Raw genomic sequence first — 72,089 nt, 5'->3', positions numbered from 1 at the left:
ATCTGTAAAAGGAGGTCCGCCTCCCCCTCCTTCCTCTGGTTGGGGGGTCTATAGCATATGCCCAATATTACCTTACCTATAGTGCCTTCCCTTTTAAGTTCTACCCATAGGGAATCTGCCTCGTCCATAGCTCCATTATTAATATCATCCCTCATATTTGCCTGTACACTGTTCTTAATATAAAGACATACCCCTCCCCCTTTTTTACCTTCTCTATCCCTGCGATAAAGGGAATACCCCTGAATGGTCGCCATCCAATCATGAGAGCTGTCGAACCAAATCTCTGTTATCCCCACAAAATCTAAGTCCTCCTCAAACATCAGTAGCTCCAGCTCTCCCATCTTGTTGGCCAGGCTTCTGGCATTGGTATACAAACCTTGTAATTTTGACCGGTTGCATTTATATTTACTAAAATAACTGCATTTCCATGTTCTGTGTACAGTGGGAGACCAAATATAGTGAACGCAGGGTCCTGGGTTTAGTAACACTTTAAGCCGTGCCAACCATAATTCCTCCTCCCCAGGTTAAGCTTTGCCCACTATAACTCCCCCCTCAGGTTAAGCTGGGCCTGCTATAATCCCCCCCAGGTTAAGCTGGGGCCACTATAATTTCCCCCCTCCAAAGTTATGCTGGGCCCACTATAATTTACCCCCCCCCCAGGTTAAGCTGGGCCCACTACAATTCAATCACAGTCACACCTTCACTCTCCACTCTCCCTCCATTTAATCTCACCATTGCCCCAAAAACTGGCATTGAGAAGTTTGCTGAGTTATTTTTTAGCATACCGTTAGTAAACTGCTGCTGGAAGATGGGAAGGTATTTATTTTGACAGATGTTAAAGACGAAAGCACCAGGAGCTTAGAGGGAAGGGACAACATGCAGGGAGAAGCAATTACCTACTGCCAAGTGGGCTCGAGCACAGAGAAAAGTGGGGATGAGGAAGTGGCAGATAATACCAGGATGCCCAAAATGTTTGATGAGGAAATTCAGGGAGGGGCACAACATCAGCAATGCAGGATGTTGTCCGGAGGCAGTTTTCAGAGGAGTGAAAGGAGTATTCCACTGCTCTACAGATGCAGGCCACTGCTGTCTCTAGGTCCACTATGCAGACCTTTGCAGTCTGGACCTTTTTGCACATACTTGATGCAGAGTGCACCATAGTGGTTTGCACCCACTGCCTGCAGTGTATCCCATGGTAAATCTACCAGTCATTTGGATAGAATGCCACAAATACTAAAAATAGCCCGTTGGGGCTTTTAAGATTGCCATATAATAACTCCTAACTTCAAGCAATAAGAACTACTCCATTGTTTATTTAACATTAAAATACATGACATTGTACTACATTCATTCTGTCTCATTAACATAGCCATAGTATTGACAATAACATTTCCCTAAGGGGAAATCCCTGTAGATGACAGCAACCCCTTGCTGTGCACAATAGCTGTATAAGATATCCAAGAGGTGCAAACTGGAGGTAATGATTGAGACCCTCAAGGATAGATTGGCTCAGGCCTAGATCAGCGTGCATGTATTATTCCAATGTATGTGTTTACAACCCACATCAATATCTTAGATGCAAATGATTGGTTTTCTAAGAGTGCTGCTGCTGGTATTTTGCCATACTTTCATCATAAGTTGTAAACACCCCTACATCTGGATAGATCAGAAATCCAAGGTATGTTCCTGATTGTGACTGGATATTATGCACACTGATGTCTCAACAAAGCTTGTGCAGCTCTTTACCAATAACAGGGGAGAGAGACCATTTACTGGGGAAGATAGATTCACAACAGGAAAATACCATGGATATTTCTGATTTATCCAGATGTGGGGGTGTTTACAACTTATGATGAAAGTATGGCAAAATATCAGCAGCCACATTCCTAAGAATCTAGTGATAGTTCAGTCAGTGTGAGTGTAGTGACCATTCATTTTTACTTTAGAGTCACTTTAGTGTGAATCTAGTAAAAGTTCAGTAAGTGTGAGTGTGGTGACAATTCCTTTTTTACTTTAGTGTTATTTTAGTGTGAATCTAGTGATAGTTCAATCAGTATGAGTGTAGTAAACATTCATTTTTACTTTAGTGTCACTTAAGTGTGAATCTAGTAATAGTTCAGTAAATGTGAGTGTAGTGACCATTCATTTTTACATTAGTGTCCGTTTATTTTTGCCAGGGCAGGTTTGCTGCAGAATAGTTCAGCGCGTTAGTGTACGTTTAACAAAGTACATTTCTGTGCATTACTGCATGTTTAACGGAGTATATTCCAGTGAATTACGTGTCGTTTAACGCAGTATATTTCAGTGCATTAGTGCATGTTTAGCGCAGTATATTTCAGTACATTACGTGCCATTTAACGCAGTATGTTTCAGTGTGTTAGTGCACATTTAACGCAGTATATTTCAGTGTGTTAGTGCACGTTTAATAGAGTATATTTCAGTGCATTACTGCAGGTTTAACATAGTATACTTCTGTGCGTTACTGCACGTTTAACAAATACAGTATATCTGTGTATTAGTGCACATTTAACGCAGTAACTTTCAGCGTGTTACTGCACGTTTAACGCAGTATATTTCTGTATGCTAGTGCACGTTTAACACAGTATATTTCTGTGCGTTAGTGCATGTTTAATGCAGTATATTTTAGTGCCTTATGTGCCGTTTAACGCAGTATATTGCAGTGCATTCGTGCACATTTAATACAGTATATTTCAGTACGTTATGTGCCATTTAATGCTGTATATTTCAGTGCATTACTGCACATTTAACGCAATATATTTCTGTGTGTTACTGCACATTTAACGCAGTATATTTCAATGTATTACTGCACCTTTAACACAGTATATTTCAGTGCATTAGTGCACATTGAATGCAGTATATTTCTATGCGTTACTGTGCATTTAAAGCAGTATAGTGCAGTGCATCAGTGCAGCTTTATTGCAGTATTTTGTAGTGTGTCAATAAAGCATGTCTGTGAAGTACTCAGGTTAACCAGTTGCCGACCACCCACTGCATATTTACTGCAGCAAGATGGCTCGGCAGCGTGAACCAACGGTAACTGTACATCGGTTGCGTGTGGGGCTAGGGGGTGCGCGCCCGCCGTCCCCACGATGTGCTGATTCGTTCAGAACCAATCAATCATCAGGTCCAGGCCAATGATTTTTGGCCTGGACCTGGAGATTGGTTCAGGCCAATGATTTTTGGCCTGGACCTGGTGATCGGTTCTGACCAATTGCAGAATGTCCTGTGCCTGTGTAATATAAACACAGGCACAGTAAATTATGCAATCTCCTCTCCTGGAGTGAGAGGAGAGAGCATCCACTGTGAGTATCCAAACACTGCACTGACACCAGTAAACATAGGCACACATTTAACCCCCAGATTACCCCCCAGTTAACCATTTAACTCCCTGTCACAGTGTATACTATATACAGATAATTTACTGATCGCTGTATTAGTGTCACTTGTGAATTCAATTAGTGTGAGAGACAGTTAGTGATAGTTCGCTTCTGTCCCATATAGGTTTAGGGTACCCACTAGGGCTGAAACAACTAATCAATTAATCAATAACTAAACAATAGTATTAAATGAAAATAGTTGTCAATTATTTTCGGAATTGATTAGTTGGTCAGCCGATTAGTTTTCCTGCATATAGAATGCATTATTTGTTTACATATCAGAAAATACAGTGCAACGCACATACAGCTCAGTACACCATCCGTACATGTATGTAGATGGCAGAGAACTTGTAAATGTGTGAGGAACAATGCCTCAGGGAAAATGTAGTCCTGGGCAAGAGAAGGAACCAAGTGATTCTAAAAGCAGAGGTTTTTTTTAACAAAACAGTACTAAACAGTACTATAGTTTGCTGCTTCCTATAGGGGCACTTTGAAGGCAGGAGGAGCCACAAAAGCCATGGGAGCAGAAGAGGAGAATCAATGTTGCTCTGTGCAAAACCATTACACAGTGTGGGTAAGTATAACAAGTTGGATTTTTTTTAACAACAAACGTTTACAATCACTTTAAGGGCTCTGTGCAGGGAACATCAGCATCTGAACCCATAGAAGCTGGAGGCTGATAGACTAGAGGTGATATAAGGCATTACAATTACATTTAAAGTAAACGTTTACTAGTATTGTGCATTATATTTAAAATGATTATATTCATAAAAGAAAAAGTCTCAGCTTTTAGTACTACTTTAATATAAAAATGTTATTTCCCCCCTCCCCCCCTTCATATAGCTTCATGTCTGACTCCCAGTTAAAATATCCTGTATATCTGACTTTTGGGCATATTTTTTTATATAAACATATACATGATACAAGATATAAATACTTTCACTGTTTCACAGTAGTGATGAGCCGAACACCCCCAGTTCGGTTCGCACCAGAACACCACGAACAGAGGAAAAGTTTGTTCGAACAAACGAACCCCATTGAAGTCTATGGGACTCGAATCTCGAAAATCAAACGGCTTCATTTTGAAGGCCTAAATGCAAGCTATTGCCCCAAAAAAGTGTATGGGGGTCCGGGTACTGACCTGGGGAATATGTAGCAATGAATAAAAAGTTTTTAAAAACAATTGTTTTTTAAAGGAGCAACGATTAACTGATTTTAATGAGGCTTAAAGTGAAACTATAAAAATGAAAAATTCCTTCAAATATCGTGCCTGGGGGGGGGTCCCCTGAATTTGCCTGTAAAGTAGTGCATCTCTATGATATATGTAGCCTGCTGCATTCTAAAGCAAAAAATGTCATATACAAATATACATACAAATTTCAAATGGCATGTACTTGTCATACAGGTGCAGAAAAATTGGGCCTTGGTTGTGGGTGGTGTCTGAACACCGTAACCCATTGCAGTTACTCTTGCTGGGCGCAGGAGCAGGCCCTGCTGCTAAAAAATCCATACAAATTTGAAATCGCATGTACTTGTCATACAGGTGCAGAAAAATTGGGCCTTGGTTGCCTGAACACCGCAACCCCTCGCAGTTACTCTTGCTGGGTGCAGGAATGGGACCTACTGGTAAGAATTCCATACAAATTTTAAATCACATATACTTGTCATTAAGGTGCCAAAAATTGGGCCTTTGCTGTTGGTGGTGCTTGAACACCGTAACCAACCCCTGGCAGTTACTTTTGCTGGGTGCAGGAATGGGACCTGCTGGTAAGAATTCCATACAGATTTGAAATTGAATGTACTATACAGGTGCCAAAAACTGGGCCTTTGGTGTTGGTGGTGCCTGAACACCATAACCAAGCCCTTGCAGTTATTCTTGCTGGGTGCAGGAACGGGACCTGCTGGTAAGAATTCCATACAAATTTGAAATTGTATGTACTTGTCATACAGGTGCCAAAAATTTGGCCTTTGGTGTTGGTGGTGCCTAAACACCATAACCAACCCCTCGCAGTTACTCTTGCTGGGCGCAGGAATGGGACCTGCTGGTAAGAATTCCATACAGATTTGAAATTGAATGTACTATCCAGGTGCCAAAAATTGGGCCTTTGGTGTTGGTAGTGCCTGAACACCATAACCAAGCCCTCGCAGTTACTCTCGCTGGGCGCAGGAATGGGACCTGCTGGTAAGAATTCCATACAAATTTGAAATTGCATGTACTTGTCATACAGGTGCAAAAATATTGGGCCTTTGGTGTTAATGGTGCCTGAACAAAGTAACCCCTTACAGTTAACAGGGCACAGGGACAGGGCCTGCTGTTAAAATTATGTACGACATTTAAATTATATGCACCTGTCATACAAGTGCAGAAAAATTAGGCCGTGGGGGTTGGTAGTGACCTAAACCAAAAACATTGTTGGAAGCTAGCAGAATCAAAGTAGAGGAATAGGGTAGGCAGGATATGCAGTCTTCAAGGGATGGCAGACCCCTAGCAAATTCAATCAGTTACATGAGCATCAGGGGCTTGATAGCTCTTGTTGATCCAGGACTGGTTCATTTTGATAAAAGTCAGCTGGTCAACAGAGTCTGACACTCTTTTGTCCATCACATAACATCCAGCAGCACTGAACGTCCATTCAGAAAGCACTCTGGAAGCAGGACAGGCCAGTAGCTCCATTGCATATTGAGAGTTCTGGCCAAAGGTCCATCCTCAAGACCCAGTAACCCAGTGAATGCTCAGCTGGAAAGGTCTCCAAGTCTGCTCTTGTGCCTAGATAATCATGCACCATATGATGGAGATGCTGCCGATGGTTGCTCAAACCTAACAGCCCTGCATGCTGCTTAGGACTAAAGAACTGTTTAAAGGCATCGGTTAGCCTTCTCCACTGCTCCTCCTTTGGCTGAACGATGCCTCAGAAACACGTCCAGAGAATATTGACCTCCCAGTGTCTGGAAAGGTGGTACACAAATTTTTTTTCAAGGCCTCCTCAAGATGTTTCATCCTCTGCTCCCTCTGCGAAGGCAGGATGAGCTCTGCAACTTTACCCTTGTAACGTGGATCAAGAAGGGTTGTTAACCAGTAATTATCCCTCTTTTTGATAGCACAAATCCTTGGGTCCTTTCACAGGCTTTGCAGAATCAGGGAGCCCATGCAACGTAAGTTGGAGGAGGTATGAGCTTCTGAGTCCTCTGGGTCACTAAGAATGACATTATCAGGGGCAACCTCTCCCCAAACATGTACAACTCCTGGGGTTTCTGGGGAATCGAAACCATCCCTTGAAGACTGCTGTATGCTATTCTCTACATCCATGCTGCCGAAATCCTCCTCCTCCTCCTCTTCCTCCTGTGTGTTTTGTGGCTCTGCAGGAATGATATCTGCACAAAGGGGGCCTTGTGAGGAAAGGAAGTCCTCCTCTTCCTCCTGCTGTTCTGCCCTATCCATGATTCCACACAGTGTGTGTTCAGGTAGACTAGAGGGATAGTGTCACTGATGCATGCATCGTCCCGGCTCACCATCCTTGTGGCCTCCTCAAATGGTGACAGGACGGTGCATTCTTTATCAAAAGCCACTGGTGTGATGAATAAAAGCCAAGCTCCCCTGACCCTGTCCTTGTGCCATACTCACATAGGCACTCATTGATGGCCCTCTGCTGCGTGTGCAGCCCCTGCAGCATTGCCAATGTTGAGTTCTGCCTGGTGGGCATATCACAAATGTGGCGGTTGGTTGGCAGGTTGAATTCCCGTTGAATGTCAGATAAGTGGGCATTGTACGAACAGCAGAAATGGCCACAGCAGAAATGGCCAAAATGTATAGCTCTATATATAGATAGGGATGTGATGGGTATACAGTATACGCAAGTGACCGATAAAATACACAATGACCTGATATGATGTAATCAATAACCCTATATATAGATAAAGATTTATATATGGTATATGGTGTATGGTATGCACTACTGAATATACTTCACTATCTGTTCTCTAAAAAGCACAAATCTCTCTCCCTCCCTACACTGCTAGGAATGTCTCACTGCACTGTCTGACAAACTGCAAAGAAACAATTCTCTCCCTGCCTCAAACACGTTCCTCTCCCTTCCTGCTAGAAATGTCTCACTGCATTGTCTGACAAACTGCAAAAAAACTATTCTCTCCCTGCCTCAAACACATTCCTCTCCCTGTCTCCTCGCCCACACAATCACACTACACGCTGCAGCTGCGCGAGCAGCCTTTATGTAGTGTGGGGCGTGTACTTAGCCCCTGAGCCATGATTGGCTAAAGGCAGCCTGCCTTTTGTCCAATCATGGCAAAGATCATTTGATTGGCCAAAGCATGAGGTCAGGTTGCATGCTGTGGCCAATCACATAACGTGCTGCACGTGCCGCGCATGCGCAGTGCATTATGGGATCTCAAATTTCTCATGAAGAAGCACATATGTTCATCATTCGAAGAACAATCGAACGATCGATGTTCGAGTCGAACTTAGCTTCGACACAAACTCGAAGCTCATCCCTAATAATAGCAAACATTTAAAAAAAAAGATAGTTTTTAAAGAAGCAGCGATTTTAATGATGCTTAAAGTGAAACAATAAAAAAATTTCTTTAAATACAGTGCCTTGCGAAAGTATTCGGCCCCCTTGAACTTTGCGACATTTTGCATAATTTCAGGCTTCAAACATAAAGATATAAAACTGTAATTTTTTGTGAAGAATCAACAACAAGTGGGACACAATCATGAAGTGGAACTAAATTTATTGGATATTTCAAAATTTTAACAAATAAAAAACTGAAAAATTGGGCGTGCAAAAATATTCAGCCCCCTTAAGTTAATACTTTGTAGCGCCACCTTTTGCTGCGATTACAGCTGTAAGTCGCTTGGGGTATGTCTCTATTAGTTTTGCACATCGAGAGACTGAAATTTTTGCCCATTCCTACTTGCAAAACAAGGAACAGCAGTTTTCAGTTCTTTTCACAGATTCTCGATTGGATTCAGGTCTGGACTTTGACTTGGCCATTCTAGCACCTGGATATGTTTATTTGTGAACCATTCCATTGTAGATTTTGCTTTATGTTTTGGATCATTGTCTTGTTGGAAGACAAATCTCCGTCCCAGTCTCAGGTCTTTTGCAGACTCCTTTAGGTTTTCTTCCAGAATGGTCCTGTATTTGGCTCCATCCATCTTCCCATCAATTTTAACCATCTTCCCTGTCCCTGCTGAAGAAAAGCAGGCCAAACCATGATGCTGCCACCACCATGTTTGACAGTGGGGATGGTGTGTTCAGGGTGATGAGCTGTTTTGCTTTTACGCCAAACATAACGTTTTCCATTGTTGCCAAAAAGTTCAATTTTGGTTTCATCTGACCAGAGCACCTTCTTCCACATGTTTGGTGTGTCTCCCAGGTGGCTTGTGGCAAACTTTAAACGACACTTTTTATGGGTATCTTTAAGAAATGGCTTTCTTCTTGCCACTCTTCCATAAAGGCCAGATTTGTGCAGTATACGACTGATTGTTGTCCTATGGACAGAGTCTCCCACCACAGCTGTAGATCTCTGCAGTTCATCCAGAGTGATCATGGGCCTCTTGGCTGCATCTATGATCAGTCTTCTCCTTGTATGAGCTGAAAGTTTAGAGGGACGGCCAGGTCTTCGTAGATTTGCAGTGGTCTGATACTCCTTCCATTTCAATATTATCACTTGCGCAGTGCTCCTTGGGATGTTTAATGCTTGGGAAATCTTTTTGTATCCAAATCCGGCTTTAAACTTCTCCACAACAGTATCTCGGACCTGCTTGGTGTGTTCCTTGTTCTTCACGATGCTCTCTGTGCTTTAAATGGACCTCTGAGACTATCACAGTGCAGGTGCATTTATACGGAGACTTGATTACACAAAGGTGGATTCTATTTATCATCATTAGTCATTTAGGTCAACATTGGATCATTCAGAGATCCTCACTGAACTTCTGGAGAGAGTTTGCTGCACTGAAAGTAAAGGGGCTGAATAATTTTACACGCCCAATTTTTCAGTTTTTTATTTGTTAACAAAGTTTAAAATATTCAATAAATTTCGTTCCACTTCATGATTGTGTCCCTCTTGTTGTTGATTCTTCACAAAAAATTACAGTTTTATATCTTTATGTTTAAAGCCTGAAATGTGACAAAAGGTTGCAAAGTTCAAGGGGGCCGAATACTTTCGCAAGGCACTGTATAGTGCTTGGGGGGGTCCCCTTAGTCTGCCTGTAAAGTTGCGCATCTGTACCATGTATAGAGCCTGCTGCAGCAAAACTGACATACATTTATTTTGGCGTGGGGTCCCCCACCAGACCAGACCCTTAAGTCTGGTATGGATTTTGAGGGGAACTCCCACACGGAAATGTTTTAAAAAAAAATGGCATAGGGTCCCCCCAAATTCTATAACAAACCCTTATCAGAGCATGCAGCCTGGCAGGCCAAGAAAGAGGGAGTGAGTGTGTGCCCCCCCCCCCTCCAAACTACACCAGGCCACATGCCCTCAACATAAGGGGGGTTGCTTTGCTGCCTAAAAGGTGAAGGTGAACAGTTTTTAGATTCTTCAAAAATATTAAATTTACAACCAGCTCCATCTTGTGTGTAAATCTGAAATTGCAGGCAATAACCTAATAAATATCTTACTGAAGGCAGAATACTCCCCGCCCTGTATCAACAGATACCACTATTTGGGTCCTCAGAAGAAAACAAGATCAGACACTGGTCTGGGGAACATCTTTGCTTCCTTATATCCTGCTGGAGGCAGAACACCCAGTGTTGAAGAAGTTAAACCTCAGATATGGTGGCAAGCGCCAATCTGGCATTTGCACGCCTTAGCCAGAGCACATGGCATTTGGGGTGGGACCCGACCACGCCCTATCCGGTAAATATATATGAGAGACAGGTACACAGAGGTATTCATTCATTCGCTCACCTCTTTGTGCACGAAGGGAGTATCCTCTTATCCCTGAGTCCACACACTACACACGGTAGGTTCACAGACATAAACTACACTATTTCAGATTAATTTCTTTCTGCACCACTGTTTTCCTTGTTCCCTCCTTTTTTTGCACCACACACGGTACAATATCAATCTCTTCCAATCGGTATTTTTTGTTTTTTGTTTTTACCACTTTTTCTTTGTCTTCACTTTGCTTCACACTGCTCATACCAAGCATTTTGTTTCACTTTTGGGCGCATCTCTTCCCTCGATTCCTGCATCAGCCCTCGCATTTACGTTCTTATTGCTGTACATTCAATACATATTTATATTTTATATATTTATGATGCAGTTCATTTTTACATTGCTATAACCTACATATATTTATTTTAGTCAGTGATCATGGACATCTGGCACCTCACTCTATACACCTATGCCATTTTCCTGTCCCTCATCCTCTCCCCGGCTGGGTGGTTCTTTCCATCAGCTCCCGGATCAGGCATTCATGCTGCCTCTGGAGTTCAGTGTCTCTTTGCTGTTCAGGCCCTGCCAACTTGTAAGTATGGGTCCCTGACTTGGGATCCTTCATGGGTTTTGTACCCTGCAAACATTATCAATAACTAATTTTTGGATTGTTGTTACAATATTATTTCTGCATATGTGTTTTCACAGACATGCATGTGTGCATCCATTCCTGAAGAAGCAAGCAGTTTGCTCGGGAAACTACAGTTACTAACTTCAAGCATGTACTATTTTTGTGCCTATACCTTTGTTTGGCTTAGTTAACGTTTTATGTACCATGTTACATGATGTAATTTTTATACTAATCATTAAATTGAGATTACATTTACTTCATTGAGTGGCCACCTGTGTTCACCTCATTTAAAGTCCCAGGGCAACCTTCCCTTTCTGTATGTAAATGATTTAGGGATGGAGGCGTTACCACTATAAGTGTTACCAGACCATTTATTTTTATTGTAACCTCAGATATCTAGGGTTTTGTGTTCTCATTGCTATTGGCATGTGTGGTGCCACCATGTCAAGATCAAATAAACTCTGTAAAGCCATCAGAAAGAAAGTTGTGGATGCCTATGAGTCAGGATTTCAAAAGATCGCCAACATATTTTAAATTAATCATTACACTGTAAGGAAAACTATTTACAAGTGCCATAGATTGCCAATGTCTGCTAATTTGTCCCAGACGTGCTGGCCCTGCAACTTTATCCCAAGAGCTGATTGTTGATTCTAAAAGAATCTCTAAGAGCCCAAAGTGTAATTGCAAAATTAGCAGATAACTACTGCAACAGATGGTGTATCAAAAAGATATGTTATGTTTTTGGATGCATGGGTGGTGTACTGGTAAAAAGTCCAAAAAGATAATTTGGCAAGACTATAGTTTTTCATTGAACACCAGACCTTATGAAACAACGTGCTGTGGATTAATGAATCAGAGATAGAGTTGTTACTGTTTGGTGTTTACTACTTCAGGGTCTGAGCAGCTTGCAGTCATGGATTCAGCTATGAATTCGACAACATATCAACGTGTACTTAATAGGAATGTGTGCCATCTGTACAAAGTTGAAGCTAAGCTGGAAATGTATATTTTAATACAAAAATATTTTGAAGCTTGTTGGCAAATCCAGCAAGGAATTGTTTAAAAAAAGAAAAATTTAAGGTTCTCAAATGGTTAGTTCATGCAAGGAACCGCATAACCATCTTGCAACTTAACACATTTTGTATGGAGAAGTGGTCAAAATGTCACTAATGTCAGAGAGTGGTGGCCACTGTCAGGGGTGTGTAATCACTCCTGTTCTTTGACAGCTGCTGATCTCATCCCAGCATCATGGTTTTGGCTATGATGCATCCCTGTCTGTTTGTCCACCTGCAAGGTGATTTATGTGGCTAGTCTGGGTGAAGACCAAACCTGATTTAAGCCAGCCAAGCCTACAGTCTCATGCTTGTGATAGTGGTGGTTACATTTGATCAAGCTGCCTGTTTGACTGTCCTGAAAAAAAGATTCCACATCCCAAAAACACTTAAAAAACATGCAGCGACATAGGGGACCTGATAGCTGCTGGTAATCCAGAATTGATTCATTTTGATAAATGTCAGCCAGTCAATGGAGTCTGTGGACAGACACGCTTATTTATCTGTCACAAAATCTTCGGCAGATCTGAATGCCTGTTTGGAAAGCACACTGGATTCAGGGCATCCCAGCAGCTCACTTGCATACTAGACAAGCTCTGGCCAGTGGTCTGTTCTCATGACCCAGTAACCCAGTGGATTGTCGAAAATCCACTGACTGTTCTCGCCCCTATATAATCTCCAACCATATGATGCAGACGCGGCCGATGGGATGTGGAAGCTGACAGCCCTGGGCACCGAGGACTAAACAAAATGTAAATTCAGCACTGAGGCGGCCTCCTTCTCCACCGCTCCTCCTTTGACCAACAGAAGCCTCAAAACCAGCTTTTCCATGAGACTGTAAACTACCAGAGTCTGGAAAGGCATTACATAAACTCCTCTTTAACCCCCTCATACCTAAGCCTTTTTCTTACATTTGTTGCTTACAAAGTAAAATCAGTATTTTTTGCTAGAAAATTACTTAGAACCCCGAAACATTACAACATTACATATATTTTTTTTAGCAGAGACCCTAGAGAATAAAATGGCGATCATTGCAATATTTTGCGTCACACAGGATTTGCGCAGCAGACTTTCAAATGCAATTTTTTTAGAGGAAATACACTGTCATGAATTAAAAAAAAAAAAAACAGTAAAGGTTGCCCAATTTTTTTGTATAACTTGTATAATGTGAAAGATAATGTTACACTGAGTAAATAGATACCTAACATGTCATGCTTTAAAATTAAGCACACTCGTGAAATGGCAACAAACTACGGTACTTCAAAATTCCCATAGGCAATGCTTTAAAACATTTTAACGTTTACCTGTTTAGAGTAGGTCTTGGGCTAGAATTATTGCTCTGTCTCTATCAAGGTGATACCTCACATGTGTGGTTTGAACCCTGTTTACATATGCGGTCATGACTTACGTATGCGTTCACTTCTGCGCGCGAGCACGGAGGGACGGGGCACTTTCATTTATTTTTCTCTTATTTATTTTATTTTATTTTTTATTTTGACACTGTCCCTTTAATTTTTTTTATCACTTGCTGTCACAAGAAATGTAAACATTCCTTGTGACAGTAGTAGGCAGTGACAGGTGCTCTTTATGGAGGGATCTGGGATCTAAAAGACCCCAAATCCGTCCTCTGTACTTAAAAGCATTCAAAAAGTCAAGTTTGTATGTTTTGAATGCTGTCATTTTTTTTTTTTTTTAAATCTGGCGCCTTTAAGGCTCCAGTACCGGGAAGTGATGTCAAAACATCTCTTCCGAGTTTCTACATCGGGGACCAGATCAAAGCCGAATCCAGCTGTGTTCAGGTCTTCGGCCAGCCAGAGGATAAGCCTGCTGGTCGCTCAGGTCTCCCGGTGGGACAGGAGTCCCCGGCAAGCCGCCGAAGGCGGTGGGAGGGGGGCTGTCCCCTCCCGCTCCTTGTAATAACAACTGAGCAGCTGCTAAGCTGCATCAGTTGCTATTACAAGAAAACTGACCATCTGCTATAAACAACAGTACTGGGGCAATGTCTCTAGCTGCAGGCGTCACTCCGGTACAACCCCCTGAACCCAAGACTGCCATCGGAGTGAAATGGTTTTTAAGGTGTCCTCAAGATATTTCTTCAAGATATTTCATCCTCTGCTCCCTCTGTGGGGACAGGATGAGTTCACAGATTTTCCCCTTGTAATGGTGGTCAAGGAGTGTTGCCAGCCAATAAGGATCCTTCTCCTTGATGCCAGGAATTTTCGGGTCATTTTGCAGGCTTTGAAGTAGGAGAGAGTCCATGCACCCATGTTTGCAGAGGCATGAGAAGCAGTCCTCAAAGTCACGGAGGATTACAGTATCTGAAACTGCCTCCTCCCAGACATATACTACTCCAAAGGTTTCTGGATAAGGAAAATCATCTCTTAAGGTTTAATGTACAGTATGTCTTCCTCTGCTTCAATACCTCCAAAACTGCCATAATCCCCCCCCCTCTCCTCTTATGTGTTCTGCGGTGTCACAAAAATGGTGTCTGCCAAAAGTGGGCCTTGAGAGAAAAGGAAGTCCTCTTCTTCCTCCCACTGCTCTGGCTTGAGTGCCCTTTCCTTAGTGCCATGCAGAGTCTGCTCTAGCAGGAACACAACAGGGATTGTGTCACTGGTGCATGCATCGTCATGGCTCACCATCCTTGTCGCCTCCTCAAAAAGTGAAAGTACAGTGCATGCATCCTTTATCAGCAGCTATTGGAAAGGAGAAAAAAGCTGAGCTGCCCTAAACCTGTCATTGTGCCATACTCACACAGCTACTTATTGAAGGCCCTGTGCTGCATGCGCAGCTGCTGAAGCATTTCCAAAGTTGAGTTGCACCTGGTGGGCATGTCACAAATCAGGCGGTTTTATGGGCAGGTGGAATTCCTGCAGAATTTTAGCCAACCAAACACTGGCTGTTTATGCCTGAAATGGCTACAGACTCTTCTGGCCTACTTCAGAAGATTTTGCAACCCTGGGTACCTGTTTAGGAAACACTGCACCACCAAATTGAGGACATGTACCAGTCATGGCACATGTGTCAACTTCCCCTGTCAATGGGCAGACAGGTTAGTGCCATTATCACACACAACCATTCCTGACTCAAGTTGGTGTGGTGTGAACCATCTCTGGGCCTGCCCCTGTAGAGCTGAAAGATTCTCTGCTCCAGTGGGGCTCCTGTCCCCTAGACAGACCAGCTGAAGCACTGCATGGAATCTTTATGCCAGATTTGTGGAATAGCCCCTTGAACGCTTAGGGGGTACTGGTGGTTCAAAGGACAATACAGCAGAGCAAGGCATGGAGGAGGAGGGGGTAGAGCTGACAAATCTCACATCATCACAACCAGCTGTATGGAGACGTGGCAGCAAAACAAGCTCCAGCACTGAACCCTGTCCTGCATCCTTCCTAATTGCAAGCAGAGTTACCCAGTGTGCTGTGAACAAAATAAGGTGAACCTTGTGGTTGACTGCCTTACCCAATGATACAGCATTGCCTTCCACCTGATGGTAAAGAGCTAGAATGGCCTTATGTGAAAATAAAAAGTGACTGGGAACCTACCATTGTGGTAGAGGACATTCTGCAAATTCAAGAAAGAGGGCAGAAAGGAGCTGTAAAGCCAGCAACTTGGACAAGCTGGAATTTAGACGCTGGGCATGTGGGTGGCAGGGACTCTATTTTTTTTATTTTTTTTATGCTGCAGAAGCTGGGGCAGAGAAATTTGTCTGCTATATTCTACAGCTGGTGGTGTGCTGCTGCCAGACGTGCAACAAGGACCTGTGTCACCCTTTACTATACCATCTTCCCTTTCAATGAAGGCTAAGAGGTCATGAAATATAGCGGGGGTAGACCTGAAAGGTGAGGAGTGAGCAGGAGGAGAATTGCATCCCTTTAGTGTGGGTTTTAAGTGCTATTGCCAATGGGCTGAGTTGTGGGAGCTAAAATGCCTTGTCAAGCTTGTGAAACCCAAATGGCTGGAGTTTTCGCCACACTTGATCTGCTTGAGGCAAAGTTTGCAAATTGCAACAGTGCAATCAGCTGCATATGTGCTGAAAAAGGCCCAGACAGCTGAGCTGTGAGAAGTGGGCCAGGAGATAACAGCTCCGCAATCTGATGCAATAGCGTGGATGCTCTCCACTCTTCCATTATGGCTGCCTCTGGAGGACATCCTGCATTGTTGAGGTTGTACCTCACACTCACTTTCCCCCCCTGCTCTATCTGGCACCCAAGTCACCTCAGTGACCTCATCGTCATCATTGCCTCCATCCTTATCATGAGCCAACTGGAGCCAACTTGGCAATATGCTACGGCTGGGGGAACATGACTGCTAATTTGTAGTTCGGTGTTCTCCCCTCTCTGTGAGCTCATGTTCCTACCTTCCTCAACCTCAGAGTCAGAACTAACATCAGAAACAAGTAATGTCTGTGCATCGTTAAGGAGCAAGTGGCTGACGCTGTGTTCAAATAAGGCCCCTTTCACATGGGGCTTTCAGACCCGGCCTGCCTGTCAGTTTTTCAGGCTGACCTGATCGGATGCTCCATGTACCTCTATGGAGCAGCGGATGTCAGCGGTGAAATGTCTGCTGACACCCACTGCTATCCGATCCGATCCTGTCCGTGAAATCCGGATGGATGGAAACCCTATTTTCCATCTGTCTGGAGGATCAGATCGGATGGGACCAGATGAATACGGACAGGCGGTCTGTTTTCATCCAATCACCCATAGAGGAGAGTGGGGCTTTGATAGCTCCGTCTCTGCAAACTATGCGGAAATGGAGCTGTCATCCACCTGTTCAGCAGGGACCGGCAGATCGATCCCCGCTGAGAAAAACTGAGTCTGCTGAGCGCACCGCTTGTGTGAAAGGACCCTAACTTAGCTAACTCCTTCATGCATGGTGCTGGTGCTATGGCAGGAGTAGATGTGGACAATAGGCCTCTCTGGCAGCTGCAGTGGACTGCACACTAGTCTCTGCTTGGTTGATAAGGTTGAGGAGCATTTTAAAAGTCAGTCCACCACCTCCTCTGCATGCTGTGGCTGTTTAGTACAGGCAACATCACTTAACAGAGAAAATGGCACCCTGTCGGAGAACAGACCACGTCTACATGGAGAAATGTGTAATTGTATGCACTTTAATCAATGGAAAGTGGTGTTTGGTGCATTTTAACTTGAGGACTGCTGCTGACAGAAATGTCACTTCAATGTACTGCAATAAAACTGCACTGACACACTTAAATATACTGCAGTAAAACTGCTCTGATTCACTTTGATATACTGCAGTAAAACCGCACTGATGCACTACAATATACCACGGTAAAACTGCACTGACGCACTTCAATATACTGCAGTAAAGCTGCATTAATGCACTACAATATACTGCAGTAAAAGTGCACTGCAGCACTACATTATACTGCAGTAAAACTGCACTAATGCACTACAATAAACTGCATAAAAGTGCACTGATGCACTTCAATATACTACAGTAAAAATGCACTGAGGTACTACATTATACTGTAGTAACACTGCACTGATGCACTACAATATACTGCAGTGAAAGTACACTGAGACACTACAATATACTGCAGTAAAACTGCACTGACCCACTACAATATACTGCAGTAAAAGTACACTGACACACTTCAATATACTGCAGTAAAAGTGCACTGATGCACTTCAATATACTGCAGTAAAAGTACACGAGGCACTACAATATACTGCAGTAAAACTGCACTGACCCACTACAATATACTGCAGTAAAAGTACACTGAGGCCCTACAATATACTGCAGTAAAAGTGCACTGAGGCACTACAATATACTGCAGTAAAAGTACACCGAGGCACTACAATATACTGCAGTAAAAGTGCACTGATGCACTACAATATACTGCAGTAAAAGTGCACTGACCTACTACAATGTACTGCAGTAAAACTGGCCTAACACACTACACTGACACACTTCAATATATGGCAACACTACACTGGCACACTTCAATATACTGCAGTGAGACTGCATGGACGCACTACACTTACGCACTTCAATATCTGCAGCGAAACAGCACCGACGCACTACACTGACACACTTCAATATACTGCAGTGAAACTGCACTGATGCAATACATTGAAAATACAGTAAAAATGCACAGATGCACTACACTGATGCTGCACTATCACTATATTCACACTACACTGACACTCTACACTCACAATAGAATCTCAATAGCACGCTATAGCACACTAACTAGCTTGTAGCAATGAACAGAGCCCTGTTCTATTTATGTCCACACCAATATCACACAGCAAATGGCTCCTCTGGGAAGGAACCTTTTATAGTGGGGGGTGGGTCTATGAGCAATGAGCCATGATGGCCTAAGTCATCATGACTTTCTCCAATCATGGCTCTGACAGTGTTCTGTACCCTTAATAGGCAAAGCCTTCATTGCTTCAGCCAATCAGGGCTTAGAATGCACTGTGCCGCGTGCAGTGCATTGTGGGGCATTCGGCTTGCCGAACAGATGGTCGAACGCCATTCCAAGTCGGGTGTTCGCCAAACAGATGAACAGCCAATGCTTGGGCGGAACTTTTGCTTGGCTCGAACTGTTCGCCCAACACTATTGACAAGGAATATAGTACCAAGTATACATATTACCAAGTATATATACCAAGTATATAAATTATCATAATACTTAAGATAAGAAATCAGTGTGTTTTCACATATATTCGGAAGTGAAATGGAAAATGAAAATATGATATTTATCCAGAATATAGAAAAAAATAATCAGCGCAAACCAAAATCCAAAATAAGACAATCTCGTGCACAAGGCTGCAAACAATCAGTGCCAAACACAAACACCTGTGAGACTTAAAATTAATAATATTGCTGCGCCAAGTGACCATAAATAAATTGAAGATAAATCAGTGTTTCAATTGCAAGTGAAAAAATCAATAACATGTGAAAAATCAATAATATGTGAAAAACATGTGAAAAAATAACCAGTGATATAGATCAATCAAAATTGTCCCAATCTGGTGATATAAGAATCACTAATAGTAAATTGTCCCCAATCACACATAAAAGATTGTGTCAAAAAATCGTGACTAAAAATCTTCCTCCATACACATAATTAAGGGTGCTGCATGCTCCACTCAAAGTGCTCCAAGTGACTGGTGACAAACTAGCAGCTCACCTCAAGGATAGACTCCTAAGAGTCAGAGCAAGCCTTTAGACAATTCGAATAGCCTGGTCTTCCAATCACCGCCTCCTGCTCCTTTCTCCAAATGTATGCAGCATCGGTGTGAAAATAAAGAACAGAATCTAGTGCTCTCTGCTAGGATGGGCTATTTATTCAGTATAAGCAATGGTAATACACTTACATTTCATTGCACTTCAAGCTGTGCGGGCTATCAACATATCAGACTCTGCCTGTATCCGGGAATCGGCGTGATGACGTACAGGCTCCTCCCCCGTACGCGTTACGTAATTAACTTCGTCAGCGCAGCAATATTATTAATTTTATGATATTTATCCAGATATCCTTTGAGGATTAATAATATTATATTCAATTAAATCATACATCTTTAACAAACATCAAATGATAGTACATTACAAATTAATATCACAGATTTATATAATATACACTGGGGACTGCACCTGTCCACACTATTAAAAGGATAACATATTTAGATTTAACCCAGTATAATATTAATAATGTACCAGATAGGGTTGAGTTGAATAAATCCAATTCTATTTCCAGAAAACCTAAAATAGAAATTCCTTGTCTTAGAGCACCACCTGGTGGGCAGGTACAATCACTGCATAAACAAACATTTGGTTAATCTATACAAGTACTTTCCAATCGGATGTGGGTAAATATTCTGAGCTACACCCTCTAGACTATAGAATAGACAGGAGTATTGTGGAAATAAAAAGTGGAAATTCAGGGAAGAAAGGGATCAGAGATCACTCACCATCTCAAACACACTGCATTGACCCATCACCCCCTCATCGCTATCGCAGTCACTGATTCTTCCAATAAGACATTCCATCCAGCATCACGCTATCACGATCTAAGGTTCTGCCGATCTACCGCCTTGAAAGCCCTCTGCACATCCCCCACTGGACATAAAATAAGCGACCTTGCAAATCCCCAGTGTGGTTTCATAAACCTTTGCAAATATCTGGTAAAGTATACTTTACTACCTACTTTAAAAAAATGTTCTCACTTCTGAAGAGAAATGTAGGTAACATGGCTGCGAAGGGCATGGGTGACACCCTTCCCAGAAGGGATGTCTCTGCCTGGCCTTGCAGTGATGCACTTCTGGGATGCAGTGTCACATGCCAACAGTAAACACAGCCACAGTGCGTACAAGTCAGAGGTAAAAGATGAGGATTTTTCTTTGCATTTTACTGTTATTTTCATCTAAAGATTTATTGTTGTAAAGTTTCACTGGATGACATTAATATTTAAACAGCAGCAACCATCACAAAACACGCTGATATTCTACAATGTTATATTGCGTCTGTCGCACATATCCCAGGTTAACCCTAGTGACTATTTTTAATTCTAATGTTTATATACAATAAATATTGCTTTTATTTTATGACTTTTCTTGTTCATATAGTTCCCTGAAGTACATTTAAAATCCCACATTTTACCCATCATGTAAACAGTGAGATCAATATAATAAACTGAGTGATGATTAGACCATGGAAATAAATAAAGAACGCAATAGCATAAAACCCAACGTATGAATGGATTAACACCACAGTGTGCTATAAGCAGGATAGTGAAGTGGAATTGAACCGCCACCAATAGACTGATGTCTATTTATTGAGTAAAATCATACATAAAAGTGAAAAATAGGTAATAAGTACCCCTTACCAAATAGGGGATAAATTAACAGTGGAATAAATAGATCGTGTTCTGGCTAGAGTCACCTCTTACCGGACATCAATAAATATCAAGCAAATTAATAAGTGAAGGATAAAGTGTTGAACCGTCCCCAGCCTGATTGGCCTCTTACCAAATAAAGATAGGTATGGAGCAAAACGTGCAGATCACTAATCACTGTGACACACGGAGCAAGAGACAGGAAACACTGATGGGGGTCGCCTCTTACCAGATGGAAAATTAAACTGAGCCCATAGGACATCCACACATCCAGGAACCGACACTGACTGGTAAAGCAGCTTCTCAATAATCTCCAAACAATTGCCAATGATCACCATCAAAAGAAAAAAGATTTCTTTTGATGGTGATCATTGGCAATTGTTTGGAGATTATTGAGAAGCTGCTTTACCAGTCAGTGTCGGTTCCTGGATGTGTGGATGTCCTATGGGCTCAGTTTAATTTTCCATCTGGTAAGAGGCGACCCCCATCAGTGTTTCCTGTCTCTTGCTCCGTGTGTCACAGTGATTAGTGATCTGCACGTTTTGCTCCATACCTATCTTTATTTGGTAAGAGGCCAATCAGGCTGGGGACGGTTCAACACTTTATCCTTCACTTATTAATTTGCTTGATATTTATTGATGTCCGGTAAGAGGTGACTCTAGCCAGAACACAATCTATTTATTCCACTGTTAATTTATCCCCTATTTGGTAAGGGGTACTTATTACCTATTTTTCACTTTTATGTATGATTTTACTCAATAAATAGACATCAGTCTATTGGTGGCGGTTCAATTCCACTTCTCTATCCTACTTATAGCACACTGTGGTGTTAATCCATTCATACGTTGGGTTTTATGCTATTGCGTTCTTTATTTATTTCCATGGTCTAATCATCACTGAGTTCATCATTCATGTGAGCCTGGATTCACTATCAAGGTGACAAGATCTACACGGGAGAATTTGGCTTATACCTTACCTCCTTGTGGTAAGCTTACACCCATAAGGGGACCTGCTCTTTGAATTTAACATCACTTACTGTTTGGACTTTATGGACATTCACTTTTTCCATGATCATATGACTAGCGCGACTTAATTGTATATATCTTCGTTGGGGTGTGGTCACACTAGAAGTTGCTGCTTAATTCTTTCCTTTAGCGCGGTTATCATTTTTGTGTTATTTAATATAATAAACTGTCACGGTCAGGGGTAAGGCTCGGAGACCAGTAGTTATAGCAGTAAAGATGTCCCCACCCACCAGCAGGATAAGTATACAAGCAGGTCACCCTGGAGGACGACGAGGGCTCCCCTTAGGTGGAGGGTAACGGCACTAACCGATATTCACCAGAGCTTATTTTTGAGAAAGATAGAGCTTCCTTTTGGTAATAGTAAGAGCCGGTTCACACTGAGGCGACACGACTCCTTACTACTTTGGGGGCGACTTGTGCATTACCATGCACACGACTTCGGAGCGACTTGCAGGGACTTCACATAATGGAAGTCTATGCAATTCGCTCCGAGGTCGCCCCGAAGTAGTACAGGACCCTTTTTCTAAGTCGGAGTGACTTGTGTCACTCCTATTAGAACGGGTCCTGTAGCGGTCAATGGACCGCGAGGGAGCGCGCTAGTTTGAACCGACTCTAAATCACCACTGTTTTTTAAACAAACAAAAAAAAATTTAAAAAATATAGTTTTTTTTAGTTTCTGTTAATATTGTTTGCAAATAAGTTATTTTTCTCCTTCACTGATGTGCGCTGATAAGACTGCACCGATGGGCATTGATGAGGCGGCACTGATGGGCACCGATGAGGCAACACTGATGGGCACTGTTGAGGCGGCACTGCTAGGCGGCAATAATGGGCACTGATAGGCGACACTGATGGGCACTGATAGGCAGCAAAAGTGGGCACTGACAGGCGACACTTTTGTGCACTGAGAGGCAGCACTGATGGGCACTGATAGGCAGTACTGACGGGCTGCACTTATAATCAGGGCACTGATGATTAGTGCCCTGATTATCTGAGTACATGTCCTCTGTCACACATTTGCCGCTTACGGTCTCTCCTCTCCTCATGCTCTGACAGCACACAATGAAAGGAATGCAGATAACCGTCAAATTTATTTACGTGATCAGCTGTGACTGGACCCAGCTGATCCCATGGTAAAGGGACGCTGTGATAGGCCCTTTACCCTCATCACAGAGTACACTGTATGTGGGCCCCAGGGGGTGCGAGGGGCGTGGTTCTGGGAGGACATCCATGGAACGAGAGAGCAGCGCTGTATCCGTCTTTCGGCTATAGCATGGTTCTGAAGTGGGAAATTGAACAAGGTTAAGTTACATAGGTTATCTGGTTAAAAAAAGACACACGTCCTTCCAGTTCCACCGACAGAGAAAAAAAAAAGTTAGAAGCTGATTGGCTGCCATGCAATGCTGCACCGAATTTTGCACTCTCCAGTTTTAGCAAATCGACCACTGTGTGTCTGCAGAGTGTCCTGAAATCCCGCCTCCCACTATCAGGAAGAAGAGATGCATGGTCACATGACAGAATCCCATAAATAGTCTGAGGCCTGGGCAGCAGTGTGCAGTGTAGGATCCTTGCAGAGGCATTAAGGAAGACACCTGGGTTCCAGCTAAGCTTAGCTCCAGGTTTAGGGATCAAGTTGGGTCAGGTAGAAGCTTACTGGAGAGAGCCAGGAGGAAATTGGTGGGAAAGAGTCCAAATGTCTTATTTTGGTGTGAGGCTTCATCTCCCTCACCAGGGAGGGAGAGCCTGGTGGATATCGGCAGGAGGCAACCGATGATCCTATGGGTAAGTGACCCCCAATGCTGAAGGGAAGTGATTGTGTGTAGCTTTTAAACTCTTGAGGTAGTACAAGTCATCAACAGCATTAAAGGAGTTGTAAAGGCAGAAGGTTTTTTATTCTAATCCATTCTATGCATTACGATAAAAAGCTTTCTGTGTGCAGCAGCCCCCCCTAACACTTACCTAAGGTCCATCTCTGTCCAGCGATGTCCAGGAGTATCTCAGCCGTCCAAGATTCTCCCTCCTGATTGGATTAAACACAGCAGCAGTGCAATTGGTCTCCACTGCTGTCAATCAAAGTGAGCAAGCCAATCAGGGGAGAGAGGGGGCAGAGGCTGGTCAGGGCTCCGTGTCTGAATAAACACAGTGAGCTGTGACTCAGCTCGGGTGCCTCCATAGTAAGCTGCTTCCTGTGGGGGCTCTGAACAGGGGAGGGGCCAGGATCACAGAAGAGGGACCCTAGAAGAGGAGGATCTGGGCTGCTCTGTTTAAATCCACTGCACAGAGCAGGTAAATATGTTTATTATACTACTATAATATATTTATGACATGTTTATTATTTTTAAAGGAAACAAAATGAGACTTTACAATCACTTTAAGAATCCTGTGGGACATTCAAGGTATGCAATGCAGCCAGCGACTTTGTGCAGCGGTGCAGCCAACATTTTCTGAAGTCCTCACATTGTTCATTTTGCAGTTTATTGGGTATTCCAAGCCAGTGGAAAAAGGAGAGAAAATGCTATGTGCCTGGCTGTGTGCTCCCTAAAGGGGAAAAAGGACCAAATTCCTCAGCGGCTGCTTAGGGGGTGCACTGCACACTACAAATTCTATAGCCCATCTCAGGAGCAATCAAGAGAGGGTGGCTATGTTCGTACATACAATGTGGCCATGCAGAGGGAATGTTGTCACCCTCCAATGGGATGTCAGATGACAACAACGAAAAAAAAAAAATGATTTGGAGGAGGCTAGGAGCAATAGAAGGTTTTGAGTTAAAGTAACCCTATAGTCCTAAATGGTCCAAAATACTATGCGCCAAAATAAAAAATTGGCATTTTTTCTACCTGGGACTATTTATTCCCTATCACTTAATCCTGTTTTATGAATTAAACAGCAACCAGTGGGTGGGTACATTTAGAGCAAGTGCCATCAGAAGGTGATATGGATGGAGTAGGGCCAGTGCTGTATTTTGGCCTAGGCCAACAAGGCCCAGGCCTAGGGCAGCACTTTGCAGGGGCCAGCAAAAAAGCCACCCCCCTCCACCTGAGACTCTTTTGTCCACTGGTTGCTAGAGCCGCCTCTCTCACCCCCCCTCTCTCTCTCCCCCCTCTCTCTCACCCCCTCTGTCTTTCTCTCTTATCCCCTCTCTCATCCCCCTCTCTCTCTCATCCCCCCTCTCTCTCATCCCCCCTCTCTTTCTCTCTCTCATCCCCCCTCTCTCTCATCCCCCCTCTCTCTCTCTCATTCCCCCCTCTTTCTCTCATCCCCTCTCTCTCTCTCTCTCTCTCTCTCTCTCTCACCCCCCTCTCTCGCTCTCTCTCTCATCCCCCCTCTCTCTATCATCTCCCCCTCTTACTCTCATCCCCTCTGATCCCCCATCTCTCTCTCTTTCTCTCACCCCCTCCCTCTTTCATCCCCCACCTCTCTCTCTCTCACTCCCCCTCTCTCTCTCATCCCCCCTCTCTCTCTCTCCCTCCCTCACCCACCCCTTCTCTCTCTTCCTCACCAACCTCCCTCTCCCACCCCCTCACACCCCCCCTCTCATGACATCTCAGAGGTTCATGCTGGGACTTGTAGTCCTTCAATTTTGAAGGGAGTCACATCCGTTAAAAAAGGAGTGGGCAGATTTACATGGGGGGGCGCTCAATTTTAGTCTTGCCTAGGGCAGCACAAAAGCAAAATACACCACTGAGTAGGGCTGGAAGGGAAAGAGCGGGGAGGGTTGGCCAACATGGGGGAACGGACACCGACAACACTACTAAGAAATGACTGTGAACAGGCACATTCGGCTACCCAGGGCAAGCATTGTTGGCCACAGAGCTGAATGTCTGCATTAGATGGTTGTTTCTAATCAGGCATTTAGCAATCCAAAAAGTGCAATCCAAAAGCACTTTACCAATAAATAAAAGAGAAATTTAAATGTTTGCGGAATTCCACTTTAAGAATACACACGTGAAAATATTTTAAAACAGGCTTTAGTTTTAAATAAATTTCATATTTTTTGTTTTTAAATTAGCATTAAAATTTTGATGGCTACATCTCGTTTTAGCAACAGTGCTCCTCTGTTGTACCGACACTGCCAGACGTCCATCTCTTTTCCTGTAATAAGAACAGTTTGCTCTCCAAAGTCCTTTTCATTCTTCTCTGCTGATGTCACAACCCCAGACATGAATGGAATTCCAGACTCTTTTTCTCCAGCTTTGTCAGAAACAATAATATTTAACAGTCAGACTTCATGTAGGACTATTTTAGCTCCTGGAATCAAAGAAACAATTCATCTAATATGTAATAAAGGACAGCATTATTAACTTTAGGCAGAAGCTTTTATATAAACTTTTACTGCTAGTTTTATAGAAAACCATTTTTGTTTTTTTTTTCTTTCATTACTGCTTGCAGCTACTTGAACAATGCAGTATATTCAAGCGCTGCAGCGCACCCTTATGGTAGTTGGCTGAATTACTCCAGAAATGTTTTCAAAGAAAATACCAATTATTCTATCCTTTGAGATGCTGCTGAAGCCTAATCCTGTTGAAATAACATTTTCTTTGCACGATTTGTAAATGTAATGTTTGTGTTGGTAAAGCTAAAAAATATTGGATCCTACAGAACAAAGTGAAAATTCATAAAATTCATTTTCTGGATAGACCTTAGCTTTGACTACAGTCTATAAACTGTATTGTGTGTATTTGTTACATTTGTCACATTGTTCAAATGTGCTTGAATGCCTTTTACTTAGGCAGAGAACATTAGGTGGGGCCTACGTTGGGTACCTTGTAGTATTGGAAAGAAATACTTGCACACAGGGCATTTGGCACAAATTTTTTGAACACTATGTGTTCCCATTTTTTCATATACACAGGGATGGAGACTCAATGGCACGAGTTTCATTTAAAGTCCCAATCTCCCTTTTCTTTCCCTTAATATCCACATCCCCTTTCCTCCCCTCTTTTCCTTATGTCCTCCTTATAACCTTTTATATAACGTTTGCACAGTTGGTTTGCAGCAACAGATAAACTGATCTTCAGCACTAATTTCAATGCTGCAGCGATCACCGGCTGGAACCAAAGATAGTGAGAGGCAGTGGCGGCTGGTGCTCCATGGGCTGGGGGGGGGGGGGCGGAAGACGGACAGTACCATACACCCCCAACCCCTCGGACCACACCGGGCCGCACACCCCCGGACCACAGCATTACAGTACAGTATAGGACCCACAACATGACAGTGCAGTACAGGATCAGGACCAGGACCCCCCCCCACCTCCCCCCCCCCCCGGCTCCTTCACTCACCCATCTTCAGTAGAAGGCGACGGCGGCGGCAGCTTCTTCCCCGTCTTCTGTGTCTCCTCCCTCCTCCTCCATGCCCAAGGGCATGGCTTATCCTTTTGGCCAATCGGGAAACGGGTCTCAGAACCTGCTTCCTGATTGGCCAGGAGGAGGACCCGTGTGACAATAGCGAATTTTCATTCACTATTGTCACACAACTGGGGGGGCTCGGGGCGCAGTGCTCTGTGCCCCCGAGCCCACACTTTTTTTAGCCTATTAGAGCCTCTGGCTCTAATCACATGGCTAAAAAAAAAAGCCCCACTGAAGTCCATGCTTCCGGCACCCCACATGTAGATTAGGGGGACGGACTCATGGATAGGGGGGGCTGCGCCCCTGCGCCCTTAATGCACCAGCCGCCACTGGTGAGAGGGAATGAACGTCACCAGCACACTATGAATCTCCAGATTGGGTCCATGCCTGATAAAGGGGTTCTGTAAGGCTCCGAAACATTACTTTTGCTGTAACAATGTCATAGCTGAATAAAGTTCTGGATCCATTTTGGATATTCATGGTGTGATGTTGACAGGGCTGGCCCAAGACATTGTGCTTCCTGGGTCAAAGAATGAAAGGCTGCCCCCCTCCCCTCAAAAAAAAAAAAAATCAGGCCCACCAAAATGCCCCCACATCCATTATATATAAAATCTTGAAAATATTATATATACTGTTATCTTCTTCCATAACTCACCACCGGACCGGTTCACCAAACACCCACTGTCTGTCCTCCTGTCAGTGGTGTATTTTGGTTTTGTGCTGCCCTAGGCAAAATTAAACTTAGGTGCCCCCCTCCCCCTGTTATGTAAATTTGCCCCACCCCTTCCTATTTAATGGATGTGACTCCCTCTAAAATTGAAGGACTACAAGTCCCAGCATGAACCCCTGAGATCTCATGAGAGGGGTGGTGAGAGGGGGTGGGGATGAGGGTGAGAGACAGGGGGAAGGAGAGTGAAAGAGAAGGGGGAGGAGGGTAAGAGAGATGGGGGAGAGAGGGGGAGGAGATGGAGAGAAGGGGGAGGAGAGAGAGAGGGGGGAATAGAGAGAGAGAGGGGGGAAAGAAAGAGAGAGGGGGGAGGAGAGAGAGAGGGGAGGAGAGAGAGAGGGGTGGGAGAGCCTGAGGAGGAGAGAGATGGGAGGGAGGAGAGAGAGGGGAGGGAGGAGAGAGACGGGGGAGAGGGAGAGCCTGGGGAGGAGAGAGAGAGGGGAGGGAGGAGAGAGAGAGGGAAAAGGAAGATGGGGAGGAGAGAGAGAGGGGGGGAGAGTGGCAAGATTAAAATTGGGCGCCTCCCTCTCTTGTGTATAATTTGCTCCACCCTTTCCTATTTAACGGATCTGACTCCATCCAAAATTGAAGGACTACAAGTCCCAGCATGCACCCCTGAGATCTCACGAGATGGGTGGTGAGAGGGGGTGTGATAGAGAGAGGGGAGGAGAGAGAGAGAGGGGGGAGGAGAGAGAGAGGGGGGAGAAAGAGAGGGGGATAGAGGGGAGGAGGGGGAGGAGAGAGAGAGAGGGGGGGAGAGATAGAGAAGGGGGGAGGAGAGAGAGAGAGGGGGAAAGAGAGAGAGAGAGGGGGGAAAGAGAGAGGGGAGGAGAGAGAGAGGGGGAGAGGGAGAGAGAGGGGTGGGAGGAGAGAGAGAGGGGAGGGAGGAGAAAAACAGGGGGACGAGAGAGAGCGGGGAGGAGAGAGAGAGAGGGGGGAGAGAGAGAAGGGGGGATAGAGAGAGAAGGGGAGATAGAGAGAGAAGGGGGAGGAGAGAGAAAGAGGGGGAAAGAGAGAGAGAGGAGAGGAGAGAGGGGGAGAGAGAGAGAGAGAGAGGGGTGGAGGAGAGAGGGGTGGAGAGAAAGGGAAGAGAGAGGGGAGTGCACTGATGTCTGACGTCATTACGCACACCACGATTACGTGAGGGACACTCCCCAGAGGAGACACTCCGCCTCCTCATACTTTTGAGTTTGCACTATGGGCGGCAGTATGAGCTGGGGAAATGCCGCTTGTAACGCCTCGCAAATTGAGGACACACAAAACTGCTGGAAAAAAAGCTTGGGAGTCAATTGGCTGCCCCTCTCAAAGTTCTGCCTGGGTCCAATGGACCCAGCGGGACCCATGGTAGGGCCGGCCCTGGCTGCTGATGTTCTCTCGCTCTGACTATCTATGGCTCGAGCCGTGATGATCCCCGCAGCACACACTTACACATACAGCCATTTTCTCAGGAGCGTGTGTGTTGGTATTAGTGCATTGCAATCAGAAACTGGACAAAAGGTGGGCAGGAGGGGTGGCTGCACTGGGCACCGTGGTATCATGTGGGGGGGGGGGCACCACAAGGAAAATGGGGGGATGTGTATTGAGAAGAGGAATTCGGGGGACAGAAGGGGATAAGAAATATTTTAGGAGGGCAAATTTGGGGAGATTTTCTAGGAGTAGTGATTTGGGTGGATTTGTGTTGGGAGGGGGGTGGGGAAGACGATTTGTGCTAGGAGTAGTGATTTGGGTGGATTTGTGTTGGAAAGGGATGGGGAAGAGGATTTGTGCTAGGAGTAGTGATTTAGGTGGATTTGTGTTGGGAGGGGGTGGGGAAGAGGATTTGTGCTAGGAGAAGTGATTTAGGTGGATTTGTGTTGGGAGGGGGTGGGGGAAGAGGATTTGTGCTAGGAGTAGTGATTTGGGTGGATTTGTGTTGGGAGGGGGGGGGTGGGGAAGACGATTTGTGCTAGGAGTAGTGATTTGGGTGGATTTGGGTAGGGCGGGTGGGGGAAGATTTTGTGTTCGGAGCGGGGTGGGATGGGGGAAGAGGATTTGTGCTCGGAGGGGGAATTTGTGTTGGGAAGGGGATGGGGAAGAGGATTTGTGCTCAGAGGGGGGGGGGAGTTTGTGTTGGGAAGGGGATGGGGAAGAGGATTTGTGCTCAGAGGGGGGATTTGTGTTGGGAAGGGGATGGGGAAGAGGATTTGTGCTAGGAGTAGTGATTTGGGTGGATTTGTGTTGGGGGGGAGAGGATTTGTGCTAGGAGTAGTGATTTAGGTGGATTTGTGTTGGGAGGGGGGTGGGGTGGGGGAAGAGGATTTGTGCTAGGAGTAGTGATTTGGGTGGATTTGTGTTGGGAGGGGGCGGGGGGAAGAGGATTTGTGCTAGGAGTAGTGATTTGGGGGGATTTGTGTTAGGAGGGGGTGGGGGGAAGAGGATTTGTGCTTAAAGGGGGAATTTGTGTTGGGAAGGGAATGGGGAAGAAGATTTGTGCTCGGAGGGGGAATTTGTGTTGGGAAGGGAATGGGGAAGAGGATTTGTGCTCAGAGGGGGAATTTGTGTTGGGAAGGGGATGGGGAAGAGGATTTGTGCTCAGAGGGGGAATTTGTGTTGGGAAGGGGATGGGGAAGAAGATTTGTGCTCGGAGGGGGAATTTGTGTTGGTAAGGGGATGGGGAAGAGGATTTGTGCTCGGAGGGGTAATTTGTGTTGGGAAGGGAATGGGGAAGAGGATTTGTGCTCGGAGGGGGAATTTGTGTTGGGAAGGGGATGGGGAAGAGGATTTGTGCTCAGAGGGGGGATTTGTGTTGGGAAGGGGATGGGGAAGAGGATTTGTGCTCGGAGGGGGAATTTGTGTTGGGAAGGGGATAGGGAAGAGGATTTGTGCTCGGAGGGGGGATTTGTGTTGGGAAGGGGATGGGGAAGAGGATTTGTGCTCGGAGGGGGGATTTGTGTTGGGAAGGGGATGGGGAAGAGGATTTGTGCTCGGAGGGGGAATTTGTGTTGGGAAGGGAATGGGGAAGAGGATTTGTGCTCGGAGGGGGAATTTGTGTTAGGAAGGGGATGGGGAAGAGGATTTGGATTTGTGCTCAGAGGGGGGATTTGTGTTGGGAAGGGGATGGGGAAGAGGATTTGTGCTCGGAGGGGGAATTTGTGTTGGGAAGGGGATAGGGAAGAGGATTTGTGCTCGGAGGGGGGATTTGTGTTGGGAAGGGAATGGGGAAGAGGATTTGTGCTCAGAGGGTGGATTTGTGTTGGGAAGGGGATGGAGAAGAGGATTTGTGCTGCAGGAAGGGGGATTTGGGGGGATTCGTGATATGAACATAGAATGGCAGAGGGGAAAATTTTTCAGGGGGGAGGATTTGTGCTACTTGGGATAATGGGGGATATTTGTACTAGGAGGGGAAATTGGGGGGGGGGGGTTGGTTGAGCAAGATTAGGGGAGGGGAATTTGGGAGGGAGAGGGTATTTTTGTTGACACAGAATGGGGGTTGGGGGGGGGCAATTGACATGTTCACCCTGGGCATTAGATAACCTTGTCCAAGCACTGATTGAAATTAAGAAAGCTGTTCCTCTGAGACACTGACAGAGCCCACCAGGGGGTAACCCCATCCATCTGTATCATGGCATAGCGCCACCTCCTGGATGGAGGAAAACCTGCACATCTTTTATTGCTGTTACATAAGTATTCATAAAAAGAAAAAGTTACAATAAATTACAATGTGGTCTTTTTTTTTTTTCTATCAGGAAAGAAGTTATTTAGTCTCCAAAAAAGGATATGTCCGTCGTTATCTTTGACTTTTCACACCTTTTATATATGAACTTTCCTACAAGGCTTCCTCCAATTGATGTTTATTGCTCCAGTCTATTCCCGGTGTATATATATGGACATGTATGCTGTTTTTCCTGCATGGCTTCCTTGGCATCCCCCTCTGTTGTGAATAAAAAATGGAGCTGTATCATTTAGACATTCCTCAGTATGCGTCAGAGGATCATATCCACGTTGAATGTGTGATAGTTGTGTCTCTCCCTCATGTTGTGAGGTAATAGAATAAACAGAAGCCCGTTTCCTGCCTCCTGGCCTCTGATTGGCTGGCTCGCCCTCCAGGAATGTCTGGACTGCTTTATATGGAAGGGCTCAGAGCAGCTCAGAAATCACTTGGAAAGAAGCTCGTCCAGGAGGAGGAATAACATTCATCTCCATAGCAGAGACCTGGAGACACAGACATTGGCACACAGGAATGTAAGAGGAATGTCTGCTGCCTCACTTCTCTTTACTACTTGTGTGCTACTCAGCTACTGCATGGGAGCCTCTGCTTTATTATATCTGGGAGCCTCTGCTTTATTATATCTGGGAGCCTCTGCTTTATATCTGGGAGCCTCTGCTTTTATCTGGGAGCCTCTGCTTTATATCTGGGAGCCTCTGCTTTTATCTGGGAGCCTCTGCTTTTATCTGGGAGCCTCTGCTTTTATCTGGGAGCCTCTGCTTTATTATATCTGGGAGCCTCTGCTTTATATCTGGGAGCATGTGCTTTATTATATCTGGGAGCCTCTGCTTTATATCTGGGAGCCTCTGCTTTATATCTGGGAGCCTCTGCTTTATATTTGGGGAGCCTCTGCTTTTATCTGGGAGCCTCTGCTTTATTATATCTGGGAGCCTCTGCTTTATTATATCTGGGAGCCTCTGCTTTATATCTGGGAGCCTCTGCTTTTATCTGGGAGCCTCTGCTTTATATCTGGGAGCATGTGCTTTATTATATCTGGGAGCCTCTGCTTTATATCTGGGAGCCTCTGCTTTATATCTGGGAGCCTCTGCTTTATATTTGGGGAGCCTCTGCTTTTATCTGGGAGCCTCTGCTTTATTATATCTGGGAGCCTCTGCTTTATTATATCTGGGAGCCTCTGCTTTTATCTGGGAGCCTCTGCTTTATATCTGGGAGCCTCTGCTTTATTATATCTGGGAGCCTCTGCTTTTATCTGGGAGCCTCTGCTTTATTATATCTGGGAGCCTCTGCTTTATTATATCTGGGAGACTCTGCTTTTATCTGGGAGCCTCTGCTTTATTATATCTGGGAGCCTCTGCTTTTATCTGGGAGCCTCTGCTTTTATCTGGGAGCCTCTGCTTTATTATATCTGGGAGCCTCTGCTTTATTATATCTGGGAGCCTCTGCTTTATATCTGGGAGCCTCTGCTTTATTATATCTGGGAGCCTCTGCTTTTATCTGGGAGCCTCTGCTTTTATCTGGGAGCCTCTGCTTTATTATATCTGGGAGCCTCTGCTTTTATCTGGGAGCCTCTGCTTTTATCTAGGAGCCTCTGCTTTATTATATCTGGGAGCATCTGCTTCATATGTGGGAGCCTCTGCTTTATATTGGGGAGCCTCTGTTTTTATCTGGGAGCCTCTGCTTTATTATATCTGGGAGCCTCTGCTTTTATCTGGGAGCCTCTGCTTTTATCTGGGAGCCTCTGCTTTATTATATGTGGGAGCCTCTGCTTTGTATGTGGGAGCCTCTGCTTTATATTGGGGAGCCTCTGCTTTATATGTGGGAGCCTCTGCTTTATATCTGGGAGCCTCTGCTTTATATGTGGACGTATTACAGCTAAATGTAGCTGTAGGGACGTTACCTGATTCCAGGCTGCTCGTCCATTCATTGCAGCTACATGTATGGAGAAGGTTTTCTTAGTGCGACTTTCATCGTTCTTATTTTTATTTTATTTTTTACTTGCTTTTGGTTTGGGTGCTTGAAGATAGTTTAGTTATACTTTACACAGTTTTACTTTATTACTGTAGAAATAAAATATGTCAGAAATGGGATTTGTCCGTCTGTGAGATATCACATTGCAGATGTTTGTAAATACAATTCCTTCTGTACTGTACTGTGTATAGAACTATACTATAACTATACTATACTGTACTGTACTGTACTGTACTACTAGAACTATACTATACTATACTATACTATACTATACTATACTGTACTGTACTATACTACTAGAACTATACTATACTATACTATACTATACTGTACTATACTGTACTATACTACTAGAACTATACTATACTATACTGTACTATACCAGATACCAAGAACAAAGTACAGTCATTTACAATGTCTTTCCATATCTTATACTGAATATGTAACACTTCTTTCTTTCTCGCTCCCTCTCTTTCTCTTTTCACCTCTCACTCTCTCTTTCTTTTCACCTTTCTTTGCATCTCTCACTTTCTCTCTTTCCCCCCTCTTGTTTTCTTTCTTTCTTTCTTTCTTTCTTTCTTTCTTTCTTTCTTTCTTTCTTTCTTTCTTTCTTTCTTTCTTTCTTTCTTTCTTTCTTTCTTTCTTTCTTTCTCTCTCTCTCTCACTCGCTCTTTCTTTTCACCTCTCTTTCTATTTCTCTCCCTCTCTTTCTCTTGTCACCTCTCTTTCTCTCTCTCTCTTCCTTTTCACCTCTCTTTCCATCTACCTCCCACTTTCTTTTCACCCCTCTTTATCTCTCTCTCTTTCTTCCCCCTCTCCATCTTCTTTTTTTTTATTCGCTCCCTCTTTTTCTCTCTCTCGCTTTCTTTCTTCCCCCATCTTTCTCTCTTTTACCCTCTTTATTTCCCCCTCTGATCCCCCCTTTCTCTCTTTCTTCCCCCCTCTATCTTCCTCTCCCCCCTCTCTCTCATGCTCTTTCTCTCTCTCTCTCTCTCTCTTTTCCCCCCCATCTTTCTTCCCCCCTCTCTCTCATGCTCTTCCTCTTTCTCTCTCTCTTTTCCCCCCATCTTTCTTCCCCCCTCTCCCCCCTCTCTCTCATGCTCTTTCTCTCTCTCTCTCTCTCTCTCTCTTTTCCCCCATCTTTCTTCCCCCCTCTCTCTCATGCTCTTCCTCTCTCTCTTTTCCCCCCATCTTTCTTCCCCCCTCTCCCCCCTCTCTCTCATGCTCTTTCTCTCTCTCTCTCTCTCTCTCTCTCTCTTTTCCCCCCATCTGTCTTCCCCCTCGTTCTCAACTGTTCAATTCAAATTAGCTGTATTGACAGGACCAAATACCTGGTATCATTGACAAAGCTATTGAGTTTGTTTGGTTTGGGGGCCGTGGGGGGGGGGGGCTCATCGGACAATTTTGTGTGTCTGTGTGTGGGGTGGGGGGGGGGGGTAGGTATGGTAAAAGAGAGGGATGAGTCCATGTAATAGATTTATATGTCCATCGTTTTTCATGTCTTGCTGTCTCTCTCTCTCTCTTCTGTTACTTTATCTCTTTTTCTACAAATAATTTGTTCTCTCTGTGCTTGTGCCCCCCCCCCCCCCCCCACATTCCAAACACATGCTGGTAGATTCACTGGCTCTATCTAAGTTAGCCCAGTATGTGTATATTTGCAAGTGCGATAGGGATATACAGTATGTAGAGCACTGCATATATCAAGCCAATAATAAAGAAATAATACAGAATTAAAGCTCTGTTATATAATATATTGTTTAATGTTGGCAAGTGCAATGGACTCCTGTACAAGTTAGTGAGTTGGTCATGTGTTCCAGCTTGGTACCATCTGTATGAACATACTTATTTCTTTTTTTCCTTTCTTTTTTAGAACCCTTGATTGAATTTGCACAATGGTACTAACAAAGGGTATTTTCCTGTTATTAATGCTGGCCGTTCCTCACACAAAACAAGCATCAGGTATGAAATATTTATTGTTTTATAGAAAAGTAGGATTTAGTTATCATCTTAAGACCGCATTCACACTGAAGCGGCACGACTTCGGGAGCGACCTGTGAAATTGTGTGCACCGCGACTTCGGCGCAACTTGCACAGACTTCATATAATGAATGTCTATGCAAGTCGCTCCAAGGTCGCCCCCAAGTAGTACAGGACCCTTTTTCTAAGTCGGAGCGACTTGTGTCTCTCCTATTAGAACGGGTCCTGTAGCACTGCATGGACCGCGATGGACCGCGACTTGTCGCCTGACAAAATGGAAGGATTGGGAAGACACCCTTAATACAGTATATGTGCCCAGATTACTGCTGTCTGAAGGCATATTTTTCAATAATTGTCGCCTGACAAGTCGCGGTAGTGTGAATGGAGACTTAATATCAATCGTTATTAATTGTGTGTAAGGCCCCTTTCACACTTGTGCCACTTGTCATGCAATTTTGGACTGCTAAATCGCATGACAAGTCGTTCTCCATTATTTACCGTTCATATCTGTGCGACTTGAAATCGCACCGACTTCAAAGTAGTCCCTGTACTACTTTGGCCCAATTTTAATGCATTTTGAGGTCCAAAGACATAGGCATTGCTTCAAGCCTAGTCAAAATTGCATCGAAATGGCAGTAAAATCACGTGACTTTAAAGTCGCACAAGTGTGAAAGGGGCCTTAATTGTTATTACTAATGTCAGTTTAGATACTTAATGCCAGGCCAAAATAAAATGTTTTAAAGTCTTGAAGCATAGCATTTATTTTCTGTTTCTGTTGTGGCTTTACAACCTTCTTCTGGTGTTACATCACAATCACAAATTTAAAGCCAATATAGTTAATCGATAGCTTTTTCAGTTGCTGCCTCACTTCAGCCTGCAGTATGTAAAGCCCCGTACACACGCACAGATTGTTGGCCAACTGATCAGCCAACTTTTGTCCAGTGTTGTTTGTTGGTTGAAATGTGCTCTAGACTTGCACTGGACTTTTGTTGGCCAACAAAAACCAACTTCAGAAGTGATGTCATGTTCTGGTTGACTTTCCGTGTGTTTTTTCTTCTCTGAGCATGCCCAGTCTTGCTCATCTGATTTTTTTCTGCCAAAATCTGTACTGACTGAGGAACAATCGGCCGTTCTTTGTTGGCCAACAAAAATTTTATAGCATGCACACCAGATTTTTTTCAGCCGAAAATTCGCAGTTGGTTGTCGGAAGCATCATACTAACAAGCAGATCGGACGTTGGCCAACAATTTACGGCCAACAATCTGTGCGTGTGCACGGGGTTTTAGTTTTAATGGAAATGTTAGCTTTGCTCTTCTATTGAATTGGGTTGATAGGAATTTTAGCTGTTGTGTTTCCCAGTGTTTCCCAGAGCCCCTAAAAAGTATTCGATATTTATTGATTCGTTTTAAACAATCTTCTCTTTCTACTACCACAGAGAATAGAGCAGATGACAACAGCGTCTTCGATCTGTTTGAAATAACTGGAATCAGTCGCAAGCTGAGCTCTCGCAAATCTCAAGGAGTTTCTTTGGTAAAGGGTCCTGATCCATCAAGCCCAGCTTATAGAATAGAAAATCCTAATCTGATTCCTCCAGTGCCGGAGGAAAAATTTCAAGATCTGTTGGACAGTGTTCGAGCTGAGCGGGGCTTTATTTTATTGGCTACTTTACGTCAAATAAAGAAGACTAGAGGAGCGCTCTTGTCTATCGAGCGAAAAGATGGCAAGGGACATGTTTTCAGCCTCACATCCAATGGTGAAGCTGGAACGTTGGACTTGAGTATCAGCACAGAAGACAAGCAGCAGGTGGTGTCTGTTGAAGAAGCCAGGCTGGCTACAGGCCACTGGAAGAACATTACTCTTTTTGTGCAGGAAGATCGGGCTCAACTTTATGTAGGATGTGACAAGATGGAAAACGCCGAGCTTGATGTGCCCATTCATCATATTCTCTCTGGAGACTTGGCAAGCACTGCTCAAATGAGAGTTGCAAAGGGAGGTGTGAAAGATAATTTCCAGGTAAGTCAAGGCCAAATACTACAAGTTGGGACTGGAGTCTATGTAGGAAAAAAACACATGGATCCAGTAACTTTAGGATGAAAATATGATTGTTATGCAGGTCTTTAAATAATGGGTGCTGAAAAGGTTTATTGTTATATTTTAAAAAATATTGCAGACCTTATTTCTATTAACGCATGTTAGAATAAAATAAAAACTGTATCCTGGTTTTCTATTCACAGGGTGTTCTACAGAACCTGCGTTTTGTTTTCGGAACCAGTATGGATGTGATTCTTAGAAACAAAGGCTGCTCAAGCTGTAAGTATATACATGTGTGTATGTAAGATATAAGGTTGAATGTTAATATGGTGGTGATCTTTGACCATTTGGATGAGTTTATTATAGAGAAGATATGGATTTCTGGATTTTGCTTAACAACAACAATCCATTGCTAAAAAAAAAAATCATCTGTTTAATAATAGAACATGGGTAGATCTGAATTTAAATAGATTGTTTGTCTGCTGTTTGCTAAAAAAAATAGATTAACTGTAGCTTTTAAAAATGAAGTAATCATTAGATATATGATTACCTATAGCGCGCTTGCTTAAAAGTTAAATTATTACCAATATTAATAAAATTCATATAAATCCTGTTGTATGATGCAAATAATAAAATTAATTTAAAATAGTGTTGCAATAAATAAATATTATTTATTATTATATTATATATATTATTATTTATTTAAATATTATTTATTATTATATTATATATATTATTATTTATTTAAATATTTATTTATTGCAATACTATTTTAAATTAATTTAAATATAGGTATGATGCAAATAATAAAATTAATTTAAAATAGTGTTGCAATAAATAAATATTATTTATTATTTATTATTATATTATATATATTATTATTTATTTATATATTTATTTATTGCAATACTATTTTAAATTCATTTTATTATTTACATCATACCACAGGATTTATATGAATTTTATTAATATTGGTAATAATTTAACTTTTAAGCAAGCGCTATAGGTAATCATATATCTAATGATTACTTCATTTTTTGAGCACTCGCACTTTACTATAGCAGCTGCGAATCGCATGTATTTGATTAATTATTAGATTAGGTCTTCACAAAATTCATAGGTCTCTCCACTTGGCGCGGGAATATACTTTGTATATTTTACCTTCCATTTGTCTTCTAACTGTAGCTTTTACCTTTAGCTTTTGCATTTTAATATTTATTTATAAAAGTAACACCAGTTAAAGCTGAATAGAATGGATAATAATGGCAGGTAAACATCTCTAATCTCAGGTTTAATGTTTTTATTGTTATTATTTTAAGTTTAAAAGTGCCAAAACAAATTATGTCTTTTTTAGGTATTTGTATAAAATCTCTTAATTTCTTGTGCCCTAATATGATTTCATCCACCTAATTGACTAGAAAAAAACATACATAAAATACATTTTTTAGCAATGAACATATAAATAAATAAAATAAAAAGCACTTTCTTCAATGTGGAACGCAAAAATAAACAAATGGTGAACTTATTTTTTGTTAACATTTCAGCAAATTATGATTTGGAGAACTCAGTGAATGATTCTCGTCCAGCTATCCGAACCAATTACATTGGACATAAGACAAAGGATGTCGATGGTGTATGCGGCATTTCCTGCGACGAGCTTAAAAATATGTTTTATGAGATGAAAGGACTTAAAGCAGTAATCTCAAATCTCCAGGCAAAAATACAAAAAGTTGTAAGTAAAATATAAATTGTTTTTGATGATAACGCTATATGGAAGTGATACGGGTTATATAATGTGGCCTTTTACTTGTTTTCTTCAGACCGAGGAAAATATGCTTATTGCTGAAGTGGTGAAGGTTAAGGTGACACCAGGTGGTGTGTGCATGCACAATGGGGTCAAATATAACAACATGGATGAGTGGACCGTGGACAGCTGTACTGAGTGTACATGTCAGGTAATAATTTGTTTCTAATATTATATAATAATAATTCATTAGACTCTTTTAGCTGTTATTGATGATAGACTTAAAGTGCTGCCTAAATTGACAGCGCTATATAAGTACCTGAAATAAAATTAATAAATAAATAGACTTTGCAAATGTATTAAACTGCTTGGCTAGATATAGTTAATATATTTAAGAGGATTCTTCCTCCAGTAAAATAATGGGCCTCTTTTGGGTGACAATCGGGGGAAAATCGCGGCGAGTTTGGGGTGCCAATGGAAGTGATGGAAAATCCACGAGCGTCCCGCGATTTGCCGTGATTCGGAATCATGGGCAGACCCGTGGCAATTCTAGCCACGATCCAGGACACCAAGACGTGAATGGAGCCTGAAGGTCCCCTCCTCCTGGAACACTTACTTACAGTTGCCTGCGTCGTCCCCTACTTTGCCAACCATAGCTCTTGGTGCTTTTAGCCTTCTTTCAGAACAGAAAGTCCACACATGAACAAAAAACACATTTATTTTACAGAGGGGGAGATTCCTTAGAACAGTGAAGGCGAACCTTGGCACCCTAAATGTTTTGGAACTAAGTTTCAACTACACTGCAGAGTACTGGAGCATCATGAGAAATGTAGTCCCAAAACATCTGGGGTCCCAAGGTTCCCCATCACTGCCTTAGGAGATGCTAAAATTTAGTTACTGATAATAATGCAACTAAAAGAAGTTTGCTTTCATATCAGTTTTTATATTGTTGGATGTTAATGACTATATTTTCATTGCAGAATTCAGTGGTTATTTGTCGGAAAGTTTCTTGCCCACTAATTCCCTGCACCAATGCCACAATTCCTGATGGAGAATGCTGCCCCAGGTGTTGGCGTAAGTATCTATTTGCTACTTTGAATAAGTATGGTGTTGTTCACAAAATGTAATTTGTCAGCTGCAACTTGTTATAGCACAATAGACTAATAGTTTATTTAATAAAGGCAGAAGGAGCTTGTTTTTAAAAATAAAAGTTATGTAAAATTTAAAACAAAGCTCATTCTAACAGTAAAGATCAGGCTTTTGATCGCGCAGCATTTGTGATGTTCTAAAACTGATGATTCATACATTTAACATACCACCTTAAGCATTTTTGGGTAGGGGAGGTGAATCTGCAGCCTTAGGCTCAACACCTCATTTTCAAAAAACGTTATGACAAATATGCAGATATTAATCTTGTAAATGCTGAACAAGTTGATTCAGGACAGAGATAAAATATTTCTTGTGAAAGTAAGACAGCTGCAAGTGCCGAACTCCAGAGTTAGGACCTGCTTGGTCCTGTGTATTTCATATTTCTATTCCCTTGGCATGTATGGAACTTCTAGCCAGCAGATCCTCAGCTTGTACAGATAATGATCCTTCATGTAATTGCTTAAATAGCTTTTTAGTTATGAGTTATGCGTGCTTTTTTTTTTTAAACTTGCATTTCTGTGTTAAGTAGAATTAAACTCGTAAACTATCCATAATCTAGTGTCAAGCATAATGCATATGTTACATTGTATTATTGTCACACAACAATAAATTAGATACAGAATCCATCACCTTTAAGAGCCAGTTCACACTGAGGCGACCCGACTCCTTACTACTTCGGGGGCGACTTGTGCATTACATTGCACCACGACTTCGGAGCGACTTGCAGGGACTTCACATAATGGAAGTCTATGCAAGTCGCTCCGAGGTCGCCCCGAAATAGTACAGGACCCTTTTTCTAAGTCGGAGCGACTTTTGTCGCTCCTATTAGAACGGGTCCTGTAGCGGTCAATGGATCGCGAGGGAGCGAGACTTGTCAGGCAGACAAGTCGCCTAACAAGCTGCTCTAATGTGAACCGGCTCTTAGAGATAGAATGAAGTGTTGCCTCAGCATATCAAATAGTATCAAAAAGAGACATCACATTATCAAGACATATTGATCAGTATACATAACATCACCAATCATGCTGTTTTATTCTTTACAGCAAGTGACTCTCCTGAAGATGGTTGGTCTCCATGGTCGGATTGGACTCCTTGCTCTGTAACATGCGGCCATGGTGTTCAGCAAAGAGGCCGATCTTGTGATAGCCTTAATAACCGATGCGAAGGGTCCTCTGTCCAGACCAGATCTTGCACAATCCAGGAATGTGATAAACGATGTAAGTATTTACCCCTTAAAAATATATAAGGGGTACTTGATATATAAAAGCTAGAATAAAAAAGAGTAGAGGTTTGCCTATAGTTGCTCAGATTCCAGCTGTAGCTTATTCGAAATATTTTACTATATGGGGAATAACAGCATGTATTCTGATTTCTTCCTAAACTGTCCCCAATTATACAAGTAATATGAGTTTATTTTATAAAGTGGCGTTTAAATTAGTGATTTAAACTTCTTACAATTATCAATATCCACCTAGAAGGTCTTTGATTATTATATATCTCATTTTAAAATTGGGATAGGTTTTTTATGGGTACATAAATCTAGAGTTTAGATACATTTACTCTTAATATAATATACAATGCAAAATAATAATTCTTTTCTTTTACCCTAAATAGAAATACAAAGTATATATTTTTGTTTTTCAGTTAAACAAGATGGTGGATGGAGTCACTGGTCACCATGGTCCTCATGTTCTGTCACTTGTGGAAGTGGAATGATGACTAGAATCCGTCTTTGCAATTCACCTGTTCCACAGCTGAATGGCAAGCCTTGTGTGGGTGAAGGAAGAGAGAATAAGCCATGTCAAAAAGATCCTTGTCCAAGTGCGTACCATTTTTTTTACATTGACTTTATTTACCCTGTGATCTTTGTAGGCAAATATGCACCATGATTCAAATGCCACCCTGAAATTATTTGAGGGAAACAAAGAAATAAGTTGTGCCCAGTTTCCAGAGTTTGAGAAATGAAATTCTTCCAAAGGTCACATCAGTGAAGAGTTTCTCTCTTGACAAATCATTCTTTGTTTATACCATGAATAGTAATTGTGGATAGTATGGAGGAATAATTAATTCTGTATTATGATTTTTTTTTTCTAGTTAATGGTCAGTGGGGACCATGGTCACCCTGGGACATATGCAGTGTGACATGTGGAGGTGGTGTTCAGAAACGAGAGCGTCTCTGCAACAATCCCAAGCCCCAGTTCGGTGGTAAAGGCTGCCTTGGGGATAATGCTGATAGCCGTATTTGCAATAAGCAAGACTGTCCCATTGGTAAGTCATTAAATCACACAAGTATTTCGACATTTTCTGTTTGCCCTTTTTCCATCCGGCTAATTTTCCTGTTGATTAATCCCAATTTAGATGGATGCTTATCAAATCCTTGTTTTGCTGGAGTTAAATGCACAAGCTTCGATGATGGCTCTTGGCAGTGTGGTGCTTGCCCTACAGGGTATAGAGGAGATGGCGTTGTATGTACAGATGTTGATGAGGTAAGTTGCAAAAGTTAAACATACTTTTATTAACCATCCAGTGTGATAAACCAACAATACATTATAGGAAATGAAACCTTTTATCGTTTCATTATTTTTCCTTGTAGTGCAAGGAGGTACCCGATGCTTGCTTCAACCTTAACGGAGTGCACCGATGTGAGAATACAGAGCCCGGGTATAATTGTCTTCCCTGTCCTCCACGATACACTGGCACACAACCATTTGGCAAGAGTATTGAGGATGCCAAAGCAAACAAGCAGGTAACTTTTATTTCTGTCTCAGTGTTTTTTTCTTTTCTATCATTGCACACAATCTAGCTAAGTGACTAATTAATAAAGAACTATATTAGCATAGTTTTTTCACAAAATAAGGATTTTCCCTGATGTTTTATTTTTCATAATGATGTAATGTACCTGATTCTGGAAGGGTTTCCAAAAGAGGTGGAGAAAGAGAAAAACAAAGAGGATAGTGTATTATTTTGGTGATTCTTTGCATAAATATATAAGAGTTTGTAAGGTAAGACTATAGGTTTTTTATAGAATTATAAAAGGTTTCTTCTGCATTAACGTAAGAAACGTTCTGCTTTTAGACCCCCCCCCCCCAGGCCCACTTGTACTTACCTGAGCCCAATCACAATCCAGTACTGTGCCCTGAGAGCAGCAGCTCTCTCGGCACTCTCTCTCTCCTCACAGAGGATCGAGGCAGCAGCAGGGGCCATTGACTTCTGCTGCTGTCAGTCACAGCCAGTGAGGAGGGGGTGGGGCTAAGCCGCACTTTGTGTGTCAATGGACACACAGAGTGCGGGTCAGGAGCAAAACCCACACAAGTGCCCAAATAGTAAGAGGCTTGCTATGGTGGGCACTCAGCAGTGGGGATTAGCCAGAAGCATATACCAAGACACAAAAAGATTGCAAGCTCTCCTTACCCACCAGTCTGCGCCCAACCGAATTGACCTGTCCTTCTGATTAGCCAGAAACACCAGTGGGGGACCCAAGAAGAGTAGGAAAAACCATTGCACAGACGGTTGCGCTTCCCACCCCTCATGTCTACACTGCTTTGGGACATCCCATTGGTGAAGACTGTATGAGTGGGCGGCGACTGTCAGAGGTCAATTGCCTTAAAAACAGGGGTTTACTTGCACACATTTGCAAATACATGTGTAAATCACAGAGCCCCTACAAGGCACCCCATTATCTGTGGTCCTAACTCTAAAGTCTGTGAGTCTCTAACAATGGAAGCACATGAATTTAATGGATAGGTGTATAACTGATGGGAGCCCACCCCTTCTTAAAGACACAGGGGCACACTGAACACCCAGCCTATAGCACTATGGCAGCAAAGGTGTCAGTGCGTTGCCTGGCCAATATAATCCATTGCACAAATAAATGGTTACTGCCCACACCTGTAACTGGTCTCTGCAGCAAGGAGCATTGGAAGGGCAATGCATATAACAAGACACAGAAAGTTTCCAAGCTCTACTTACCGACCAGTCTGCGACCAACCTGGATTAGCCAGAAGCACCAGTGGGGGACCCAAGAAGAGGAGGAAAAACCATTACACAGAGCAAAACCATTGCACAGATCAGGTAAGTATAACATGGTTATTATTTTAAAAAATGTTACATAGTTACATAGTTAGTGAGGTTGAAAAAAGACATCAGTCCATCCAGTTCAACCTATGATGTGTGTGTTTGCTTTTAACCGTACATTGTATACCCCTGTATGTTGTGGTCTCTAAGGTGCCCATCTATTTTAGTAAAAGGGAAAACAGGCGCCACTGTATTAAGCCAAAAGTTTATTGCACACAAATCACAGTAGTAACTTACATCAGTGTAAAAACCAGTCCATGTAGGAGCATCTGTTCCGCACTGTCCGGCCGTCCACCAGCCCGGAAGTGACGTCGTAGGAAGCTAGTCCGAGGAGCTGGTTTCGCCGGAAGCCGCAATGGAACGCAGGCTACCGGAAATGATGCAACACGTTTCGGAGCATGCGTACTCGGCTCCTTCTTCAAGCGTTAGTGGCCGCCACCTACAGTCGGGTTTATGTAGGACAGCCTACGATCGGTTGTCATGGGAATGATAAACAAGGCAGAGTGATACACAACTATTTTAGAATTACTTTAACTATTCAAATATGCTCAGATAATAATAGGATATTAATATAAAATCTAGTATATAATATATATAAATACATAAAAAATAATAATATATATAATTGGAAAATACAGTATAACACAAAATGATCATAAGGTACTATATTATAATGCATCTGTTCTGATATAAGATGCCATTTAAAATATAAAATAAAATGTAATTTTATTTTTTATGAAGCACAGAAATGTTTTAGCAGTGTGGTCTAAAACATCTTTTACTGACTCTTGATCTTTCTGTTACAACAGGTCTGCAACCCTCGGAACCCATGTCTTGATGGAACACACGATTGTAACAAGAATGCAAAATGCATCTACCTTGGCCTTTACGCTGATCCTATGTTCCGTTGTGAATGCAAACCAGGATATGCTGGAAATGGCATAATCTGTGGTGAAGACACAGACTTGGATGGATGGCCTAATGAAAACCTTATATGCGTTGCCAATGCTACCTATCATTGCAAAAAAGTAAGATTGCATGTAGAAAACAATAAGCATACAGAGAGCCTCACAATGCTGTCAGTTCTAAACACATATTAAAATGCAAAATTCTTTTTTTGTAGGATAATTGCCCCAATCTTCCCAACTCAGGCCAAGAAGACTATGATAAAGATGGAATTGGAGATGCCTGTGATAGCGATGATGATAACGATGGAATCCCAGATGACAGGGTAAGAAAACAAAGGCTATATTCATGTTTTTCAGAACTGCTAAGCTTTAGATGTCTCTGCTTCTTGTTGAGTTAAACAAAACAGCAGGAATGTAAACACTGCTTCTCTTTTCAAACAGAAAATATCATAAGGTTGTGAAATTTGCCCAGTAAATTGTGAAATCTTTTGGCTAAGTTAGCACTATGAAGTGTTTTGCTAAGAGTGGACTATGAAAGTGAAATTGACCCTGAGCTTCCTGCAAACAGCGGGATAACAAAGTTTGCAACAGGCAGATGTTACCTTCCTAGAATCCTATGCGCACATTCTGACATTTAAGTGACATTTTTCAACAAGACCTACTAAACTAAGAGGCATTGCTAAAAATATCACTTGTCATTAAACATGAAAACCTGTATGCCCCATCAAAATGAAAACATACTCAGACTCAACTAGATAGAGAGCTTTAAGGCCCGTACACACGATAAGAAAATCTGAAGGGAGATTTCGTCCGACGACCGATCTGCATTTCGGATTGTTAGTATGGTGCTTTCGACAGCCGACTCCGACTTTTCGGCCGACAAAATCCTGATGTGCAGGCTATAAAATTTTTGTCGTCTGTCAAAACGTCCGATTTTCGTCTCATTAGTACAGATTTCAGCGGAAAAAAATCTTGAGAGCAAGACTAGGCATGCTCAGAGACCAAAGAAGACATAGAAAGCAATCCAACACATGACATCACTTCTGAAGTAGAATTCTATCGTACGGGAATATTCGTATGAAAATAACCTCTTCACTTTCCACATCAGACTAGCATGCCACAAAAAATGGACAACAGATCGTTCGATAATCTGATCGTGTGTACGGGGCTTTAGTTGGCTTTGTTACTTTAAAGTAAAAAAGAAAAGTAAAATTTTTTTTTTCGTCTAGCATGACTATTTTGTAGTTTAAGTTCAGTTATGTTTCAGAAGTGCCTTGGAGCATTGTTTGTTCAAAGAGAGAGAAGTCATCTGAGATTATTTAGACATTTTATGTGGATACCACCTAGGGGCTTTGAGGCAGACCCAGAAAACCCCAGACAGATTATGTTTCCCATTTGACCAGAGGATACTTCTAATCCGCTGTGAAGATAAAGAACCTGTTGCTAAAGAAACATTGTACTGGCGTGTTGTTTCTCTTACTCCACTATAACAAAAGAGAGATTGAAATATGAGCTACAGTAATTGTAACACATTGAAAAAAAGAGGGGCAAAGAAGCCAGTTGGGACTTTAAATTAGGTGTGGCCAAGCATGAATATATAGAATTAATATGTAATAACAAGGACCAGAAGGAAATAATAAAATGTCTCCTTTATTGAACTGTCTATGGGCCAAAATTAGGGTAACCAAATTGCTCACTATAACCACATAACCAATGGTAATGGAGTATACATGAGTAAGACAAAAAGGGGGCTTATTGGTACAAGACAGAAATACATGGTAATGCGTTATTCTCCTGGTACATACAGAATGTTAAAAAATGTAAACAAAGGTATTGGATACATAATATAATAACTTGTAGTGGATAAAATAGCCTGTGTAAAGCTCAACGCGTTTCGTGACTTGGTCACTTCATCAGGAGCAGGCATAGTACAAGCATCTATAGAAAGATAATACACATGATAAGTAGTAGTATAAACAATACATAAATAAACCTCACACAAAATATGGGAGGTATAGCTTACAGTGTGCTGGTATAGTGTCCAGGGAATGGATCCCAACCGGGAACTGAGGGAGCGATGCCCGCACGCACCAGGCAGGTACAAGAGCATGGTAGTGTTTAATGTGAGTGGCTCCATAGAAGGATCACAAGCAGCCTCCATAAAGCATGGCAGTAAAAATCTGTAAGGGTACAGGGGTAATACATGTCTGTATATATATATATATATATATATGGGTATTATAAAAATAGTAACAAATAGGAAATGGGCTGGTAGTGAGAACCAGAGGAGCCAGGAAACCAACAGAGAATTGTAACACATTACTTTCTTTTGCAGGATAATTGTGCATTTTTATACAACCCTGCACAGTATGACTATGACCGTGATGATGTGGGTGATCGCTGTGACAATTGCCCATACAACCATAATCCAGACCAGGCTGATACTGATGGCAATGGGGAAGGAGATGCCTGTTCTGTGGATATTGATGGAGATGGTTAGTTTTCTACTATTTTTACTATTTTTTTATTTTTATTTTTTTACTATTTTTAATTCATCTGTAGCATTTTTAATTTTTTCAGTTCATATTGTGCCACAGCAAAACTTATTCTTTTACTTGACGTAAGACATTAAAGATTTTGCACAAGACAAGTACAGATAATGCAGAGGGCATCTGCCCTGAAAGTATACACAACAAATATACGCAGGCAAGCTGCTGCTTCATTGACATGCTTTCATTATCTACCCAGAGATACCTCATCACCTCCATCTTGCTCTTAATATAGACTTCAAACCAAGAAAGGGCGCACCGGCATAGCGCATTATCATTATCATTATCAGTAAGGCTTTATTAGTACAAAATAAAAATGGCTACTCACAAACAGAAAATTGGGAACCAGCATATCACAAACGTCAGAGTGTATTGTTACATTGTCCACTATCTTTGATAGAATTATCCATCAGTGGGCATTGTAACAATGGACTCCGACTTTTGAATGTGATATGCTGGTTCACATCTTCTGTTTGTGAGTAGCCATTCTTATTTTGTACTAATAAAGCCTTATTGAGGATAATGCGCTATGCCGGTGTGCCCTTTCTTTGTTTTTTGTTTGCAGTACTCTGTTGACCACCCCGGTCTTAGAGGGCAGCAAGGCCTCAGCCATTGGGGATGCCAAGTGAGAGTTCCATGATAGGAGTGGTCTGGGAGCCCTGTTTCTGAGCGCAGGAGCAAGGTGCTATGCATCGCAATTTTGTTTTGGAGTCTTAATATAGACTAACGGCCTTTCAGATTAGCACTCAGTAAAATATGTAGGATTTTTATGTCTAGGCAATTAGTGTTCATCCTCTGTCTCAAGAACGAAATTTACTATTCAAATATATCACAAATTCAATATGAAAGTATAGAAACAATGTATTCAATCTATATTTTGAGCTAATCTGCTCAGTCTACTATATTTTTCAGAATCTTGCTGTTAGAGTCCCTTTAATACAGTGTGCTTTAATTATTTTGCATATGTCATCTTACTACAGGTATTCTCAATGAACCAGACAACTGCCCTTATGTATACAATGTAGACCAAAGGGATACAGATAAAGACGGCGTTGGAGACCAGTGTGATAACTGTCCCTTGGAGCACAATCCAGATCAGGTAAAAACTGTGTTTTCTTAAATTCTGCATGAATTGTGCTTCATAAACTGTGGAGTTAAAGGAAAAAAGACTTCTTCACTTGAACTATCCAAGTTCCTGCTGTCTTTTTCAAGTACAGGTTGGAAAATGCTAGTTAGAATCTGATGTATTTCTATATGCAGTCATTCCGTTTTCCCATTTTTAATAAATAAACCTCAGTTTCACATTGTAAACCTCTGGTTTACTCTTAATACCACTTACGGCAGTGGTTCTCAACTCCGGTCCTCAGGACCCACTAACAGGCCAGGTTTGCAAGATAACTGAAATCCATCCCAGGTGATATCATTTGCTGCTCAGTGATTGCAGTACTCTAGTCTGCATCTCCCCAAGGTAATACTTAAAATCTGGCCTGTTAGTGGGTCCTGAGGACTGGAGTTTAGAAACACTGACTTACGGTCTTCCTGTACCATACATCAATCTCTTAGATGACCTTAGGCATCGCTAGTATAGTTGAAAAGGATGGATGAGACATACTATGGGTCCCACTATTGCCACATCCCTAAAAATATAAATGGAAAAAGAGAAGAGAGGGATGAGAGGATCCCACAGCGTATTGGGTTCTCTCAGTCTCTCAAATGGTATTGGGACTTTAAAGGCTAATGGTGGGTATTGATCCTGATGAAAATGAATACAACAATATTATATATAAAAATATATCATTTATTTATAAAGACATACAAAGTTGTATCAAAGAACATGTGTTCAATACGTAAATAATACATGTACAAGAGACAGTACAGGTTGTCCACTGGATCCCAAAAAGCCTCTCAAAACAAAAGGCAATACATAAAAAAAATCTACCAAATCATGATAGGATCATGATACCAGTTCATAATAACATGGGATACACTAGTGGAAAATGTGGAATCGCGACGCGTTTCGCTCAAGTCGCTTCCTCAGACGATTCCTGTAACCTTGTCCACTGAGCAGGCATGCTTAGTGTGTGAAGTCTTTGTGTCAGTAAGATATCTGATCCTTATACGGGCGTGTCACATGTAGCTCCAAAATGTTTGACCCTTGATGGCCGCCAAGCACAGATTAATATTCAAATGTTCATTTGTTGCATAAAGCATCAAAACGGTGCATCCCCCGCTTTAGAGAAATTTGCTGTCAAAAGCCAAAATTGGGTTGCCAAATAAAGGAGCCCGGTCTCTGCCGATATAACCAAACAGCCTCTCCACGTGGTGTGGAGAGACTGAGAGAACCCAACACGCTGTGGGATCCTCTCATCCCTCTCTTCTCTTTTTCCTTCGCTAGTATAGTTCTCCTGGTCTGTGCCACTCTGCTCACCATGTATTAGTTATGTTTGCAAAACCCCCCCCCCCCCCCCGCTTTAATCTTACTTTATTGGTTAGTTATAAGCTGAACACGCATATAAATTCCATTCTTCACAAAGACTGGATTTTCTGCTTCCAGTAGATAATTTCCCACCAAAATATAACCAGATAATCTCTGCAACAACTTTATTGTTTGTACACCATCAGCTTTAGTAATTGTGCTCCCAAGACTGAGAGGATTTCTTGTACTAAGACATTGCTTGGCATTGTACCACTTTATGGACTTACTAGGTACCAGCAAGAAAGCAGCACGAGTTTTCTTAATTCCTTTTTCCTTTCATTTACTTACGTCTAAAAGGCTTGGGTACCCAATTCTGCTTCAATACATAATCATAAGCTTAATCGTACATATGTCAGTGATTATGTGTTATTGTCTAAGCAATATTTGTGGGAAAATACAAGATTGCTTCTGCTGCGTGTCACCATCAAACAGTGGCCTAACATTTTTTTGTTGTTGATTCTATTCCAGACTGACTCTGACTCCGATCTCATTGGTGATAAATGTGACAGCAATGAAGACATAGATGAGGATGGTCATCAGAATAACCTAGACAACTGTCCTTACATCCCTAATGCCAATCAGGCTGACCATGATAAGGATGGCAAGGGTGATGCTTGTGATCATGATGATGACAACGATGGCATTCCAGATGAAAAAGATAATTGCAGGCTGGTGCCTAATCCTGATCAGATTGATAGTAATGGTAAGATGAATGCTGAAGGATCTTATGAATTTCATGAAGGTGCAACCAATGCAATATGACAGAATTTATTTCATATTTGACATCAGTCATACACAAACAAAATACACGAGACTAATCTTTCTCAACTTTGTAGGGGATGGACGTGGTGATGTCTGCCAATTTGACTTTGATAACGACAGCATTCCAGACGCTGAAGATGTTTGCCCTGAGAATTCTGCAATTAGCGCCACTGACTTTCGTAAATTCCAAATGGTGCCTCTGGATCCAAAAGGAACTTCACAGATTGATCCTAACTGGGTGGTCAGGCACCAGGGAAAAGAGCTGGTACAGACTGTTAACTGTGACCCTGGCCTTGCTGTTGGTAAGGACCAATTGAATAGAAAATATAAACATTTTTTTTTAAATAAGCACAGGTTTTGAGTTCTTACAGTTGTCTAAAAAGTAATTTTTGATGTGATTAGTAGTCACTGAAGGCACTGCAAGGCAGCAAGCAGAGCCTGGGTGTACACTGAGCAACAATGGCTGCCCCAAGGTACCTGTTGTACCCTGTATTCATGATAAATAATATCCTGTTCACTTTATATTTCTCCCATTGTGTGAAATACCTGGTGATCCCGCCAGTCCCTTTGCTTTCATATTTCAAACTGACAACGCTAGGCATCAGAACACATCCATCCCAGCGTGTCCTCCAATTATCAGACTTCTGCTGACACACCCCCGACAGCCATCCAGTGGGTAGACGAATGTACTGCTGTTTCTCCACCCCCGCCTCCCCAAGCCCCTTATGCAGCTGAGAACAGAGATTATGTGATCCCTGATTTTACCACTTGGCAACCAGGCCATAGCCAAATGAAGGCCACAGCGCACTCAGCTTATTCTGGGAGGGCGTACAATGACATCCTCCCGGGATCGTGCTTCCCCCTGGGGCCCGGCGCATCATGGATCGTGGTAAAGGGACAATGACAGCGACCGTTTACCACGTGAACGTGACGGAGGGATCAGTTGTTAACAAACCGGTGCATGTCCTGTTAATTTCTCTCCTCACACACTGTACACAGCGATCGGTACAGCGTGCAAGGAGGAAGACTGCAGCACCACTCATCCCCTGCCTTCTCCATGTCTCAATCATGCCCATCCATGCCTCAATCATACCTCAGTCATGAGCATCTGTGCCCACATCATGCCCACATATGCCTCAAATATGCCCATCCATGCCTCAATTATGCCTATCACTGCCTCAATAATGCCTCATCCATGCCACGTTGCCTCATCAGTGCTCATCCATGCCACGTCAGTGCTCATCCATGCCACATCCACGCCACATCAGTGCTTATGTGTGCCACATCAGTGCTTATGTGTGCCACATCAGTGCTCATCTGTGCCACATCAGTACTCATCCGTGCCACATCCATGCCACATCAGTGCTCATCCGTGCCACATCAGTGCCACTACAGTGCTTATCAGTGCCCTACAGTGCCTTACAAAAGTGCAATGGGTAGTCAGGAAATGACGGTGCTCCCTGCATGTTGGGCCTCTGTATGTGGACAGACTGTGTAAAAGTCTTCCATATGTGGTATCTCCATACTCAGGAGGAGTAGCAGAATGTATTTTGGGGTGTAATTTTTGCTATGTACATGCTATGTGTTAGAAATGTCTTATAAATTGACAACTTTGTGTAAAGAAAATATGCGTTTTTATTTTCTTTCCACATTTTCCAAAAACTTGTGGAAAAAAATGACATGTTCAAAAGACGCATTATGGTTCCTATATTATGTGTTGGGGTGTTTGCTTTCCAAAATGGGGTCATTTTGTGGGCATTTCCATTGTCCTGGTGCTTCAGGGCCTTCAAAAATGTAATAGGGTGTCAGGAAATTATATGTGTAATTTTTGCTCCTAGAACACCTGGAGGTGCTACTTGGATGTTGGGCCTCTGTATGTGGCCAGGCTGTAATATGACAATTGTGTGAAAAACAAAAATCTTCATTTTGCAAAGAATTGTGGGAAAAAATTACAACTTCAAAAAATGCACCATGGCTCTTACTAAATACCTTGGAATGTCTACTTTCCAAAAAGGGGTAATTTGGGGGGTATTTGTACTTTCCTGGCTTTTTAGGGTCTCAAGAAATTAGATTGTCCGTCAGTACATCAGGTGTGATCAATTTTCAATGATTAGCAACATAGCTTGTAGGTTCATATATACATTAAAGCAAAAATATCTATTTACATGTATATCAAAAAAAGTTAAACTTAAAACAGTAATACTTTAAAATTTGAAATGTTTGTGATTTAGAAACAGACTAAAAGACCATTTTCTATTTTCTGTTAAGGTTTTGATGAGTTTAGTGCAGTGGATTTCAGTGGCACCTTCTTCATCAACACTGAGAGGGATGATGACTATGCTGGCTTTGTGTTTGGCTACCAATCAAGCAGCAGATTTTATGTGGTTATGTGGAAACAAATTACCCAGACCTACTGGGACACAACGCCGACTAAAGCTCAGGGATACTCTGGTCTCTCTATAAAAGTTGTAAACTCAACAACAGGACCCGGAGAACACTTAAGGAATGCTTTGTGGCACACAGGCAATACAGCAGGACAGGTAGGTTGCTCTCTGTATTATTTACCAGTAACATCTGATTACATTTAGTTAGCACTGCACCATGCAGAAGACAATTTTAGTAAAGGATAAAATGTCACCTTTCCCAATATTAAATGCCTGTCATGCCAATTTGCCTTCTATAGGTTCGTACTCTTTGGCATGACCCTCGTCATACAGGATGGAAAGATTTTACTGCTTACAGATGGCATTTAATCCACAGACCAAAAACTGGATTCATTCGGTAAGAAAGAAATTGTTATCCTGTTGTTGCCATGTTTGGATACCAAAGTTAAAAAAAATATTAGGCTGTGATGATATTTTAATGCTATCTCTCTTTTTCAGTGTTGTAATGTATGAAGGGAAAAAAATCATGGCTGACTCAGGACCTATTTATGATAAAACATATGCTGGAGGAAGATTAGGACTGTTTGTATTCTCGCAAGAGATGGTGTTCTTTTCGGATCTTAAATATGAGTGCAGAGGTGAGTAGCTCAAATGTTTTATATGTACAGGTGCATGTAAAAAAATGTGAATATCATCAAAAAGTAATTTTTTTCCAGTAATTAAATTAAGAAAGTGAAACTCATATGTTTTATATAGATGCGTTACATACAAAGTGATATGTTTCAAGCATTTATTTCTTTTAATGTTGATGATTATAGCTTACAGCTAGTGAAAACCCAAAATTTAAAAGTGGCTTTCAGCTCATCTGCTTTTTTGGGTCTGGTGTGTCTCATCTTCCTCTTGACAATACCCCACAGTTTATTAATGGGGTTTAGTTCAGGCGAGTTTGCTGGCCAATCAAGTAGAGTTATACCATGGTCATTAAACCAGATATTGATACTTTTGGCAGTTTGGGCCGGCGCTACGTCCTTCTGGAAAATTAAATCAGCATCTCCATAAAGCTGGTCAGCAGTGGGAAGCATGAAGTGCTCTAGAATTTTATGGCAGAGGGCTTTGCTGACTTTGGACTTCATAAAATACAGTGGACCAACACCAGCAGATGACATGGCTCCCCAAATCATCACGGACTGTGGAAAATGTTGCATTTCATTCGAAAATCAAGGTCCCAGAGCCTAGAGGAAGAGTGAAGAGGCATTGAATCCAAGTTGCATGAGGTCCAGTGTCAAGTTTTCACAGTCGGTGATGATTTGGGGAGCCATGTCATCTGCTGGTGTTGGTCCACTGTGTTTTATCAATTCCAAAGACAGCGCAGCCCTCTAGAAGGAAATTCTAGAGCACTTCATGCTTCCCTCTGCTCTGGAGCACTTTGTGCTTCCCTCTGCTGACCAGCTTTATGGAGACGCTAAATTCATTTTCCAGCAGGACTTGGCACCTGCCCACACTGCCAAAAGTACCAATACCTGGTTTAATGATCATGGTATCGCTGTGCTTAAATGGCCAGCAAACATGTCTGACCTAAACCCCATAGAGAACCTCTGTGGTATTGTCAATAGGAAGAAGAGAAACGCCAGACTCAACAATGCAGATGAGCTGAAGGACGCTATCAAATCAACCTGGGCTTCCATAACACCCAGTAGTGCCACAGGCTGATCGCCTCTATGCCACACTGCATTGATGCAATAATTCATGCAAAAGGAGCCCTGACCAAATATTGAGCGCATACTATAATGTACATGGACATACTTCAGTAAGCCAACATTACTGTATTAATAATCCTTTTTTTATGGGTCTTATGTAATATTCAAATTTTCTGAGATACTGAATCTTGGGTTTTTTACTAGCTGTAAGCCATAATCCTCAAAATTAAAAGAGAGAATCCTTAAAATGTATCATTATGTGTGTAAAGCATCTATATGAATCATGAGTTTCAGTTTTTGAATTGAATTACTGAAATAAATTAACTTTTTGATGATATTCTAATTTTATGAGATGCACCTGTATTATTATTGCACCATGATAAATTTGCATGGTAACAACTGCAATCAATTTTTAAATCATTGTGATGTGATTTAATAGATTGTATGCAGTTTTTTTTTATGCAAGTATAATATAGTGCCCAAATCACTTATATAATTTTTACATAAAGAGGATATGTTTAGCGTAAAGGCAAACTGTCCATGGCTGACATGTTTTCAAGGTGGAAGGCCCAGGATTGTCATCTTTATCTGTGCTTTTCTTGTTAGTAAGCCACTCAGATAGAGCAAACCCTGTGTCCAGTAAAATGTTGGGTCACCTAAATTGCCCATTTTTGCCCCATGTCAATGACTTACCAATAGTGAAGCAAGAATGATTATAGCCATGTGCAAGAGTTTCACAAACCAGTCATTATTAGAAGCCACAATCAGATCCACTGATGATAGAAAAATGTGAGCTGTAAACGCTGACCTGTTTTTGAAGTTGCATACTTCAGAGCTATCATCTTGGTCTTGTCTTCACTATTTACAGAGGCACTAACTTAGAAAAGCATGATGCATATCAGGTGACTTGTTAGGTGAGGTCCAGGTAGGTGACTTACCAGCTAATGAACAATGAAGAGTACAGCCCCATCGCATGTATTTTCGAAAATGTGTTGGGGGTGGCAACTTTCTTATATTTATCCTGACAGGCTCCTTTTGGAAGAAAGAGTAGTAAGGCACAACTATAAATCTCAAATAAAGTTCACTTTCCCCTGGAATTCTGCAGATCAGTTTGCTTATAGGTAAAGGTGCTTAAAGGTAGCTGTCTAATAAAAGGACCATATCTCATTCTATTATATGATAAGCACAACTTGTTCACATTGAGATTATCGTAGTGCTAGCCACAGCCATGTTTGCACAGTTAGAGGTGAAAATATTTTTATTTTTATCAATGTAAAGAAGAAACAATAAGTACAATAATGTTTGCACAGTTAAAGAGTACACAGGGCAAGGGTACATTTAAAGGGTGAGCGTCTTCTGATTATAATGAAAGTAATAATTTTTCCAGAAAGCAGAAAGCAAGCTACTCACTAGGGGGGGAACCTCTGGGTGAGTCTAGGATGGAAAAGGACCTGGGGGTACTGGTAGACAACAGGCTTGGCAGTGGCATGCAATGCCAAGCCGCTGCAAGCAAAGCCAACAGAATACTGGGATGTATAAAAAAGGGGATTCACTCCAGAAATAAAGACATTATTCTCCCACTCTACAAGACTCTGGTCCGGCCACATCTGGAGTATGCTGTCCAGTTCTGGGCACCGGTCCTCAGGAAGGATGTGCTGGAACTGGAAAGAGTCCAGAGAAGGGCAACAAAAATAATTAGGGGAATGGAGGACATCAGCTATGAGGAAAGACTACAAGCTCTGAACTTATTCTCTCTGGAGAAGAGACGATTGAGGGGGGATATGATATCAATGTACAAATACTTTACATTAAACCTCATTTGCCATGTAGTTGCCCACCCCGTTATTTTGTTCAGGTCCGCTTGCAAGGTTTCCACATCCTGCATAGAAGATATTGGCATGCTTAGTTTAGTATCATCCGCAAATACTGAGATTGTACTCGATATCCCCTCCTCTAGATCATTTATGAATAAATTAAACAGGATTGGTCCCAGGACAGAACCCTGGGGGACCCCACTTTCCACCCCTGCCCAATCCGAGTACTCCCCATTAATCATCACCCTCTGGACTCTCTCCTGGAGCCAGTTCTCTATCCAGGTACTCACCTTATGGTCCATACCTACCTTCCTTACGCAGGGGGTTCTTCACTGTCAGAGCAGTAAGGATGTGGAATTCTCTTCCACAAGCAGTCGTATCAGCAGGGAGCATCAATAGTTTCAAACAACTATTAGATGGGCACCTTAAAGACCACAACATACCGGGGTATACAATGTACGGTTAGCAGCAAACACACACACACATCATAGGTTGAACTGGATGGACTGATGTCTTTTTTCAACCTCACTAACTATGTAACTAATGACTGTATGATATTGTTTTAGGAGATATAATAATAATATTATTTTCCCTCTTTCCTTTAGACTCATAAACCTGGATCATATGCATTCAGTGAATGTTAAGGAACCCTCATAGCACTTTTGAAAATGTTAGATGTGTACCATTTCTCAGATGCTTTCTTCCATCCATTTTCTTATTTTCCGTTGAAGCAAAAATAAATCCACTCCAAGGACTTGTAACTAAGGAAGTGACTTAAACCTATGAAAACGATCGACTAAATATAAAATCTTTGGATTGATTGCAATTTTATGCTAGTCACAAATCTGCCATAATGAAACAGACATTCACGAACAAGTGCCTCATTGGAGATGATTTACAGAAAGGAAAAAAATAATTGGACATGATCACATGATGATACTGCCCTTAAAAATACAACCGGAAAAGCTTTGGAACTCTGAGTGCTATGTATTGGAAATTGGAAAAAAAACAAAAAAAAACCTATTGCAAATAGTGCACATAAGTGTGTTTTACAGTAATGGTTACTTCATTGCAAAAAAAGGAGAGATGTGTTCATTTAAAAAAAGAAATATCTCTTTTGGAGAGGCAACTTTCTGCTATTTAGAATGGAGTCACCAGAGTATAAATAGGTAGACTACAGATGTAGATATGACATGTCATAAAACCTATTGGTGTGTGAGTGTATTTTTAAAGTGGATGGCTGTTAGTGATATTGCAGCGTGGATGCTAGTGTCGGACTGTAAGTGTGTATGTACATATAGTATGTGTGTGTCTGTGTGTGCGCTCATGTTTTAGTGTGCATCATATGAACTGCGTATTCAAGTTATGCACTTCTTCATTTGCAAAAAACAAAATGCAATTACTCTAACTTGGTACAGCACAGTTCGGGCATACACGGTATGTTACATGTGTGTAAATTGCTTAAGATGGACAGGGAGACAAATAGAAACGATAGTGGAAAAAAATCTATACAGGTAAACATTTTTTAAAAAAAAGACAAAAAAAATTGTCTTCGTATTGAAAAATGAAAAACAAAGGTAGGTCAAATCTAGTTCTAGTTGTTTAGTTTTTAAATACAGTTCAGGCTGCACTATTGAAATGTTTCTTCAGGCAAGACTGCATGTTGATCTTGCTTAGGAACCGGAGGGAGAGCAAGGCAAGAGGGGTGGAGAGCTTAGGTACAGCACACTCTCTGTACTAAATGTAAACCATATGTCTCCATATAGCCATATAACACCCTAATTACACGATGGCAGGTAGACAGTCTTTCTCCGCTTAAGTACAAAATAATTAAGAGTAAACCAGCAGATTTAAAACTTCAAGTACAATATTACCTCATTGTGTGACTGAGATTCAGAAAATGTTTTTTGATTTTAGAAGCAGAAAATCGGAGAGATATTTAACAAGTATAGAAAAAATCTACTGTAGTGTTAATCAGTTCTGTATATAGTTACAGTGACTGAGTACCCCCAGGAAAGTATTTTAAACTTGTTTTTAATAAAGAGTTTTGTGATATTTTTTCTATATTTTAGTAATTACAGTGCTTTTTTATGTATAAATGATTTTTATTTGTATTGCTGATTAGTGTTATGGGTATTTTGTAGATATGCTATTTAAATAATTTATCAGGAACTGCTTCCTGTAGTGTCTTTGCTCCTATTTGTATAAACGATTTTGCACTTGAAAAGAGCTTTGCAATATCTGTCTCGATTTTGTAATATCAGTGTATACTTTTGTGATACAGAAAGAGAAAAAAATGCCTTTTGTATACATTTTAAATTTGAATGTGTTTTTGTAAATTATACAGAAAATGTTTTCAATAAATATATAATAAAACATAAAAAGGTATTTTGTCATTTCCTTTAGGTCACATCTCAGTTTGTAGTGTGATTTTTCTGGTCAGGTAGCAGGATACACTATTTAAAAATGTGAAATAAAAATTATTTTTCTAACAGATTCCTATTTTTAAAGCTGTATGCCATTTTCGAGTAATAAAAGAAAATCTACTTAACCACTTAAGCCCAGGAAGATTTTACCCCCTTCCTGACCAGGGCCTATTTTGCGATTCGGCACTCCGTGACTTTAACGGACAATTGCGCGGTCGTGTACCCAAATGAAATTGACGTCCTTTTTTTCCCACAAACAGAGCTTTCTTTAGGTGGTATTTGATCACCTGTGCGATTTTTTGATCATGTGCTATAAACAAAAAAAGAGCGCCAATTTTGCAAAAATAACAATATTTTTCACATTTTTTTATATGAAATTCCCCAAAAAAATATTTAAAAATCAAAATTTTTTAACATTTTAGGCCAATTTGTTTTGTGCTACATATGTTTGGTAAAAAAAAATTGCAATAAGCGTATTTTGATTGGTTATTGCGTTTACTAACTAAGGGAAAGATTTTTGTAATTTTTATTGTTTTTCTTTTTAACGAGTAATGGCGGCGATCTGCGATTTATTTTGCGGGACTGCGACATTGCGGCGGACAGATCGGACCCTTGACTGACATTTTTGACACTTTTGGGGTTACCAGTGACATTACTACAGTAATCAGTGCTATACATATGCACTGTTACTGTAAAAATGACACTGGCAGGGAAGGGGTTAACTCTATTAGAGATGCAGTGGCTATGTGTGTCCCTAGGGGCGTGCTTCTAACTGTTGTGGGATGCGGCTTTTCATGTTACAGCAGAGATCTACAGTCCTACATAGCAGGACCGTATGATCTCTGCTGTTACACAGGGGAGACTGACAGGCGGCTTTGTTTACATTAGCCGCCTGCCTTTCCCCCTCTGTAACCGACGATCGTGAGTGAGCGGCGGACATCGGGTCCGCCGCTCACACGCGTGGGGGGGTCCATGAGCGAGCGGGAGCGTGCCTCCGGCGGCGTGCGCTTGCTCCCTAGAGCCTCACAGGCTAGTGACGTACCCCTACGTCACTTTGCCTGTGAGTGGCTGACTGCCGCCATATGTAGGCAGTCGGCAAGTCTGACTATCCTGTTCTGCAGGATTGCAGCTGAATCTACTCATTTTTCTTCAGATGATAACTAAGCCCCTCTTTCTGAAATGAATTAGGGGGTGTTTGCTCCAGATGTAAATCTCCCTACTTCCCATAGGAAAGGGAGTCTTGTAGAATTACTTATCAATGTTTCATGCCAGCTCTTTTTATTAGAAATCCTTTCGTGTAAAAAAGTGCTCACTTACTAAGGAATTCATTTAGAATAGCATTGTTGTTCACGCCAGCCTTTTTCAACCAGGGTGCCTTCAGGTTTCTCCAGGGGCGCCTTAGCAAAATGCCTAAAAATTGCCCAAAAATGATATACAAGCCAGCCGGTGGATTAAGCCTGCCTTTTGAATACACAAAGCCACAGGTTTCATTGTGCATCATCATGACCTTCTAGGCGCCAGAATCCAAACAACATCATCAGTTGAAAAGGAAGGCATTTAGCACAGCTTTCTTGTGTGCTTTGGAAGAATAAATGACCTCTAACGTTGGGTGTCCTATGTTTGTAGATGTTGCTGTATTATGTAAAACTATGAGTTTAGTTGTTTTACATTTTAGAATGGGGGTATCTTAAGATTGTGCAGAGTTTTAAAGGGTGCCTTGACTGAAAAAAGGTTGAGAAACACTGGTTTACGCCATTCACGAAAATGTTGGTAACTAAAAAGACCATAAGATGGATATTTCACAAATGTATAACAGCCCTCTACAGTGCTTGAGGTCATTGTAGCCGTATTAGTGCACTTGCAAAAGAGACAATTGAGTACTGTCCATGATCCTTTTTTTATTTGCACTAACCTACAATTTTTCAGGACAAGCTTTCGGGGGTATGTCCCCTTCATCAAGAGTACTGCTTGGATCTTGATGAAGGGGACATACCCCGAAAGCTTGTCCTGGAAAATTGTATGTTAGTGCAAATTAAAAAAGTATCACGGACAGCCCTCTACAGTGAAGTTCAACCTTAAAATGAGACAAAAGGTTTATTTTTTTTTTAGTGAAGTATAAAAAGATGTTATATTTACCTGTTCTGTGCAACAATATTACGCAGAGCGGTCCCCTACCTCCTCTTTGGCGTTCCCCCACCAGTTCTGTCCACACTTTTTACCTCTGGTGCCTCCTAAGCAAGCCGGGTGCTAAGCGGGCAATTGTGCACACTCACTCCAGAGCCAGCACCAGTAAGCTATGTCCTCGCTCCCTCTTCACACCAGTTTAACTGACAATGGCAGGAGCTTATGGCTTCCACTTCTGTCAGTGCTTCCTGTGGGACCAGGAAGTGAGGTGAACGATGCTGCAGCCAGGACAGTGCTAGAGCTGTAGAGAAGTTGGGTAAGTGTTTAGGGGTGGGTAGGATAGGTAGTGGTAAGTTGTTTGTTTTTTTTACCCAAATGCAGAGAATGTATTAACCACTTGCTGACCGCCGCAAGTACATATACTGCAGCGGTCAGCCCCGACCAGGCAAAGTGACGTATGGGTATGTCACTAGCCTGTCACTCGCTTGTGAGCCAATAGCGGGCGAGCGCACGCCCGCTGAGGCCCCCCCTCCCCGGCTCGTTCTCTAACAAGTCAGTGTATGTGACCGGCAGACCCGATGTCCGCCGGTCACTCGCGATTGTTCGCCGTGAAGGGAGAAAGGCAGGCGGCTAATGTAAACAAGCCACCTGTAATTCTCCCCTGTGTAAAAATGGAGATCACACAGTTCTACTATGTAGGACCGTTGATCTCTGTTCTTACACCAGTAGCCATGTCCAATCACAGTTAGAAGAACGCCCCTAGGACACACTTAACCCCTCCCTCTCCAATACAGTTAACTACTTCACTGCCAGTGTTATTTTTACAGTAACAGTGCATATGTATAGCACTGATTACTGCAGTAATGTCACTGGTAACCCCAAAAGTGTCAAAAATGTCAGTCAAGGGTCCAATCTGTCCGCCACAATGTCGCAGTCCCGCAAAATAAATCGCAGATCGCCGCCATTACTCGTTAAAAAAAAAACAACAAAAATGACAGAAATCTTTCCCTTTGTTAGTAAACGCGATAACTTTTGCGCAAACCAATCAAAATACGCTTTTTGCGATTTTTTTTTTTTTTTTAACCAAACATATGTAGCATAAAACAAATTGGCCGAAAATGTTAAAAAATTTAGATTTTTTCATTTTTTTTGGGGGGGGAATTTCATAAAAACAAATGTGAAAAATATTGTTATTTTTGCAAAATTGACGCTCTTTTTTTGTTTATAGCGCATGATCAAAAAATCACACAGGTGATCAAATACCACCAAAAGAAAGCTCTGTTTGTGGGAAAAAAAGGACGTCAAATTCGTTTAGGTACAGCGTCGCACGACCGCGCAATTGTCCGTTAAAGTCACGCAGTGCCGAATCGCTGGTCAGGAAGGGGTAAAATCTTCCGGGGCTTAAGTGGTTAAGGTTAAAAAAAAAAAAAACATTTTGACATTATTATTATTAATAAGGATTTCTATAGAGCCAGCAGTTTACGCAGCGCTTTACAATATTAGAGGGAGACAGTACATTTACAATACAATAAAATACAAGAGGATTAAGAGGGCCCTGCTCAGAACATTTGAACCATTGTAATTATGTTTTGTATACTGTAGATCAGAGCTTGCTAAAGTTATCTAAACTCTATGTGCCGAACCTAGCAAGATGTTTGACCTGTCCATTTATACTGAGATGAAATCCATCTATTCTACTATGCAGAATACAGTTTCATCATGCTTAATCAGAACCCAGCTTTTTTAAAATATACACAAAACTATGTGTGGAGGGTAGAATTGCACTTCACCTATAGATATAAAACTGATTTGCATCCAAAACATATTTGTGCTCCTTAAATGTTACATTTTCAAAGTAAAATAGCAGGCTTATTATAAAGCATAATTTGTTTCTTAACCACTTTAAGATCGGAAGGATTTGCCCCCTTAATGACCAGGCCCTATTTTGCGATTCGGCAATGCGTTACTTTAACGGACAATTGCGCGGTCATGTGACACTGTACCTAAATACTAACACCTAATTGATGGCCTTTTTTCCCACGAATAGAGCTTTCTTTTGGTGGTATTTGATCACCTGTGCGATTTTTATTTTTTGCGCTATAAACAAAAAAAGAGCGACAATTGTCAAGAAAAAACAATATTTTTCACATTCTGCTATATGACATTCTCAAAAAAAATAAATTTAAAAATCAAAATTTTTTAACATTTTAGGCCAATTTGTTTTCTGCTACATATTTTTGGTAAAAAAAAGCGCAATAAGCGTAATTTGATTGGTTTGCGCAAAAGTTATCGTGTTTACTAACTAAGAGAAAGACTTATGTAATTTTTATTGTTTTTTTTTTTTTTTTACTAGTCATGGTGACGATCTGCGATTATTTTTTTTTGTGGGACTGCGACATTGCAGCGCACAGATCGGACCCCTAACTGACATTTTTGACACTTTTGGGGGTACCAGTGACATTACTACAGTAATCAGTGCTAACAATATGCACTGTTACAGTAATAATGACACTGGCAGGGAAGGGTTTAACACTGTGGGGGATCAAGAGGTTAAATGTGAGCCTAGGGGAGTGATTCTAACTGTGGCGGGGGGGCGTGGCTTGTGAAATGATCACAGAGACATGTGATCCTATATAGAAGGATCACAGAAGCTCTGTGATCATTCCAGGGAGAAGTACAGTCTGCTGTGTTTACAACAGCTGACCGTTCTTCTCTCTCAGTGGGGAGCGATCACGGGTGTCAGGCGGCAATCGAAGCCGTCTGCCCCATGCATCGGAGTCCCCGCTGCGGAGTGTGGGCGGGAGTGCACCGCCGGCTGCGCGCTCGCCCTTTAGCTGCAGGCGCACAACTCTAGGTCTACGTCGGTTTGTGCAGGAGGGCCGCATTGCCGCAGTAAATAGGCGGCGGGCAGTTGGGAACCGGTTAAAATGTACTTGCACTTTTGCAGTCAAATATGAGGAACCCCACTATGTTTTTTATGTGTTCAAATTCACATGGCATAACTAATAAAAAAAATCTTTATTACCCAGATGTTTCTCAGGAAGTATTATTGTTGACTGCACGGATTTCTCAAGTAGGTTTTCATGATCTGTCCTTGATATGGGGACTGGTTCAGTCCAGTTCTCTTCACATAGAATGGAGAAGCGCATCTCCTAAACCTTCAACGTTTTGCTTAGGCAGACAGGAGTTGATTTATTAAGACTGGGGAGTGCAAAATTTGGTGAAGCTCTGCATAGAAGCCAATCAGCTTCCAGGTTTTATTGTCAAAGCTTAACCGACCGCCGAAAGACTATTTACTGCGGCGGTCAGCCACTCACAGGCAAAGCTATGTTGTACTACGTCGCTAGCCTGTGAGGGTCTAGGGAGCGAGCGCGCCCCCGGAGGCACGCTCCCGCGCGGTCACGGACCCCCCCCCGTGCGTGTGACCGGCGTCACTCGGCAATCGTCGGTGCAGAGGGAGAAAGGCAGGCGGCTGATGTAAACAAGCCTCCTGTCATTCTCCCATGTGTAGGAATAGTGATCATACGGTTCTACTATGTAGGACCGTTGATCACTGTTCCTACACCTCAAGCCACAGCCAATCACAGTAGAAAGCACGCCCCTAGGGACACACACCACCCCTCCCTCTCAAAAAAAGTTAACCCCTTCACTGCCAGTGTAATTTTACAGTAACAATGCATATGTATAGCACTGATTACTGTAGAAATGTCACTGGTAACCCCAAAAGTGTCAAAAATGTCAGTCAAGGGTCCGATCTGTCGGCCGCAATGTTGCAGTACCGCAAAAAAACGCAGATCGCCGCCATTACGCATTAAAAAAAAAAACAACAAAAATGACAAAAATCTTTCCCTTTGTTAGTAAACGCGATACCTTTTGCCCAAACCAATCAAAATACGCTTTTTGCGATTTTTTTTACCAAACATATGTAGCATAAAACAAATTGGCCAAAAATGTTAAAAAATTTTGATTTTTACATTTTTTTGGGGGGGAATTTCATATAAAAAAATGTGAAAAATATTGTTATTTTTGCAAAATTGACGCTCTTTTTTTGTTTATAGCGCACGATCAAAAAATCGCACAGGTGATCAAATACCACCAAAAGAAAGCTCTGTTTGTGGGAAAAAAAGGACGCCAAATTCGTTTAGGTACAGCGTCGCATGACCGCGCAATTGTCCATTAAAGTCACGCAGTGCCGAATCGCAAAATAGGCCCTGGTCAGGAAGGGGGTAAAATCTTCCGGGGCTTAAGTGGTTAACTGAACAAGCTGAAGTTTGAAGCTGACTGACTACCATGTGCAGCAGCACCAGATTTTGCATGCTATAGTTTTATCGATGTCAACTGGTGAGATGCTATCTGCTCTGCAGAGTACAGATGGGGTTAAGTATGGTAAACCTAGCTTCTCAGACCTCCTCATAAACTAAGAGGACTAAGTACATTTTTTTGTTTCCTGAAAGTTCCAGAAGAGAACATCTAAAATAAGGTAAGCTTTCTATTTTTTTAAGGACATGTAACAAAGTAAGTATTATCCCAATTTGGCTGCAAAAGTGGAAATACCTTTTAAGTTTACAGATTAAATTTCTATTTGTATGTGGTCATTTTGATGCCCGCTCTGCGTCTGACTAGACTGGACGACTAGAAGTTTGGAAAACTGTCACCTTAAACTGTTAGGAATTTAGTAATAAATGTATGGAACCCGAGTGGGTAAAACATCAGTAAAAGTGCACAGATTGTGTAGGAACCACGATGAGGGCCCAGCTGCATTACATTGGCTGGCAGGGTAGCCGTCTAGAACACATTATACACAGAAATGTATTGAAGAGAGCAGCTTCATGTAAGGGTGACTACGTGCCGACCCTGGAAACCCTGCAACTCTAGGATACATTCTATTTTAGGTGGACAGAAATTCTTTCACTCCTCTGAGTTTTAATTTCTTACTGGATTCCAGGCAGATGTGTACTCCAGCTATGTATTGATTGAAAAATAAATTAAATAACTTTACCTCTGATGATATTAAAGTGATATTAACCACTTTACCACCGGAGGATTTTGCTGTCTTACGTCTGGGCCACTTTTTGCGATTCGGCACTGTGCGACTTTAACTGACAATTGCGCGGTCGTGCGACACCGTACCCAAATGAAATCGACGTCCTTTTTTTCCCACAAACAGAGCTTTCTTTTGGTGGTATTTGATCACCTGTGCGATTTTTACTTTTTGCGCTATAAACAAAAAAAGAGCGTAAATTTTGAAAAAATAACAATATTTTTCACATTTTTTTATATGAAATTCCCCCCAAAAAAAAGTTTACGCGTTTACTAACTAAGGGAAAGATTTATGTCATTTTTGGTGTTTTTTTTTTCTAATGAGTATTGGCGGCGATCTGCTATTTTTTTTGCGGGACTGCGACATTGCGGCGGACAGATCGGACCCTTGACTGACATTTTTGACACTTTTGGGGGTACCAGTGACATTACTGTAAAAATGACACTGGCAGGGAAGGGGTTAATTTTATTGGAGAGGGAGGGGTTAATGTATGCCTGGTGCTTACTGATGTGTGTGGGGGGAGGTGACTGTGTGACACAAGGACAGATCCAGGGTTCAGCTATGCTGAACTCTGCAATCTGACCCTGCCTGTCACTTCATAGATCCGCCCGCTTGTGTTTACACAGGCGGGCGGATCTCCACACTTGATTCCCCGACGATCGCTGTGACTGAACACAGCGGGAGCGAGCCTCCGGCGGTGCGCGCGCGCCGCCTAGAGGGGGGGGGGTCTGCCGATGTAGGTCTACGTCGTCAGACCTACAAGAGCCACTTTGCCGCAGTAGGCTCAACGTGAGCAGCGGTAAAGTGGTTAAAGGTCTTAGAAAAATAATAAACATATTCTACTTACCTGCTTTGCTGGTTTTGCAAAGAGCAGCCCCGGTCCTGTTTTTCTCGGGTCCCCCGCTAGTGCTCCTGGCTCCTGCTAGTGCCCCCCATAGGAAGCCGCTTGATATGGGGGCACTTGCTCATGTTCGCTTCCTAGCCCCGCTCTGTGTGCAGTGGTGTATTTAGGTTTTGTGCTGCCCTAGGCCTGACTAAGCTGGTGCACCCCCTAATTTAACTACGACCCACCCCTTCCTGTCAATACCACACCCCATCCTGTTTCAGACCCACCCTGTCATCTGTAAACCACACCCCTTCTTCTTTAGGTTCCACCTTTTCCCCTTAGAGCTCCACCTCTTCCTCTCTGTGCATTAAAAGTGGGTACAAAGTGCCTACTTATTTTTATTTTGCGGCAATCAGTGCAGCCTCATCAGTTTTTAAAATATCACAGCTTATTAGTGTTTATTATGTATTGATTAACCACTACCTTAATTATGAAGAGCGTCTGCAATCGCTTGATTTATTCTCCCTGGAGAAGAGACGCCTGAGAGGGGACATGATAGCAATTTATAAATATCTCAATGGTGATCTCGGCATAGAAAAAAAGCTATTTAGTCGTAGGGAGTGCATGAGGACTCGAGGGCATACATTGCGATTAGAGGAGAAGCGTTTTAACCTCAGGCAACAGGGGGGGGGGAGGTTCTTTACTGTCAGAGCTACAAGATTGTGGAATTCTCTACCATAAGAGGTGGTTTCTGCGGGAAGTATGGTGGCTTTCAAAAGACTCTTAGACTTACATCTCAAGGATCAGAACATTCAGGGCTATGTGAGATGATTACGGCCACACACACCTACACAGGTTGAACTGGATGGACTATTGTCTTTATTCAACCTCACCTACTATGTAACTATGTAACTTGCCGACCGCCTATAGCAGATATAATGCAATAGGGTATGTCGATTCGCGGGAGTGCTCCAAATAGGCAGCAGGGATGCCAATCCATGGGCCGGCGGCCACGATTGCCGCCGGGCACCCGCAATCGCTCCTCACTGAGAGAGCAGAGCGGTCAGCTGTTGTAAACACAGAAATGATCACAGAGCACCTCTTATCCGCTTATATAGGATCACAGGTCTCTGTGTTCATTTCACAAGCACATCCCCCATACAGTTAGAAAACACTCCCCTAGGCTCACACTTAACCCTTTGATCGCCCCTGGGTTAACCCCTCCCCTGCCAGTGTCATTATTACAGTAACAGGTGCATATTTTTAGCACTGATTACTGTAGCAATGTCACTGATCCCCCCAAAAGTGTCAAAAATGTCAGTTTGGGGTCCAATCTATCTGCTGCAATGTCGCAGTCCCGCTAAAAATCGCAGATTGCTGCCATTACTAGTAAAATAAAATAAAAAATAAAAATGACATAAAATCTTTCCCCTAGTTTGTAGACAACGTTTGCACAAAGCAATCAAAATACGCTTAATAGAATTTTTTTTTACCAAAAATATGTAGCAGAATATAAATTGGCCTAAAAGGGTGAAAAAATAGATTTTTACATTTTTTTGGGAATTTTATATAGCAGAATGTGATTTTTTTTTTTCTCAGAATTGTCGCTCTTTTTTTGTTTATAGTGCAATTAAAAAAAAAAAAAAAAAGTTGCACAGGTGATCAAATACCACCAAAAGGAAGCTCTATTTGTAGGAAAAAAAGGACATCAATTTTATTTGGGTACAGTGTCGCACGACCGCACAATTGTCCGAATCGTAAAAAATGGCCTGGCGATTAGGGGGCAAATCCTTCCGGTCCACAAGTGGTTAAAGCATAGAACACTTTGCAGTACACATGAACTTTCACTGAATGTGAGTTGTTTAATGAGTTTGTATTGATTTCAGCATGCATGGAGCGCTTTGCACATGTTAAAATCAATGCAAACTCATTAAACAGTTTACATTCAGTGAAAGTTCATGTCCTGCAAAGTGCTCCATGCATGCTGAATTCAATGCAAAGGCATTAAACAGTCCATATCCAGTGAAAATGTATCTACTGCAAATCTACTGTTAATCGTGATTCCTACCTGCTGTCCTGGTTTGGGGGGTTCCCTTGTCCTCTCTCTCCTCCTCCTCAACTCAGACAAACCCCCCCAGGGAGAAGTTACAGTGTGTAAGGATGCCGCACGGAGGAGAGTAGGTGGAGCATTAGTCTCTGCCGCCACCCATTGAATTAGGTGCAGCCAGTCTGGCCAGTCACCGGCCGCTCTATGGGGGCGCCAGTCCCTCCCTCCTAGCAAAGTATGCCCCTTACTGCCGATACCAAGTGCCAATGCAAGCTGCCGGCCGCCAGGGTGGTCACGATAGACACACACAGGAGCCAGGATTCAGAGGATAGGTCTGTTTTTTTTTTCATGCCCCCTGCGCAGTGCCGCCCTAGGCCTGGGCCTTGTTGGCCTGGCCTAGGATACAGCACTTTCTGTGTGTCCATAAGCTCCTGCTCCCATCTCTCTGGCTGAGATTGGCAGCTGTAGGTGGCAATGGCTGAAAAAACTTTTTTTGATCAGCGCATGCAGCCAATGGCTGCAGCACTGATTTATGTATTCTGATGGGGAGAGAGTCCCAGCTGTCAGAATAGAATAGCGTGGCAGGGAAGATTATATCCTCATATGCATTGCTTGTGCAAATGTGGGAATCTGTCAGCTTATATTTTTTGTTCAGCCAGCTGCTTGACCAAAAAAAACTGTCCTTGTATACCCTGCTTTAGGCTAGGAGGGAAAGGAGCAGAATTGTAAGTAGATCATGCTCTAGTAGATTCCTATTTGAGGCTCAGGACCTGGATCTGCTGTCCTAATAGGAGTGCCCGGATTACAACACATCTACACACAGTATATTAGCTATATATCAAGCTATTTTTCTGGAGTTAAAGCGGAAGAAAATCCTAACTATGTACTGTGTATTCTAACGTGTATTAAAATGTCTTTTTGGTGTACGAGAAAAAACAGCGCTTGCAAGAAATAAAATAAATGACAAATTATGAATCACCAATAAATGGTTGATCTTAAGGTGCAATAGTGTTAAATACCAATAGTTAGTGCAATAAATAGCCACAAATATAAAGTGCAATAGTGCTAATTGCAAAAATGATAAGTGCAGCTAGAAAGTGCAAAAAAGTGCTAAGTATAATGATACTTAGTGCAATACATAATAATATTATAATAATTTTCAAATGTAGATCCTCAAATATAGTCCAAAAATAAGTGCAAATGTGCTCAAAGTGCTGCTGGTATAAGGTGCAATGAGTGCTCCAGTCAGTGCAAGGTGCCACGGACCCCTTAGGGAATTCACTCACCAGAACTGATGGACCTTAACACAGGTCAAATGAGCCTTATAGTATATCCTAATAAACAGGACTCCTCCAGATGACAAAACCCCAATTGGTCCCCTTCGCCTGTGTCCCTCAAAAGAAGTGATAATGGACCAACATCGTGAAGCCCGAATGTATACGTTTATTATCAACAAAGTATTGTACTTACAAGTATACAGTAGAGGTCCGCATATAAAAGGCAAGTGTTGCCGCAGTATTTCCGGGAACGAAGCCGGCGTGCGTTCCACGGATCCAGGAAGTGACGTCGTCGGTTGCCGTGACCGAAAGTACGTTGAAGCGTTTCGCCCGCCTACAAGGGGCAATTTCAAAGACCAGATCATTTGACCTGTGTTAAGGTCCATCGGTTCTGGTAAGTGAATTCCCTAAGGGGTCCGTGGCACCTTGCACCGATTGGTTTGGAAACTTGATTTGGAAAATTGGAAACACATTTGCACTTATTTTTGGACTATATTTGAGGATCTGCATTTAAATACATTTAGTATTCCATTATTATGTATTGCACTAAGTATCATTATACTTAGCACCTTTTTGCCCTTTCTAGTTGCTACTTATCATTATTTGCAATTAGCACTTTTGCACTTTATATTTGTGGCTATGTATTGCACTAACTATTGGTATTTAACACTATTGCACCTTAAGATCAACCATTTAATGGTGATTCATAATTTGTAATTTATTTTATTTCTTGCAAGCACTGTTTTATCTGGTACACCATATTTTCTAAGTTTAGACTTAGTGAACAGCAGCTGCAAAAACAGTTTTCACATTATTTTTTGCACATTGTTGTTTCTAGCGCGGGTTAAATTCCTTATCCACCATTTAAAATGTCTTTATACTTACCTACTTCCAATCTGCTCCTGTTTGGTTGTGTTATCCTGCAGCTCTGTGTAAGAGAGTGCTTTGAGCTGTTACATCACCCATAGGTTCCCATAGCCTGCCTGTTGTCAGCGATCTCTCTTCTCCTGCTGTAGATGCTCACTTATAGGAGAGCTGGACCTGTGGGATCACATGACCGGACCATAGCAGATTAAAAATAAATAAGTACACAGATCTTTTTTGTACAGGTTTTTATATATATATTGACATTTTATTCAGTTTCCATCAGCATATACAGACATAG

The 72,089-nt window shown here is 42.1% G+C and overlaps 1 protein-coding gene across 1 annotated transcript; it reads left to right on the top strand.

The window, feature by feature from the left end:
• The first annotated feature begins 35,467 nt into the window (after window positions 1-35,467).
• Window positions 35,468-58,248, top strand: THBS1 (thrombospondin 1). The gene is made up of 21 exons (XM_082275569.1): window positions 35,468-35,577; window positions 37,031-37,608; window positions 37,830-37,905; window positions 39,171-39,358; window positions 39,447-39,581; window positions 40,351-40,444; window positions 41,563-41,736; window positions 42,164-42,340; window positions 42,614-42,787; window positions 42,878-43,005; window positions 43,113-43,265; window positions 45,403-45,621; window positions 45,717-45,824; window positions 47,837-47,996; window positions 49,031-49,149; window positions 50,995-51,229; window positions 51,363-51,590; window positions 53,557-53,828; window positions 53,972-54,069; window positions 54,171-54,310; window positions 57,789-58,248. The coding sequence occupies exons 1-21, from the start codon at window positions 35,511-35,513 to the stop codon at window positions 57,794-57,796; spliced, it is 3,531 nt and encodes a 1,176-aa protein (XP_082131695.1). The 5' UTR covers window positions 35,468-35,510; the 3' UTR covers window positions 57,797-58,248.
• Window positions 58,249-72,089: the final 13,841 nt, after the last annotated feature.

The sequence above is a fragment of the Pelophylax lessonae genome (assembly GCF_965119305.1).
Source record: "Pelophylax lessonae genome assembly, chromosome: 13".
NCBI classification, from domain to species: domain Eukaryota; kingdom Metazoa; phylum Chordata; class Amphibia; order Anura; family Ranidae; genus Pelophylax; species Pelophylax lessonae.
The sequence above is the reverse complement of the archived record's forward strand: the minus strand, read 5'-3'. Positions and strand labels throughout refer to the sequence as shown.

What these genes read in the sequence shown, in the direction of transcription:
- THBS1 (XM_082275569.1), top strand. Translation starts at nt 35,511, where the DNA reads ATGGTACTAACAAAGGGTATTTTCCTGTTATTAATGCTGGCCGTTCCT. An exon ending in TGTGGATATTGATGGAGATG is followed by an intron (nt 47,997 to 49,030) that starts GTTAGTTTTCTA and finishes ATCTTACTACAG; the next exon opens with GTATTCTCAATGAACCAGAC. An exon ending in CCAAAAACTGGATTCATTCG is followed by an intron (nt 54,070 to 54,170) that starts GTAAGAAAGAAA and finishes TCTCTTTTTCAG; the next exon opens with TGTTGTAATGTATGAAGGGA.